The sequence below is a fragment of the Fundulus heteroclitus genome, chromosome 1 (assembly GCF_011125445.2).
Source record: "Fundulus heteroclitus isolate FHET01 chromosome 1, MU-UCD_Fhet_4.1, whole genome shotgun sequence".
NCBI classification, from domain to species: Eukaryota; Metazoa; Chordata; class Actinopteri; order Cyprinodontiformes; family Fundulidae; genus Fundulus; species Fundulus heteroclitus.
In genome coordinates this window covers 19,019,345-19,091,254 of record NC_046361.1, presented here as the reverse complement: position 1 = coordinate 19,091,254, position 71,910 = coordinate 19,019,345, and the positions used below count along the sequence as shown (strand labels likewise).

Genomic DNA, 71,910 nt, shown 5'->3' with positions numbered 1-71,910 from the left:
TGCCTTGTCCACTGGGTGGCAAGCATGGGTTTGTGTTAGTGTTTAAAGGTGGTGTAGGGGAAAACAGAGCGAGTAATGTGTACATGCAGACATGAGAGCAGAGTTTGCAATAAAAGTTGGGGAGCTGTTGTTTCAAACCCGAACATAACACCATGCAATGAAGACATTGGCCTAAGATGATAACAGAGTGCCCTTATTCACAGTGAAACAAGTCTTGTCCTGTCTTAGGCTGAAAAGCTACTGAGAGAGCAAAAAGTATTTACTACAGGAGCTACATAAAGAGACAGATTACAGCTTTTCATTGCACTCAGGGACAGATACATTCATTTTTGGAGACATATCTGGTGGTCGGATGAAACTAGAATTATAGTGTTTAGTGTATAGTGATGGTGAGTTGAGGCCTCATGAGGCATTGAACCAATTGAGCCAATTGGTTCAGGAAAGGGTGAATTTGCACATTAAATCACCTACTGGCCGAATGCTTCATCACAGTCAGCAATAATGAAGCTTGCCTCTAATTGTATCTTTTAGGGATCTTGCATATAATCATTAATAATACCTATTAATGTATCTTATGATTATCACATCTGTATATTAAAATATTTTTTTACATGTTCAGAATATCCTTTTTCTAAGTACAATATTATAAAGCTGGCTCTGTATGTTTTTCTCTCACTTAAATTAAATGGCATGTGCCATAAGCAGCCAGTTAAAGTGTTTGTGCAACTTGGACAAAGATCTGCAAAACGGGAGATTTTATTCAGAAATAAGAGCTTTTCAACAGCTCTTATTTCAACAGCTCTTATTTCAGTCAACCAAAACCTATCACTTTAAATCTGGAGTCAAGGAGGGTAGCTAGGGATAGGATGCTCATGGTCTGCAAAATCTCAAGCTTTTCCTGTAGTTGCCTGATGAGGTGGTCTCCAATGTCTAATGCAGCTGCAGGTACTGTCTTTGTCATCTCCTCCTGAAGGCTTTGCTCCAACATTTTATGAGGGGAACCACTTTGGAGGCAGAAACATTTTCCTCAGCAGACAGCTTAGCAGTGGTGTCATGAAATAGAGAAAGCAAAGAAAGGCACCCTCCAACAATGTTGAACTTCTCTGATGTTATTCAAGGGATGTCAGTTTGTGGGCCAGCTGCACCTCACCTATAAATAAACAGTGAAAATACAGTTCTTGATGAGCAAATCTAATGAATCTTAAGAATGTTAGATTTACCTTATTGGGAGAAATCAAGTTAAATATTGCCAGGTAGGTGAAATCCTCTTCTTCCTAGCTCCATCCTCTATCATGTCGTCGCTCTCTTCTATCTCCAGGCTCCTCCTCTAACCTAAACTTTACAAACTGTCTGTAAAGTTTTGAAACCTCTTTCAAAACTCTACTATCCAGGCTATAAAAATTATATCCAAAATCCGAAGTGACAGCAACTCTCCAACAGTCAGAGCACTTGTTTCGAGTGCTCTGACTGGGACATGTTCAAAGCTGCAGCAACATACGACAACAAAATAAACATTGATGAGTACGCCATGACTGTGTCAGCCTACATCAACAAATGCATTAAGGACGTCAGCACCACTAAGAGCATCATCACCTGAGCCAACCAACGACCCTGGATGACTGGGGAGGTTCGTCAAGCGCTGAAAGCACGGACTCAGCCTGAGTCAGTTTCACTAGTTCTCAAGAAACGGATTTGATCAAATGTTACAGTTTCAGTAATATTCATTGTATACGTTTTTTTGTTATGTGATTTAGTGAATGAATAACGGCATCCAGAGCTGGCAAAAATTAGTGAATTAAGTGCAATTAAAGGAGTGTTTCATGCTTTCATGTATTTCACAGTTAAAAACCCAGACGTACTCTCCAAGAGCAGAGAAAAGTGTGCTCTCCCCCAGGGCTTCAAAACGAAAACAGCCTCGTTCTGTTGTTGTAGTTCTGGTTCGCTGAGTTTTAGTAGCCTGTTCTCCACGCCCATTCTTGAGTAGAACTTATGTTTTCTTCTGTGCATTCCGAGAAATATTGTGTTAGAAAATTGACAGAAATTTGAGGTGGGCAGAGTTACTACACTTGTTACAACTTGGTTCTGCATTTGAAGTCTTGTGAAACATAAAATGTCATCTTCAGCATGGCACGCAGAGCAGATTTGAAACTAATGTGGCCCGTCAAGTAATACCCACAATATCATCAACCAGAAGATATGTCTGCTGGTGGAACAGGCCTTTCTTTTGCAGCAAACTTCTGAGGCTTCACCAAGCAGGTATGTCACTGTACCACACACGGACGAGCATTTGAGTGGAAAAAGGTTTGTTTTACATCACATGATCAGCCAATATATTTTTTAGAAAGAATAACTTCTTTCCTTCTCTCTCTCTCTCTCTCTCTCTCTCTCTCTCTCTCTCTCTCTCTCTCTCTCTCTCTCTCTCTCTCTCTCTCTCTCTCTCTCTCTCTCTCAACAAGTTAAATTGTATCTATGGGTATTTTAAAGTGAACTGCCCTGTGATGCTGGTTAGTATAATACAGTTTTTTCATGTTCTAATAAAAATCTATGTCATAGTAAACATATTAAAAGTCTTGTACTGTTCTATCTAATGTCCATCTTATAACTGGGGTTGAATTTATTTAGTTGTGAAACCTAGAGTATGTTTTCAGATATTTACTCAGGTATGTGCTGGTGAAGATTCTCAGTCATTCTTAGTTACTCAGGTATGGTATTTCTATAGAGATCCTGGGACATTTTAGGGGTGAGGCAAGTAGATGTTACAGCAGGCTTAAATCAGGGGAAACTGGACTTTTGCTCAGTTTTTCTGAAAACGTTTTGACAGTCTTTGTCAATACTGGCCGCATGCACTACAGAAACGTATAGTTGGGCAACCTGAACAGGCGTTTAAAAAAAAAACTGAGCAAAAGTCTGGTTGCCTCATATTTAAACCTATTTGATGTTGTGATGACCGGGATAACTGTGAATTTGCACAGGCTAAGGTAGATGTTCTTTTACCAGAGCTTTCTTAGCGTTTCCAGAGTTCTCATGGTTTCAGAAAACTGGGGAATTCTTCCACTATCTGGTGTTGCATCATATTCAATCCTCTCCCCAGTCAGTTCTTTACATCTGGAGAAAAAATACTAATAAATATGGTGAGTGGTCTAAACTATTAAATAACTACTAGTGCTGAGAAATGGCTGGAGGGAACTCCACAAGGCCTTACAGGGCAATCTCAGTTGGAAAAGATGTGACAAAAGCCCTACACATTAAAAAGAATGCTACCAGCTGTCCGAGAGATGTCGTTTTAACTTTCTAAAACTGTAGGTAGGTTTTATCACAACGTTTCTCAGCAACCGCATCAACAACATGCATCACTGCGTGCCTTATTATGCACAGGCATGACTCTTATCAGCGAGCAAAAAGGTCTATAGGCAAAATAGACAGAGACTTAGACTTTATTGTCATTTAACTGCACAGTCACAATGTACATATGAGCAAAATATTTTTGCTAGGATCCAAGTAGAAACAGAGGACAAAAGAGAAATATTATAAATGAGTATTTATCATTTATCAGAAACCTGCAAAACAAAAAATAAAATAGATTTTATATATACAGAAAAATTACGTGTCATACTGTATTAATAATGGATATATATGTATGTAGCAGCAGGAATATATCACAACAATGAACGGACCGCATGCCGATAGTACATAAAAGAAACAGAAACTAATAAAAATATCGTGACATGTAGCAGCACACTAGAAAACATATTTCATATGTACAGAAAGTTATTTGTAAGACAATATCAATAGTGCAAGTATATGTAGCAGCAGGATGTACTGCAACAATGAACAGGACACATGATAATGCAGATACAGTTACAATAGAGTTCACAGTGACCATGTAAAGTGACTAGTTTTGCGCGTACGGGAGGGGGACTATTGTGAGTTTAGAAGTCTTATAATGCGTGGAATGAAGCTGTTGTGGAATCTGGTTGTTCTGCATTTGAAGCTGCTGAACCTCTTGCCAGAAGGCAGCAGGGTAAACAGTCCATGATGGAGTTGGGATGGGTCTTTTATGGTTTTCTGAGCCCTGTTCAAGTAGTGTCTGCCAGCAGTTTCATGGATGGAGGGAAGCGGTGTTCCGATGATTCTCATCACTGTCCTCACCACTCTACACATTTCCAGTTTGAGGCATTGCAGGCCCCAAACCAGACAGCGTTGCAGTTGGTCAGTATGCTCTCTGTTGTTCCTCTGTAGAAAGTGGTGAAATAGGAGGGGACAACAACATGGGCCAGGGAGGCGTTAACCTTGTCCGTGAAGAAGCAAACCAGCTGATCAGCACAGTCTTTGAACACCCGTTCCAGAATGTTGTTGGGGCTCATAGATACCTATGAGACTAAGGTTTGATCATTATTTGCTTTGAGTTTTCTGTCCAAGGGTAGGTACTGTTTCTATTTAGATTCCTTCACACTATATTTTAATAACTGGCCACGCATGCTTGGGATCGGAACTATATTAACCTAAATATTATTATCAACAGTATCAGTAACACTATGAAAAACAGTATGGGACACAACAGTATGGAAAATCTTGTGATTTGCATATCAAATTTTGCCTTTTGAAACTCAGTGTTTGTTAGAAACTGTCTCCATGTTCCAAAAAAGATGAACCACTTGAAACGTTCGCTGACAATTGGAGATACCTGGGATAAACAAAAATGCAAAAAAGCCGTGCCAACTTGCAGGTGCATGTTATGACCTCAAGAGACCTGTTTAGATACATTGTGTGTTAACCAAAGGCAGTTTATATGGCAAATAGTATAAAATCCTTTTTAAATATACAGATGTTACCAGCTGTTTAATTAAAGCTTTCTACACCACCTTATATATATATATATATATATATATATATATATATATATATATATATATATATATATATATATATATATATATATATATATATATATATATATATATATATGTTTATTTATTAAAAAGCACAAAACACATCTTTCCCTAAATATACAGTCCTTTCATATCGGCAGTCCCATATGAGAAAATATATCATCATTTAAATTGATCTCTTTACATTTCCAATATTATTATTTTTTCGCAACAGTCTTTTTCATTTCTGAAAAGAACAAGAATATGTTCCCTTTTTTTATTTTTGTTGATCACTTATCATTACTGCAAAAATGGGAAAAAAAAAAGACAGATTTTCTAGTGTGACTTTTGCAGAACGATAGATACTGTTGTGGTCCTTAGCAGAAAATAGAGACATTGCTATTGTTGCACTTCACAATGACAGCTTGGATTATTTTTTTTTTTTTTTCCACTGTGTGTGTGTGTCTTCTTTGTGCCCCTGTAAATGTAGCTTTTCAATTCCTTGCAGACTGTCACACCTGCTCCTCATCAGACCCATCACCAAGGTCTGTCTTCCTTGGATTTTCTGTTACCTGGTTTCCAGCTGGGTCTTAGACCAAGCTCTACTTTTCTTTAAGTGGTGGTTGATTGTCTCTTATTATAGAACACATATCTAGTTCAGTCTGCTCTCAACTCTGTCCACAGTAATATATGTTTTTTGTACTTACTATCATGACATACATTTACACTCTGAATGTGCAAAAAAAAAAATGAAAAAAAAGAGACAATCCTGAATATATTTTTCAACAAGCAATGTGTAAATAATTCCTCTTCATGCAAAAAATTTACTGAAAGTTTGATGTGTTACGTTTATTTCTCAAGCAGTATCAGTCGTTGTTAAGGGATAAATTATCAGGCGATTTCCTTATGATAAGATTTAAGATTTGCACCATCAGAAGATGTCACTGTTCATTGCAAAAACTAATAAAGGTATAGCTTGCACAGAATGGGCCCTACCAAATGAAAAAGAAGCCCAGTTCCCCAACACACAGTTCCAAACTGACCTGGAATCCAAGGGATGGGCACCCCCGACAACTGCTGAGCACATATCTCAAAACTCAGGCTTTGATGCATAAAACAATGGCCATCAAAGACAAAAGATGTGACTGGAAATGAATGTGAGTTCATAAATTAAAGATGTGTATGAAAATATATTCAAAAGCATGACAGTGAAGAGAAATCGTTTCTTAAAGGCAGTATCTCGGACACCAATCTCCCTACCTAGGAATATTTAATTTTAAGATTTTAAAACAGGTAAGTGATTAACTAATGAGGTCTGACTCAATATGAAAAACTGTTTGGCAGCAGTTCCAGCTCTGCAGAACATGAAGGACAAACATACATCATAATATCAATGTATACCAAACAACATAGTCAAGCAGATATGCACTATAAAGAGAAGCAGCATTAAGAGGCAGAGACATCTCAGTGGTCGCAATAGTAGCTGTCCAACAGATAACGGACATAGGTCTTCTTAAAAAGTGTTAGTGTGCCGATAATCCTTATGTACTGTTGAATGTCATTTCAGGCTTTAATAGGCACGTAAAAGACAGCTCTCTGTTTATGGAAGTTTTTGCAGGCAATGTAATGGCAGAGGTCTGTTTGTGCCAGATCTAGTGGTACGACCATTCCCTAAATTGGGTTTTGGCATCAGAGCATTAATTGCTGCCGATGTTCTGCTGTGAAAATACAGTTTCATACCAGTGTTCAAGTTGCCTCAGCGTAGCTGGATTTTTCTTTTTACATGAGGATCTTTTATGTTTTTTCACAGATTTCGAACCTGAAATGGCAGGAGCATGAAAAACCTGAGCGGGCTGTAAATACAGGCTCTTGAATACACTGTAGTTGATTTCTGCTGTGGTTCTTATCAACAGATGAGCGAGTGCTATTACATGTCATCAGATTAGCCTGCTTCATTTCCTCTAATTGTGCAACAGGTTTGTGCAATTCTCACTTTTCTACACATAATTACTCTGCAATTTAGCCATGGGGGTTTAACTGCACTGCAGTTATGTAGTTGTCCAAACCTTTACTTTGAGTACATTTATAACTCTCAAGCATCGACAGCGAGAGGTGGGTGCATTGGGGATCTTAAGACCCCTGGAAATGGCTAACCCCCCCTTATGCAAACTGTGCATTACTCCAGTCGCTGGCAAGGCAATAGCTACAAGCCACTGGGAAGAGTTAACAAAATGGACCACTTTATTATACTTACTTGCTTCACCATAACCTGACAATGAGTCAAAAGAAAAAGAAGGCTGAAAAGAATGTTTGCAATCTGTGCACACATTCACCACAACTGTGCAACTATGCGCAGCCTGCCTTGTTCATTACGCAAACAGGGCTACAGTAGGGACACGCAAAGAGGGGAGCCTGGTGCCTGGTGGCATAACTTGGGCTGAAGATAGGAGGAAAACCTGAATGCAGACCCAGAATAAGTTGGTTGTAAATTATAGCAAATCCTAAAATAATGTACAATTTCATTTGGGTTACACAATGACAATGAAAAGTATTGATTTTTATATTCATCCAGCAAGATATGAGGTGAATGTTTACTCTAATAAGCATCAACAGGGTCTTCTGAGGACCAGAGAGAATTTGGACTTTCACCTGAAATACAGTTAGACTTAAAAGCTCTGGCTATGATAGAAAACAATAGCAACCCTCTCTGGGAGCTTCTAGCTGGACTTGCATCAAGATGTGAAAATTATATGCGGCTTGGTTTGGTGATAATAAAAGCATTTCATTTTGAAGTGGCTAAAAATGTAAAAAGGCAATTTAGATCACTACATTAATTTTCTGTCATGCAGCCGGTCCAATTCTCTGCTCACAGAAAAAGGTTTTGCACAACAAAGTGGGAAAATATAACACATCTACACAGTAAGTTCAAAAGTGAGCCTCTTTCTTTTCTACCACATTTTCTGTGCCAATTCAAAACATAAAGCTCTGGGTTGTTTAAAGGTGCATTAATAAAAATAAATAAACCATAGCAATTGATCACAAATTTACCATTAATTATTCCCCTTCTTTTATGAACAATTGTTATATGTAATATTATATAATTAAACTAAGAAAGTTTTATTCAAAATGAAACACAGATAGCATTTACATTTATACAGTATTAGTAACTGAAGTATTAAAATTTATAACAATACAAGAGATGAGGGTTCAAGGAAGGTCCAAGATGATGCTCTATGTTATAATTTTCTACTCTGGTAAAGAGGTTTTCTGTACTTTGTTTCAACTTAGTTTGGGCTTCTTGTTTAAAATTTGTAGAATCATTAAAAGCAGTTAGTTAGCAGTCAGTAGCATGCATTTCACATTTTCTAACCATTATAGCCAGAGATCACTAAATCCTTCATATCCATACTATCACTTGCTGCGTCAAATTTCATTGAACCCCCTATACAAACTCCAGGCCCCCCTCTCATAATTCTCTGGTGCCGCCACTGCTCACAGGTTGTTTATCCATATAAGTCACTCAAAGTTAATCCCACCTGTTGTAAATGTCCACAGAAGCATACCTGGTTTGTAAATGCTGGTGTTCTCTGAGTTTGCTGGTTGACTGAAGCTGAAGACATATGGTGTCAGGTAATTTGCGCTTCAATTCAAGTTACCTGACAAACAGACAAACTTTAGCTTTGTCAGTGTTTGTCACTCGAAGTTTGATATACAACAAACCCATTCACAATAATGAAAACTGGCAATGAAATCCTCAAAATCATTAGTTACATGGTAACATCAATAAGCATCTGTTATCCGATTTTAACTTTTGAACCTGTTTATTCAAAATCCAACACAGAGCATGATGCAGTGGAAATCCCGCAAGTGTAATGAGAAAGGTTTTTTTTTTTTTTACCAAAAAATGGTCAGATAATCTGGTCTTTATCATCATGTCAGCACAAAATATCATAGATGAGTCCAGGTCCCACAAGATATGTTGTTTGCCATAATGAGAATAACACATCCACATTTCAAAAGTTAGAAATGAAAAAGCAATTTTTAAAAATGTAAATATTACTACTTTGAAAGACAACAACAATATCTGTTTTAGTTAAGAAAAATTATGACAGCATTGTGGAAATGAAAACGATTTTGTTCCACTAAAGGAAGACACGGTTAGAATTGAAAACAAGGATTTTCACATAGTTTCTGATGAATGATAAGTCATTTGTTTATGCAAAATAGATGTTATTAAAATACAGTGTAAGTGAAATTGTTTCATGTTAGGTCTTTGGTAAAAGTTGTTTTTGTATATGCTAACTGTCATAATGAATGCAAGTACACTATGCAGTATGCAAATTATGCTGTTATACTGTGTCACATCAAACAAATGCAGCATTATTAATGTGAAACAATTTATTTCTATTTTTAGATACTTGATTTTGGGTGGTAGAGTGTTAATAAATTATTGTTAGCAGATATGTTTTATGCCAAAATGTACAAAATAAACAAAACCAACTTGCTTTCCAAAGTTGCTTATTTTGGCTTGTTTAGTCAAAACACTTAGAGGGCCAGTGACTTCACAGTTTCCAGGCTCTGCACGGCCCTATCACTAATCCATGGTATCAGCAGGGTATTTGGAGAGATTCTCGCACCAACATCCTTGTTTTGTCCAAGGGAGACCTTTTTGCCTGACGATGTCCGCATGCTGTTGACGTGTTTCATTTTCACTATCAGCTCAAGTTTGAAGTGGGGTGTTGTGGTAAATTTCTCAGACAGGTTGTGGGTCAGGGAGCAAACAGCTCTGCGAAGACTGAAACTATAATGTCCACAAGGCTGTTTTCCTTCTGCAAACAGGAAATCAATAGATGGCAGAGTACCTCTATTCACAGCATGACATTAGACTCAGCAGCCACAACGCTAACCATGTTACCTTAAATCTGGGTCACAAGGATAATGTACAGTTTAATACAGTAAATGCATTTCTAATGCATTTGGCAGTATATGCAATATCCCATCATAAAATTACTATTTTAATGCTCTTAAATATTGTATATCGTTCATGATAAAAGGAAACCTCTGCCTTTGCGAATGTGAATTTATAATGACAAGCTGTATAGTTGTATTATAATTATATCTCCTGTTTTGAAGAAACTGCCTTTAGAAACAACGACTTTATTAATTTGAAAATAATGAGTTCGTATGAACACGCCTACTCTCTGTGGTTCAGCTTCCAGAGAATTTCGTGTTAACTAGAGAGCACGCCTGTTTCCACTAAAAGAGTAGACTTCCTTACAGCTCCAGGGTTTTTTGCTTGATGGTAACATTTTTGTTTCACAGAACAATACTGTATCAATGGGAGTTTTTAATGACTGAGAAATAACACTTTTGCACTTAATTCAGCAGACAAGAGGCTGAGGAGAGAGACAACGTATTTCCTCAATCAGTTAGGATCTTTTTTATTGTGTTGTACTTCATCCAAACAGCTGAAGTATCTATAACAATTTTATTTCAAATCCAAACATAAAGCTTTATGTACTTTATGGCCCATTCAGTTCCCATCACTTATCATCTTCTAGTATATTTTCAAGCTTTTTAAAAAGACATAAGCTTCCCGGTCCTTTATTTCCACAAGACATGTAGAGTATATCTGTGGTGTGCACCATTTTAGCACACCTCACATCTGGCTTTTTAAGAAAAAACTATTCAGAAGATAAGACTCAACTCAGCTCAAAAAGGCACAAAACACTCTTTTTAGTGGTAAAATCGGATTATTTTAAGTACGTTTGTAGTTTGCTGTAAATATTACCACAAGTTTGATAGATTTTGAGGAAAGTATGACTCCTGAGTCATAAAAACTGAAACAAACCCAAAGTGCATCATAGTTCAAAAGCAGAAGTTTGCTAAAAAAAAGTAACTCATGTATTTTCATATTATTTCCTTTTTTTATTGCATAATTGAGAAATGACTGTTAACATCACCTATAAGGGTATGAAATAACATCTTGAGAAGTTGTTCATCCATTTCCTCTACCTACATAACGCTTGCAATTTCATGCAAGAGGTGTGTTGGTGAATGTCTCCAGGCCTGTGGGTGGAAGACAGTGTAAACAGTAAAATACACACACACACACACACACACACACACACACACACACACACACACACACAAACACACAATCTGGAAGACCAGCTTTCTAACATTCATGTTTTTGGATTTTGGGAAGACACCAAAGATCGCAGAGAAAACTCACCGGAGGGTGGTGATTGTGATCCAAACCCAGAACCTTCGTGCTGCAAAGCAACATTATTAAAATCTGTACCCCACTGCAGAAGGAACATTTTTTGGATTCCTTCAAGGGTAAATCAAAAGCACCTAATGACAACAAAACTCTGAAAGGTTGACCTGTTTTCTACCTTTTTGACTGTAGTGCTGTGTTTTTTGTGGTGTTGGATATATTGTTTAAAGTTATAGTTTATAGTTACTGTTTCTCTTTATAGACCCGTTACTGTTTTATTTTATTATATTTTTTCTGCGCTATGTTCAGGTTGCTTCCTGTTCTGCTTTTCCCAACTGCTTCTCGGTTTCTTTGACACCTTTTAGCTTTATGTTTCAAGTAATTCTTGTGGTTTGGCTCTCCTTAGGTTATCATTAGGTTAGGTTTAATGAACTTCTGTTTTAGTCTCCTTTCTTTTTCTTAAGAATAACACTTTTTCTTTCCTTTTTCTGTATTTTTTTTTTATTTTTTATTTTTGCTTCAGCTCCCGGATTTCTGCCACCTGTTTTCTATTCCAGAAATCAGCATGCCCACCATTTCAGTCTGTCAGTTCAGTCACCCCTTTGTCAGATCCTCCTGTTCTCTTTCCTAATGCCAATCCCACCCATGCGCCTGATGTTCTGTATTTGGATTTTTCACGTTGCGTTTGTTGGTTCCTGCACATCACTCACCCGGCCAACTGTTCCCTGGTACTAGCTATATTTTTGCTCCTCCACAACACTAAAATATGACGTTCACACATTATTTTGTAGTCAATAAGCACAACTATCGCTTTAATGGTAATCAGCTAAATAGTTACTTTATTCTCAAAGAAAGGTCTCATTTTGAAAAGAAATGTTCTTCCCGATAAACAAAAAACCTTGAAAAATGCATATTAACTCAAATAACTTTGAGCTGTTAAAGGAACTATCCCTGATCCTGCACAAATTCAAACCATAAGTCTGTAAGTCCCACTCCAAACATTTCCCCCCCCCATGAGAAACCATCCTTTTCTCCCTCCTGGTTACCTCCCAGTTGACATGCACAAGACTAATAACGCATCTCAAGCTCGAGCACAATCCTCCAGAGAAAACAAGGCTCCATCGAGGGACTTTTTTTGTTTTGTTGTTGTTGTTTTTTTTACATAAATGGCTATGTCTTAGGTAAATTACATTTTTTGGCAGAGAAAAGTGGTCCTGAGTTGTCCATAGTTCGCTGCTTATTCCTACTAAAAAAAGCTTGGATTTGCTCAATTGCGTAATGAATTAGTCAACTGTTATCATCAAAATACGTCTTTTAACTCATAATAATACATTGCATAAAAAGCATTTTACTTAACCAGTCAGACAAAAATAAGTTAAGGTATAGCTATTTATGCATGGGGTAGATCCATCATGCTCAAATGAAGGGTGGTGACATCAAGATTATTTAAAAAGGCCAATATGACTTGTAAATCTCTATTCCAGCTCATAGATAAAGTGTTGTGTCTGTTTGACTGGGCTGATGATCATTTATAAAAATCAATTATAGAAAATCTTGCCAGTTAATTTCTTATTTTTAAACCAGACTATTGTAATGTCTGAAAAAAATGTTTCACATAATTATTGTAATGTTTAAGAGGCGTGTGTGAAAACCAAGTAGTTTCTACAACCAGATCAATCAAACTAAAAAAAATAAATGAATATAATGCATGTGTGTTAAATGTATTTTGAAGGTGCACAGGCCTATGTATCTGGATCTAAATAAATCTGTGATATCACTTCTGTAGATTGTATGGTTCCTTACTCTGGACTCTGCAGAAAATGTTCATTGAACTGCAGAATCTGGCTTTCACAGCTGAAGCATGCTGCACTTCCCTGGTCATTCGACCCCAAATGGCAAAATCTGACAAATGTCTACTGAAGCGTTTCCTCATGTTTGTATTCTGCGGGCATTAAAGTTAGTCTCACTGAACCTCCTGTCATATGACTGCTTCAGTGGTTCTGCAGAACAACCTCACTGAAAAGCAATTGGAAAGTTTACCGTTAAGTTTACCGTTAAACTCCTTGAAGATTGTCAGACCAAAATCCTCTATTGGACTCTTTTTGCACCATCCCAACGGCAGCACGTCTCTCTTGTTCTGGTGTATTTCTCAGTGTTTAGTGTATTTTTTTTCTTGCATTCCAATGGACGGAGGCAAACACACAATCCTGGCTGGGCTAAGGAAGGCATACCGTGGTTGTAGAGCTGGTGCCAAACTAAAAGTCAAGCTATCTGTTAAGAGCTGGAAATACAAGCCAGCTATACCATGTATTGTGATGGGGAACGTCAACTCCCTATCGAACAAATGCGACAAGCTGGAGGCATTGGTGAAAAAACATAGGACATATTAGGAGTGCAACCATGTGTGTTTTATGGATAGGTGGCTGAATGACAACATCTCTGACTCTTGTGTGGAGACACCTGGCTTCACTACAGTACGTCTGGACAGAGATACCCCGGAGGGGAAAAAGCAAAGGCGGAGATCTGATACTTTACATGAACAATCGCTGGTGCAATCCTGGGCATATAACAGTATATAACAGTAAAACAAAAGATCTGCTCTGATGACGTGGAGCTTTTGACTGAGGGTCTCACTCACACATAGTGGCCTCCGAAGCGGCTCAGCCAGCTGGTCAGCACAGGAATTCAGCAACCTGGGACACACATCATCAGGACCAGCAGCCTTACATGGTCGCTGTTTCTTCAGCTCTGCCCTCACCTCTTCCGTTGTTAAGGTCCTTTGATGTCTGTAAGGAGATGCTACATATATTTCATCAGTCGGGAGCAGCAAGCATCCTCATGTTTGCTGCTGTTTGCTGGAGAGGCTGCATCACACAAAGGCAGGCCAGGTGGCTGGATAAGCTGGTGCAGAAGGCTGGGTCAGTGATCGGAGTAAGCCTAGTGCCATGGGGGACCGTGGTGGAGCAGCACATGGTGAGCAAGCTGCTGGTCATCAGGGACCATGCCAGACACCCACTTCACAACATCTTGGAAGAGCAGTGCAGCAGTCGCAGTGGGCGGCTGATCTCCATGCGACCACAGACTGAGTGACACAGGAGGTCCTTTCTTCCACCAGCCATCAGACTATATAACAACTCAGTTGACGGCAAGGACTCTTGAGATGGTTGTTTATGCTGCCCCCTGACACTTTGCAAGGGCATCAGGAAAGATAGGGTGTTATTATCACTAACAGTGCTGTTATATGTTTCTAAGTTATTTATCAGCTAATTTATTTATTTAGTTATTTATTTATCACAGTTTGAAAAATTTTAATATTTCCAGCCATTGCTCACTTAATCAAACGTTCAATGCTTGGTTGCTCTTGTTGTCTTGTTATTATGTATTTGTTAAGTGTTAGGTTTTTTTTTTTACACTGGTGAGCTTGTGGGCCCTGACAAGTATAGATTTAAAGTGCTGTTTTAATTTTCCAACATGCTTATTCTTACTGGATGTCATTTTGAGAAGTCTAACTAGAATTCAAAGTTGTGATTGAGTATCTGTGGAGGGAACTAAACATTAGGGTGATGGCAAGGAGGCACTTCCTGCCTGAAAGAGTTTGAGCTCATCACCAAAGATAAGCCGTCTAAATACTCATGGAAAATGTGTTACAAGCTCTTCAGCAATTATCAAAAGGATTTAAGAATAAGAGTTCCTTTTTTGTCCCACTATGGGGAAATTCAGGTGTGACAATGGCAAACACACAGACAGTTACACACAATTGTTAGCAATGAAAAAATAACAAAGAAAGGACAAACTAATGTCATCTAAAATTAGCGCTAAAGAAACACCAAGAATAGATAATAACACCAGAGTAAATAATGCACAGGGGAAATTTTTTAACAGTGGAATAGGCTCCAGCCTATTTACATAAAACATGATTCTACAATATGCAAAGTACATGATAGGACAGCAGCATCCCAAAGTAGCTAAGGCGTGTGCAAGTAACCTTAGCATCTGGGAACAGTGCTTGGTTTACAATAGTTTTACTTTAATCATTGTGAAGGGTTTAAATAACTTTCAGCCACTTTTAATAAAGTGTGAACAAAGGCTGTTTTTGGTTTTAAAACTGGCAGACTTTATGAGCTTTTAAGGGGTGCCCTTCTACCTTCTTGTTTGGTTGAATGAAAATAATTTAAAATCTATATCTGCCAGGGGTATAAATCATTTAGGGTTAAATTTAACTGTGTTAAGCCTATGCTAGGATATCTGAAACCCTTTATTTCAAAGGTGCTCTAAAGTCTTCAGTGTGTGTTGACAGCATTCAGATATAAACTTTTAATGTTTCGAAACAAAGTTAAGCAAGCGTCCCCAGCTCTGTCTCACCACAATATAATAACATTTGTTCAGACAGTTCCTTAATTTAAACCAAAAAAAAAAAAAAAAGTTGAAAGGTCTGAACTTACAGTATCTAATTGTCAGCCTAACTGATGCGTTAGTTTACAACATGTGCTCTGTAATGATTGATTTTTCCACCCATGGCTTGGCTCTCGCTCATTACGATCTCCCAGGTGAGTAAGGGTTTGTGCAGCAGGACCATATGGCTGCTACCTTCCTCTGTCTGCATTGGCTGACCTCTATAGCTAACTCATGCTGACAACTTTCTGCTCACAGCTCAAGTGTTTTCCATGAACCTTCTGCCTTAACTGTCTCTCCATATAAATGCTTGCCCCACTGTTACCCTGTCTTTTTCTACAATAATTAACTTGCCAAGTCCTTCTTCCAATAAAACGTTGGCGTGATCAAAGTGCACCATCTGTGACCATCAGCATATATGGTCATCACACCTCTGACTTTGAACTTAAAACAACAAGATAAGATACCGTGCTTCTCAGAACATATAAGGCCAGATCTTAGGGTTATTGTTATTTGTTTCATGAGTCTCTTAGAAAGCTGAAGAAGGTTTCCAGCCTTGCTATAAGGATGCTGCTTTATTTACCGGTGCTCCCCTGATGCAGAAATGTAAAAAGCCTGAAAATGTATTTAGCTTTTATTGGAGCACTTAAGTGCATTCATTCAAGAGGGGATTAAAGCTAATGATTAAATGATATAATTGGTTTTAACCAGATCACAGATGGCACAATTATGGTTACCCCAATCCCTTTAAATAAGTGTAGCTGAATTAATTTACGATTTCATGTTTAGGATAATTTAAGTAATCCAAAAATGTTGGTTTTCTTGAGGTATAAATATGATATAGTGTTCATTTATTAATATTTTTTAAACATTTTTTTTTAACTTAGACTTTTTTTTTTTGCAGCAAGTAGCGTGGCAAAGAGAGCAGCTGTAAAGAGTGACACCTTGTAGGTGGGTTTTAGCCCACCTGGAGGATGGAAATGTGACTAAACCCGTTGCCTTCTGTTAAATACAGTGGGGCTCTGTCATCCTGTGGGACATTTTCTTTTTCAAAGACCCCAGGAAACATTTAAAGTGGGAGGCATCATGAACCTTTTAAATTATTAGACAGTCTTGTGGCCTCTATCGGAAAACTGAAACGGGTCATTGCTGGATCTGTCAACAGTGATGATCAGTTGGACTTGGCTTAAGATTTGCATGCTGTTATTACGTTGTGAACCTTTATGTTGTTGTGTTTATAATTGAGTCATTCTTTTGCGCTTGATTTTTCCCTCTTGGTTCCATATTTTTGTTTTACCTTGCTCAGTCCAAAATTCTTCTTGGCTTTGTGTGATAAGTTAGTCCCTGGTCCTCACTCACACCTGCAACTCTTCAGGAATCACTTTCCGTTTTTTACCTTCCTCTCAGCTCATTCAGCCAGCTGTCAGTTCCTCCTCCTATGTTCTCCGCTCTGCACAATGTTGTTTCCGTCTCTCTTTGTGATTTTATTTCATTATTTATATCTATGATCCTGCCTGTGGAGAGAATTAAGAAGTGAGAACTTGATTGAAGATTTAATGCTCTCCTAGTGACAAAAAAGAGCACCAGTGATTGTGCCACCTGTGATTGTGATAAAAACAATTTGCTCCCACTGAATAAATTAACTAATATTAAAGATTGGATACAGCCAACTATCTATGTGAAAACAATAGATGGTAGTTTTATTTCAAAGCTCTTCCCGCGTGTGGTGGCAACCTGCACGATGTCCGCACCTCCCATCAGTGTTCAACATTTGCCACAGAGTGCACATAATATCAGAGTCTTTTGTCAAACATGTAAAACCCTTCTACAAGGTTTTGAGATCTTGGCCAAGAATAGTAAGATAGCTTTCAATTGATCTGTGTCCATATATTTATATTTATATATATATATATATATATATTTATATATATATATATATATATATATATATATATATATATATATATATATATATATATATATATATATATATATATTACCAGCCTTTATAAGAGAAAGACGAAAAACGGTTTGACTTCATTTGTTTGTCTATAGGTCGAGGCCTGTGGGAGGAATACATCCTCGGGGAGGAGGGAGAGTCTTCCTTGGGATGGCCCAGTAGAATATTATTAATAATGGGAAATTGCGCGATCGCTCTCTTCAGAGGTTGCTATTGAATCCGCCCCTTCACATGGGGAAAATAAGCCGGTTTAGCAGGCTTTGTTGAAAGGATACGGAAGAAGACCTAAACGGTTTTCTGAGACGGCACGGGTACTCGTAAAAAGAGAGAGAGAAGGAGAAAGAGCGAGCGAGATTGGGGCAGAGCGCGCACGTGTCTGCGCAGGAGCTACATCTGTACGCGCTTTTCAGCCAAAAACGCGCAGGCAGCGGCGCTGTTAAAACGTGTTGTCAAAAAAACAGAAAAGCATACGAAGGCTGACAATCGCCAAGCGCCCTCTAGAAGAAACCGAAACCAGTGGAAAGGATGCTGCGCTTACGAGAAACAGATGTATCCAGTCTAGTGGAGGGAGCGCAGGGAACGGTGCATGAGCGACCCGCTGCAGCCGCCGGACAAAAGCACCTGCCTCAGAGGAAGACCCCCCGTTCTTTGCTGCTTCTTTCCTTTTTTTGAAACCTGGATTTGTCGCTCAAGATTCACATCTTGCATCCAGTGAGGAAACAAGGGCGCCATGAAACTAATCAACACCCAGCCAATTTTGGAAAGCCCATAGAGCCCAGGACAAGAAAACAAAGACAGTTCTGTTTAAATCATTTTTGATCTAGAGGGAGCTGCAGAAATGCCAGACTCACCAGCACCGCCGCTCTATATATTCATGGAGGTGCTGATAGCGGTCGCGTCTGTGATCGGGAATGTGATGGTGGTTTGGGCGGTGAAAATTAATAAGTCCCTGCGAGACACCACGTTTTGCTTTGTCGTTTCTCTGGCTGTGGCGGATATTGCTGTGGGAGCGCTTGTCATTCCACTGGCCATCACGATCAGCATCGGACTTCAGACTCACTTTTACAGCTGCCTACTCGGGACGTGCATCTTGCTGGTGCTGACGCAAAGTTCAATTCTGGCCCTGCTGGCCATCGCGATTGACCGCTATCTCAGGGTCAAGATCCCTACCAGGTAAAGTGGTTTTTGTCCCTCACAGTGCACGGGAAGCCAGGAGGGCAGGGTAGGTTTGAGTCAGACCATGGTTTGCTCCGTGCTCGAAGGGTAGTGGTGATTACATCTTTACGCAAAGCAGAGGTCAGAGCTACTATAGCTTTCTTCTGAATCGATTTGCACAGGGATCCTGTTTCACTTCAGACTGCTATGTTTAGCTACAAATTCGGATGGATCTGACTGGGAAGTACATTTTCCGAAAACACAACAAAACCTGTGTTTTTCTGCCTCATCTAGTTTAACACATGCCTTGCAAAAGTACAGTACTAATATCACAAACCTGGGTGGGTTTAATATAATGAATCAACACAAAGTAGTGCATCATTATGAAAACTTTAATTTTTTTTTCAAATAGAAAAGAATATTTACAATATAAAGAACAAAGATCAGTTTAATCCCCCGAAGTATTACTTTGTAAAGCCATTTTGCTGCAAGTGTATTTTATTTTTGTACAACCGTTCCATGTCCAGAAACTGACTTTTTGCTTATTGTTCTTTGCTAAAAAGCTGGACAAGATCTATGTATGGACAGTCATTTTTACGTTTGACCACATATTCTCAAAGGAATATTTTTCAGGACTTTTACTGGGCCAACACGTGGATTATATTGCAGCTGTGGCTCTGCTTTTAGTGGGATAGGAGTAACGTGCAATATCAGTTTTAGTATTAGTTCAATTTTTGTCTATCTGACCAGAACACTTTCTTCCACATGATTTACCTTTTTTTCAACTAAATATTTCCTTTTTCCTCTCTTCCACAAAGGCCAGATTTCAGGGCTTCTAGATTAATAGCTGTCCTGGCAGCATAATCTCCCACCTGAGTTGTGGATCTCTGCAGCTCCTCCATCGATACAATGGGCCTCTTGGCTGCTTCTCTTATTAAGTCTCTCTTTCTCTGTTTTGGACTCAGGTATCCACCAGAACCAAACAGGTTTTCTTCCAACTATGGGCTACTTTTGTAATACATTGTGTGTAATGTCACAAAATGTAGAAAAGTTCAAGGGGTGTGAATACTTTTACATACCCCTGCAGGCTGGACACATGTGGATTTAATGGTGGAACTACAACCGTCCAGGATGATGAACACAAGCTGATAAAATAAGCTTATGCAAGCAAAATGTTTTAATTTATTATCAGAGATTGAAGTAATCTCAGATAATTCTCTTGGTTAATTTTTAGCTGCTGGTGTCTTATTGCGTTCAGAAATCCAAAGTCCTTTGAGTCACGGTCGCAGTGAAATAAATTAGCAGTTTCCTTCCACACCTATGTTGTCTGTATTGATAAGGAATACATCAAAAATCTTGATATACAATTTAAAGGGCAATAAAATTTAAATAATATTTTTGCAACTTTATCTTATGATCAGGCTTGAAGCTTGCAGTACATATTTTAATTTCCATTTCCAAAATCTAGAATTCTGTAAATGAGCATGAAAGGGCAACGAGTGGGAACAGGACAGCTAACCCTCCATCGATATGTTATTTAAATATTCATCATGCAAGTCTTTCGTTTCATCAGAATGATGCTGCTTTTTTTCTATAAGAAGCAAAGAATAGTGGTTAACGTGACTCTGTGAGACTGCTGGTTTCCTCATGCAACACATATGTCTCCTAATCAATACTAAACACAGCACATGTCACCAGTGACAGTCGGGCTAAACTGCAGGGTCCGGTTTAGCTCCAGGCTCTTTTTCAGCAAAGGTCAGCTTGTGGTGATGCAAGCATTTCCTCATCAGACACCATAAATATCAACCCTTGGTAATCTAAAAGTGATCCGATTACTGCTACGCATGCTTTTTAACATTCGGATGGATCAGATAGCTGTTTACATGTCTGCCTTTAGGCTGTGTCTGTTTCATTTCTTGCTCTGTAGACAAGAGAGGGGTAATAACATTTCAGAGACCCTGTAGTTCTCTATGTATCTTTTATTCTCAATTTAAAAGAAAATGTGGCGTGGTTGGCCAAACGACGTAGCTCGCAAAATTAAATTACAAAGTAATACTGAAGCAATTTTGACTGTATCAATCATGTATGAAAAGCCATATTGCTGTAGAGTATAAAGTTTAGTGATTTGACCTGCAGGGGCACAGGGCTAATTTGGACTGCAATGAGCTGCACGTGTTTGTGTTCAGCAGCTTTGGGTTTGAATTATTCAACTCAAGGACAGTGCTCAAAGAAAAAAACTTGCGCCGATGCCATTTTTTGGCCCCGATACCGATACCCGATACCTGGATGTACAGTATCGGCCGATACCGATACCATACCGATACCATTACTTTGAAATTTATGTGTGTGTGTATATATGAAGAACAGCATACTACTTGGATGTAAAATAATTGCTATCATGGCTTTGTCAAGCTGCTACCTTATTAAAGCAGGAAAAAGACTAATACAAAGTGAATCCAGTAGAACTAGTGAGTGTCGGGAGAGAGAAGGCTGCGTTCAAGTGACATATAAACATCAAAATGGTATCTGTGACCTATTTGTTGGTACTTGCCGATACCGATACCACCATTTTAGTGCAGTATCAGCGCCCCGGCCGATACTGGTATCGGTATCAGTGCAACACTAAAAAAAAGTACGATTTATTAATTTTGCATGTGAAAATAGAGACAGTAAAACAATTCCCATTCTGCAAATACTTCACAACCAATATGATTAACAACCAACACAAGAAGATAATATGATTTAGTAAAGTTTAAAGAAAAAAAATGAAAATCCTTTCAGATCTCTATTTTAGGCATAAAGCGTTGAGTTAGGCTGCATTCACTGCAGGTCTTTAAGCTCAATTCCAAACTTTTTGCTGAAATTGGATTTATTTTCTTCCTTTGGGTGTTTCATATTAGTAATTAAATGTGCCCGCCATTAGAGTTCTGTCTGAACAGTTCAAGACCCCGACGCGACCCGCATGTGCAGAAAGCAGAAGATGACGTCACACGGCAGCATGCTGTTTAGGAAAGTAATGGTGGATGTAATTGTTACTAGAAGTGTTCGATAAGGCTTCATTAAAAAAAAAAAGAAACAGGCACCATGTAAGTTGGGTGAAGACAGCTTGAGCTGCCCTGATGTTTGGACAGAGTACAAACTTAGAATAGCAACATCTGCAATACCAATAACTACGTAAGATAACATGATGGGAGCTTAATATCAGCAGGCTTCAATCGAGAAACACAGCATAGAACAGCTTCAACATTCGTTTAAATGTAGAGGCTCCAATGTGAGCGGAAAGAAAGCAGTATTAAGCTACGTTCACACTGCAGATCTTGATGCTCAATTACGATTTTTTGCTGAAATCAGATTTTTTTTTTTTTGAGGTGGCCATTCATATTACTATTAAATGCGACCGGCATCATACTGCTGTCTGAATGGTTCAGGACCGCAAAGCGACCCGCATGCACAGAGAACAGAAGGAGACATCACAGAGCAGCGCACTGTTTGCATAAGTAATGGTGAACGTAATTGTTTCTAGAAGAGTTCAAGGAAGCTTTGTTAAAAAAAAAAACTTGAAAAGAAAAAAAAACACGGATACTGGCTGGCATCTCTCTTTATTATTAAAAAGCTGTTGAGGAATTGGAGCCAACAATATGAAGACCGGAAAAGATCGGAATTGGGCCGTTCACACTGCTGTGATAAAGACAGATATCAGTCGCATCTCCCTACAGTGTGAACGAAGCCTTAGTAAAAAGCTTCGAGAGGCTGTCCTCTCCTACCTGTGGGAAAGAAACCCGCTGAATTACAGCTATTGCAAAGAAAATAACACACTCATATCCCATCTCACCTTCACACACGCCCCTCCTCAGACTCACACAAACAAGATTGCATACACAAATAAACACCCCTGCTGACAACCAGATACACCACCAGCCCATTTATTAGACTGTCTCAGCAAAAGTGTGTGGTGTGTTTACGATTAAGATGATGATGGATGTAATGGATTAAATGATGACATATTAATTGCGCAAAGATAGAGCCAAATAAACGTACCTGCACAGAGGTTGCAGTTGCTGGTATTGTGTCTGAAATTCAATTGTTGGCTCCTTACCACAGATGAAATGTAGAGAGCACATATAGGTGTCTTTGGTCCCACTTTCCACAGTAAAGCCCTCTCACTTACAAGCTCGTACCCAACGTTGACATTTCTCAGCATTTCTTCGGGGTGTTGTGCAGTTTTGCACTGTGTAAATTAATTTAATGTTTAATAAATAACTCTCTGTCTGTTAGGTATTGTCTGGTGAATATCAGCTTTAAAGCTGATATCAGGACAATAGTTGAAAGGGATGATTCGAGCACTGGCAATCTTTTACCAGCAAACTCTGCACACACATAGAATAAGGAGAAACAACTTTTTATCAAGTTCAAGAATTTATTAACAGAAATAAAATGAACATCCAGAGAATATCACTATATAAAACTGTTTATCTGAATTAACACTATATTTCAATCAACAAATCCTCTCTACTAGGCTAGTAAAACTTAACTACAACTACTAAGCAAAATGAAGATAAAAAGAAAGAAGCTAAGTTAAGGAACTATGTACATGCAAAAAGACACAAAAGACAAAACAAAGTGGTTGATCATCGTCAGAATAATCCAGTGAATCCTGGTTCACTACCGATCTGAGTTAAAGAACCATGGTTCAATGAATGAAGTTTAATTAGCTTAACTAAATTAGAACAACATTTGGCATATGTTTCAACCCATTTACAAGGCAAATCCTGAGTTAAACAAAACATTATTTAATGAAATAAAATTTTATCTGAGTTAAAGAACCAAAGTTCATCTTAAAGAACAAGGAATGATCTTAAATTAGCCTAACTAAATCAGAACATTTGGTATGTGTTTCAGCCAATTCATAATGCAAATCCTGCGATAAACAAAACATTATTTGACAAAATAACATTTTAAAGAATGATTGTCTCAGTAAGAATCTGTAAACTTTAGGAACGCTTGATTTTATTAATGTGATTCTACCTCCGAGAGGCTAGGGGTCGTTGTAGCGAGCGGTCGCTAAGATCGGTTACTTCCAAAGTTATACAAAACGCCTTTAAATCAACATTAATATTCCATATAAATGCGGTAATAACGCTCATAGCACTATCGAACGATGGCGGAGCAAAACAAACAAGCCTTATGCTTGAAACGGGCCATTTTTATTCATATCCGGGAAGCCAGAAGTTCCCGAAGCTAATAGCATTTACGCTAGCGGACATTCGGCGCTAACTTTAAAAAACTTCGGCTTTAATTTAGTCGTAATAAGTTCACAGGATAACTCAAACATCAACATCCCATCAGAGTATAAAACCCTTGTGGAGATAACGTTTGTTATAACCATAAAAACACACTCGAATCACATCGGCAATGGCATGGTATCAACATGCTAACGGGAGCTACTCGGTAGCTCCATGTGTAACGTAATGTAACCAGCTAGCTTTCCTTGTTTGTCCTTTGCCAAACCTCTCAGTGCTTCGTGTAAGTTCGGTTCAGTTTGGCCATCCAAGGAAGAGCAGTAGTCCAGAAAACATTGGTTCTTTCAGCAGCGGGCTAGCGGCTCTGCGGCTAGCCAACACGTGGTCGAGGGTAGGTCAGCCCCACATCCTGCATGTAGTCTCTGACTCGGTTGCAGTCTCGATTTCAGCTCCTTTTTGCTCTCAGCTTGGGAAGTGGGTAATAGAGGCTGATCTGCGCCATCTCAAGTCAGCTTTTCCTGTAACATCTGAGAAGAATAAACAAGGCTGGTTTTGGCATTCTTTACTTCTGCTCTGCATAGAACGAGAATTCAAACCCTCCCCCCACCCCTGTTTGTCACTCCATTGAAGCGAGGCAGAGAGGAGTTTCACAGAAGGCCTGGTCTGTGCAGCTTGTGAGCATTCAAACCCCGTGAGGCCTGCATGGTGGTTGGTCTGGTCCCAGTCCCCTCTCCTCGAGGGCTCCAGGAAGAAGTGGGCTTGTGAATCTGAGACTTGTGGCTCGTAGGGCATGGCTGGCTGGCCTTAACATACTAATTCATGCATTGAACTTTGTAGCTGTAAAGTGATTAAATTGGAAAATTTCTGTCAGCAACATAAGCAGAGATACTCAACTGTTGTACAAAGTCCCATTAGTAACAATACAACCTTACAATACATAGTGAGGTAGAGATATCACAATCATAAAAGAGAAGAAATAATTATATCTACGACAAAGTTCTTTGAAGGAAAACATGCATTTCCTAACAGAGCTATCATGAAATTACGCTTACATGTTATTGTTTTTTTCCCCCTGCAGGTACAAGCGGGTGGTGACCCCTCGGCGGGCAGGCCTGGCTGTAGTGATATGCTGGTTGTTGGCATTCATTGTGGGATTGACACCCATGTTAGGCTGGAACAATCGAAATCACCTCCAGGAGAACAGCTCGTTCCACAACATCACCTGCAAGTTTGAAAATGTCATCAGTATGGACTACATGGTTTACTTCAACTTCTTTGGCTGTGTGCTGCCGCCGCTGCTACTCATGCTGGGCATATATGTGGAGATCTTTTACATGATCCACAAGCAGCTTAACAACAAGAAAATTACCTCCAGCTACTCAGACCCAAACAAGTACTATGACAAAGAGCTCAGTCTTGCCAAATCTTTGTTCCTGGTGCTTTTTCTGTTCGCCATTAGCTGGCTCCCCCTTCATACAATCAACTGCATCACGCTGTTCTGCTCCTCGTGCTACAAGCCACAAATTCTTCTTTACATCGCCATCCTGCTCAGTCATGGCAACTCTGCTGTAAACCCAATCATCTATGCCTTTCGCATTAAAAAGTTTCGCACGGCATTTCGGAAAATCTGGCACCAGTACTTCTGCTGCAAGGAGACACCGGCGCTGGACTTCCAGCAAAGTGACAGAAGAGACACGCCCAATCCAGAGCCGCAGCCAGCCACGCCGCTGCAGCCCACTCATGTGGGGGACTTTAAATGTTATCCTCCCCTAGAGCTCCGGCAGCAGCAGCCTCCACTCAGCAGCCTCCAGTAGAGCAGAAGATTAAAACACCTCAGCAAACTTACCCATTTATTGGAGCAGAACACAGCCTGTTTAAAGGAGCAAATTGGATGGTTAAAGAAGTAACCTCTTGTGCACAAGTAGTGGCTCTCTCCTAATTTGAATGTAGCTCGATGAGAATCGTGGATTGCAGCCCGATGCTGCAAAGCTTTTGCAAATTGGGTCTCTGGAAGATGATTCATCATTCCTCAGGAAGAGCAAACATGGACATAATGCAGGACTGAAGAGCCTGCAAAAAGGAAAATCTATTGTACTGTGTACTTATCTTAGTAAGACCCTGAACACATCCATCCATCCATCCATCCATCCATTTTCTTACCCGCCTAGTCCCTTATGGGGTCGCGGGGATGCTGGTGCCTATCTCCAGCGTTCACTGGGCAAGAGGCGGGCTACACCCTGGACAGGTTACCCTGAACACATGAAGCTTGAAATGTTTTATTCTTTAATGTGAAACAGTTCTTATGAACTTCAGAAAATGTGCAATCTAAGTTATTGTGGTTTGTCATATGATTATGTATATATGGTACAACTTGCCTGAACATGTATACATCTAATAGAGCAGGGTTATCCTACTACCCTAATACTGTGTGTATTCTAACTGACTCTGTCTAAACAAATATGATTGTAATCATGTAAATATGAGACTGCATTCAACTGTGAATGCTCGACCAATCTTCAGGGGCTAAATTGCACAACGTGTGCAGGAAGCAGCATTACGAGACAGAATATTGTAATAATATGGTGGGAAAAGGTTTTGTAAGCAGTTACTGTCTCTCTTCTGAAGCTCAGACCTCAGGTGATCCACCTGCAGTTTTCCATTGCAGGGGAGATTGACGGGGATACAAATAAGCACACAAAGGTTGTAAAATTTTAAAAGCTACATGCAGGACATTTGTAGCAGCTCACGGGGGAGAAACTCAAGATGCTGTCAGAGCTCATGTTTGTTCAGCCTCCATGTCAGTACGTTGTGACTGCAGAGCTGTTTTTTCATTGTTACATCATGACGGTTTACCATCACCGATTGTGGCTTTCATGGGCTTATTCAAACATTTAACGGATGCCGAGTAAATTATGAAATGTTAACCTGAAGATTGTGAGTATTCCCTGACCTGTAAGCTTGTTAGTTTGCAAACTGCAAACGATTAGTTTGCAAACTTCTTTAGATTGATAATTAAACTATGTCCAATGCCTCTTAAACACACTGTTTGAAAATGTAAAGCTGTTGTTGTCTTTTGTGAAGACTCAGACTTCTAGCCATACCTCTTCATTGACAATCTCCCACTTAAAGGGAAAGTTCAAGGTTTTTGAAGTGTAAATAGTCAGAATCTTAACCTACAGTTACTAATGTTCTTGGAAACCTCATTTTGGATAAATCCAGACTACCTGTAAGATAACAGCAATTTCAAGCTGGTCAAAGAGGACTTATTCCCCTTTAACAACTATGGTTTAAAAATGGTATAGTGGTTTATGGGAATGTTATTATTTGAACTTCCAAATGTTGCCACATTTGGATTGGGTGTGCCACAAATGATCCTTCTGCAAAAAATAAATAAATAAATGTACTGAGAACAAAACATATAAGGAGTTTCCTGTCAGAGAGACTACCAAATAGAAAGTTAAGACATTGTAAAAGTCACAAATATAGGATTCACTTAAACTGCTCTAATATTTCTTCCTGTTATGTCAGAGGCTGAATCTAACTGCTAGTCCAAGATGGGCCACAGCAGACTACTACCATCATAAAACAAGATAACGTTTTCACAAAAACGATATTTTATGAAACCTCAGCTCATTCTTATGTTTGCTTTGGTTTAGTTTTTACACAGAAGCCAATGCATATTTAAGTGGTAAATAGCTTGTACTTGTATAGTGCTTTAACTAGTCTGACAACCCCAAAGCGCTTTACACAATAATCAGGCATTCATCCAGCCACATTCACACCCTGACGGTGGAAAAGGAAGGTGGGAAGGAGTGCATCACCAATGATCTTCCTGTTTGAAACTTTTTCTGAGAATAGAAAATGAAAAGCAATTTTGACTTGAGTATTTACTACCCAATGAAAGGTAATCTAATGGAAAAATTACTACTTTAACATTTTTCAGCTGCTCTGACCAGAAACACTTTATTTTTCTCTCAGTATATGTTCCACACAGTGGTGGTGCACCACCTTGAAAATCAATTACCCTGACTGCATAATTATCTGCTTATGGGTAAATAATAGGAGTGTAACAAAACATCGATCCACATCGATATATCCATTAAATGATTAACGGTCCAATTATGTCGATGCAAAATCAAAACATCAATCCATATCTTCATTTTTAAGATACGTCTTTATTTTAAGATTCACAAGGCATGATACTACAGTGAACAGATGATCTATGATTACTATTTTATAATTAGTAGAATGTTGTTTTTTATTTAAATGCCTGATACCTGTAAGTGCTTAGAAATAAAATGGTCAAATCATATTTGGGTTTTTTTGCCAGTTGAAATCAATGTGAATAATGGTGTTAGATGATGTCGCATCATATCAATCGCAGACTTGGGAAATTAATTTATTGGAAATCGGGATTTTAGTAAATATCGTACCATAATCCAAACAAATCAATATAACATAATATTGTGATAAAGCTGGTGATTTAGACCCCTAGTAAATAACCACCCAATGTAAATGTGAAAGGTTTTAAAACAGCGTGTGTGTAAACTCGTAAGACACTTTTAAGACTGTAGACGTCCACCTTGGTCCTGATGCCCCTTTCTCTGATAGCCTTTTTAAAAAAAAACTCACCTGAACTGTCCCTTTAAGATCAGCATTGTTTTTGTCTTAAACACTTCACTATTCACCAGGAAGATATAAAGAACATTTTGATTCCTGAAAGGCTGAGAAAGAAAACCTCAATGCAGCCCTTACAAATGAGTATTAATAATGCAGTCTGAGCTTGTCTATTTAGAAACCCTGGTTGTAAACTAAAGCTGATTAGTACCAGGAAATATTATTTGATGGAAAGGTCATGTAGATCAGTCTGTGTTCTTTTCATTTGCAGAGTAAATGATGTTAAATAGCAACCCTGGCAAGCCACAAATGGCTGTTGTTGAACACATTCATGAAAATACAAAATGTGAGACCATGCGGTTCATTATGCTCTCACAGGAACTTCGGCATTATGAAACATTGAAGCGATGGGTTTAGGTAGTACAGCCGTTTTGCTCAAAATAAAACTCTAGAACTCTGTCTTCTGCAAAGTAACTGCTGTCACATCTGTGTACGTGTGATGCTTCTGCTGAAACAAACAGCAGCTTCTGGAAAACGTCCCGCAATGTAAAAAAAATTGTACTGGATCCAAGCACAATGGTGTTTAGAAGAAAAGGAACAAAATACAAGGAAAGTGCTTCAGGTAAATAGCAACATTTTGAATTAAAGAACAAATCCCACAAACTGCAGAAACATGTTTAAATATCGACCACATTTATACCTCCCCTCAGCTTTAGAAAGTGGGTTCTCCCAGAGGTTGGTCTTCGCCTTCTGAGCATCAGAGGTGTTTAGGTTGCAGTTTTGCTGGTTTCATGGGCATTCTGCAAAAAACTAAAACAGGCTGCAACTTTTTGGTGAAACTAGAAAACAAAGACAATTTAACAGTTTACAAAGATTCATTTGAACAATGAATCAAAATTAAATCTCTTTGTTTTCACACATTTCTGATTGGACAAATAAGGGGTTGTTTTCAAGCTGAGTTAAAAGCATGCCGTGCTACCCAACTTTATTGGCACCCCTGATAAAGATGGGTTAAAAAGCAGGAAGATAAGTTCATTTAGAACATTTAGGACTTGGGCTGATGGCCTTGAGGAAACATTGAACTTCATTTGTTTTTTAAGATTAACTTTCTGAATAAGCAAAGGAGAACTATATGATGCTGCAGGCCAGCTTTTTCCTTTTTCAGAGGAGAAGCAGGCCTGCAGCATCATATATCCTCCAACCATACTTGGAATTGAGTGGAATTGACGTACTTTTAAAAATATTCATCCTTTGTTTCACACCAAATGCACCTGGAACGTTTTCATAACATGTATCATTTTGCTAGATTTTCTTTAAACTCATCACAGACAAATTTAAATTGATCACAACTCAGCATCACAGATCCTCCGCCATACTAAACAGTGGCCATTAGTAGGGCATATTTTACAAGTTTGTCCTTAAACAATGAAATTAGTAAAACTGAATAAATAAAAAAAAAAATAATAATAATTTTTTGAGTTTTAGATTATGCAGCTGCAACAAAATAGAGACTTAATACATGATTATATTAAGGCTTTTTACATATCCAAGCAAACACAGGAGCTAACACTAACAGGTTGATGCTAAAATGTCAGTGCTTTGTTCATTTTTAATGTATGCTGTTGCAAAATGCCACAACACTTTGAGAGTATTTAGGAATAACAATCAGTGTTTTCTACCCTGTCAATGGCATTTTCTAAATGTAGCATCAATACTTTTTATCCACGGATATGTCAGAGTAGCTGAGAAGGAAGGTAAAAGTGCATTTCCATGAAACAAAATGCACTTTATTTGAATCCCACCCCATGTACAGAATACATCTGTTCAGTTCCTTTCTGAAAGAAATGGATGTTTCCTTTCCATTGTTCTCTGTTTTTGAGTCCTCACTTGAGTTGCAATTATTTACCAGCAATCAGAAACCCTTGATGTTCCACTTTGCGTTGCACCTTGCTTCAGCAGAGGGCTGTCAGGATTCTCATTAAAACAGCACAATGATGTAACAAGAGACTCTTAGATTGCACTGGAGTGACAACTCATTTTTTCCCCCATAAAAGACAAAATGAATTCCTTTGATAGGTGAAGACGTAATCTGAGCAAACACTGCTCACTCAATGCCGTCTTTCTGCTAGATTTCTTCCTCACAAGCTGTCGACACATTTGTTTCAGTCTCCTCACTCGGATATAACCCGAGACGCCGCACAGAGGAAGATGTGGTTCATTTTTGTACAGCTTGATATTGACCAGAAAGCTTTTAAAAATCAATTTCCAACTTCGATAATGCTTTATAAAGAGCGGAAAACCATATTTCAATCTGAAGCTATTTCTATGTTGGGCCTAAAGAGAGGAATATCAATTAGATAGAAAGATTTCGATAAGAACAACAGGAGGAAAAGTAATATTGTAACTTTGTGTTTCAGGTTAGCTGAGGTGACCTTTCCTTGAAGCCTGAAACTGCCTGTGGGGCTGTTTGGATGTTAACTGCAGGTGCTGGGATAGGAATAATAATCTAAGATATCATTTCAGACTCATTATATAGATTATTTAGACACATGTTATGGACCCAAAGCCTCGAGGAAGAGTGGGGAGGGCCAAATCCTAGGTGCTTGAAGCTCAGGGTGAAGTTTCACTCACAGAAAAATAAAATCACTTTCTGAAAATGTAATTTGTTTAGACAAGCCTTTCTGAAACTACAAAGACTATAAAACATTTGCTTCTCTTCTTAACCTACTGTGTTAGAAAAACTTCTAATTTATGTTATTAATAACAGCAGATGTGTCCTTCACACTCCCGAACCTTCCTGTTGGTGGACTGTGTGTGTGCTGATCAATATATTCTTCTGCTTAGTTTGTTTCAGTCATGTTTGTGAAGTATAATTTGCACAGTTTCCAATCCTCTGAAGACTCCCTGCAGCTCCAGCGTTGCTGCAAGCTGAGGAGGAAATGTGCAGCATAATATCTATGTCACGGTGGAGAGTTTTTTTTATATATATTAGAAATGGAGGAGCAGTTTGATCTACCTGAGCTCTCATTATACGGGAATAATGAACGAGCAAACGTGCGCTTGTGTGTTTCAGTTGGTGCTGCACAACAGAAATCATGGCTTCTTGTAAGACTGCTTTATGCTAATGTGATATCCGTTCTAGAGAAGAGATGTAAAAAAGGTACATCTGGGACCAGAAAGCTTTTCACACCGTGGTGACCGACACTACCCCGTTAATTTTCAGGATCCACTGTTATGTAACGTTGATTGCTGGCATTGTTCTGCATGTTGGACTTCAAACACAAGCAATCAGTCATAAAAAAAACAAAACAAGGGCACCAATTCAGCGTCTGTGTGGAACTCTGCTGCAGTAAATAAATAAATCTGAGTCAGAATCTCTACCCCTGGTTGGCCTCACACCTAATGAGAGGCATGCATCCAAACCGATGAGCAGAGAAAGGCTAAGTAAAAACAATCAGAGCGTCTAAATTTGTAGCAGATGGAAAATTTACATCAGTAACAGCTGAGCTCGGCTAGTTAAACTGAAACGATGCATGACATGATTTAGCTAAGCACCTGCAACAAGGTAAAGCAAACTGAATGGATGACATTAAAAAGCACAGGATTAATGATTTCACTTCATTGCATCAAAGTCCAACAAGACAGGACTCTGCATGCAGAAACCCTTCAGCAAAAAAAAAGCACCAGAGTCAAATGAATTTACTAAATCACGTCTCGCTGCAATTAATTATTCATATAAGAAATCAAGAACAAACATTAATATTTAAACTTCTGTACCAAAGTATGGCCTCTGGATTTGTTGTTTGAAATTAGATACTGAAGAACAATTGTAAATTAAATGGAATTGTCTTGTCATATAAGACAAATAAACGTGGCTGCACAATATTTTTTATTTTTTTTAATATTATTTCTTTACAGATCACACTGAGCTGTGAGGATTTTTAGTTGCATGTTCATCTTCTTGTGTAAATGAGAGTATTTCCAGAGGCAGTATGTGGCTTTTAAAGCTCACTGCTACATTATCTGTCCTAACATTAATTCACACAACCAAAGCTCCGTGTTTTTTAAGCCACATCGGTAGTGTACCGGTCCTTGTGATAGAGTGCCACCTGCTGGTAAAAAATAATGAATGGTAAAGTGTTTCATTAGTGCCAATCGAGGAGGCCATTATTCAACTGGCTCATTTCCAGTGCACAATCTTTTATTAAAACTATCTTAACGGCAGCTCCAATTATGAGCCTGGCTCACATCATGAGGGTATGTGCAGCACAATATTAGAAAGCTATAAATAGGTTTTTAAAATAAAATCACTAAACATAATGACAACTGTAGGAAAACAAAGTTCTGTACGGTGATATTCAAGGCGAGGCCGAAAATAAGCAAACTTTGCTTCTTTGTGGGGCCCCGCATAGTAAATTATGCATTTCTCATTGGCAACAATGTTACCAGAAGTTGTAAGAATTTACAGTAAAATGAATGTCAAATAAAAGTAAAGTAGGGCACATGTATTGTACTACTAAAACAGTAAAGCATATTTCCTTTAAATGTAAATAAAATCAAATAAAGACTTACTGGTAAACAAATTATACTAACAGCTCTACTAGTGTATTTATACACATAAATTCAACTCATGTAAAAATAAAAGCATGACAATCAGTTAAAATTTATTATTTCCTTTCAAGAGAAAGTCCTGCATGTATTGCTGTTTTTCTGTTATGGGCCCAAAAGTGACACAATCAAATAGATATTTAGGCATGTTGGTTAATTTAGATATAAGCGTAAGTCAATATACAAATTGGCATATTATGTTATCTGCAATTATTCAAATGTTTCAACAATATAAACTATGCAGCACTAAGTGATTACATTTTTAAAAGAACATTTTATATATAATGGATGGACTACACCCACACCAGATGTCAAAGAACCAACACAGTCTGAATTGTGAATGCTTAACCTGCCAGATGTTTCATACATCTGTAAGGAGAACCACTTGGTGATTTCAGGAAAGCACACAAGCAGTTTATGTCTGTTCGGGTAAGAAAGGTGTCCGTGGCCTACACCGAGGAAAACATGGCTGTCATTGCCCACAAGGTTAGAGTTTTACTGTTTTTGTTCAACCTTTTTCAGGCACTACCAGCAACTAGCTGTTAATTAAAATATCTACGTTGTTTTGTCTCTAAGGCATATCACCTACTGTGGATCAGGCCCAACAACAGCCTGATAAAATCCTAAAACACACAAAAAAAAAAAAAAATCCTTTTGTGAAATCTGGAACTATGAGCAGATGCAGACATGGTGAAGTTTGAAAAACAGAAATCCTCCGGCGCTTTTTTTGTTGGTGTGACAACCAGCTCTTTATCTTACTGGTGAGTGAACATCTTCTGTTCCTTCATCTCAAATTTTTACTGTCACCGGCAGTAAATGGCCAAATGCTTTAGCTGATCTCTTTGTCTCTGGTTTCCACAGTTTATACAACAGCTGATATCAGCTTTCGGATTATTGCTTTGCTTTTGTGTTGGACAGGAAGTTAGCTGATGTAATGAAAACAACCCATTGTTGTTTTTTTCATTTAATTAATGACATTACAGCTGAAATAACAGCAACTTTGAATGTCCCCTAAGATAATGTCAACAGGTCACACAGTCAAGAACTACTGAGAATAGGATAGTTTTATTGTGAAAACTACTAATTAAACAGTGATCTGCTTTGCATTGCTTTGAGATCAACAAACTGTTATAAGAATGCAGGTATTTTGTTGTTAAAGCTACAAAACAAATATTTATAATTTAAAATTTCTACATTTCTAAAAAAACAACAATAAACACCAACATGAATGGACACACCCTAACAATCTAGTTTTCCCAGTTTAACTGATTTAGTTTAGGAAACATACAGTAAAATAAGAAGTAAAAGAATATATACATGGAAGCTGTATACACTCAGCAGACTGTGCATCAATGTAACGCAGAAGCTTGTAAGTCCTGAACGGAGGAGAGAGACAGTGTCCAGATTCACGGGTGGCTCTTGGCCTTGTTGTATAAGGCTGGTAGCAGATGGGAAAAAACTGTTCTTGTGGCGTGAAGTTCTGGTCCTGATGGACCGCAGCCTCCTGCCAGAGGGGAGTGGCTGAAATAGTCTGTGACTGGGGTGCGAGGGATCAGCCACCATCTTCCCAGCACGCCTCAGAGTCCTGGAGGCGTACAGGACCTGGAGAGATGGAAGATTGCAGCCAATCACCTTCTCTGCAGACCGGATGACACGCAGCAGTCTGCCCTTGTCCTCAGCGGTGGCACCAGCATACCAGATGGTGATGGAGGAGGTGAGGATGGACTCAATGATGGAGGAGTAGAACTGCACCATCATTGTCCTTGGCAGGTTGAATTTCTTCAATTGCCGCAGGAAGTACATCCTCTGCTGGGCTTTTTTGGTGAGGGAGTTGATGTTCAGCTCCCACTTTAGGTCCTGGGAGAGGATAGTTCCCAGGAAGCGGAAAGACTCAACAGTGTCGATGGTGGAGTCACAGAGGGTGATGGGGGTAGCTGGGGCTGAGTTCTTCCTGAAGTCCACAACCATCTCCACTGTTTTTACAGCGTTGAGTCCAGGTTGTTCTCCCTGCACCAGGTCACCAGATGGTCAGCCACCCACCTGTAGGCAGATTCGTCACCATCAGAGATGAGTCCGATGAGAGTGGTGTCATCCGCAAACTTCAGGAGCTTGACAGACTGATGACTGGAGGTGCAGCTGTTGGTGTACAGGGAGAAGAGCAGAGGAGAAAGAACACAGCCCTGGGGGGAACCAGTGCTGATGAGCTGTGAGTCAGAGACATGTATTCCCAGCTTCACGTGCTGCTTCCTGTCAGACGGAAAGTCTGTGATCCACCTGCAGGTGGAGTCGGGCACATTCAGCTGGGAGAGCTTCTCCTGAAGCAGAGCTGGGATGATTGTGTTGAAGGCAGAGCTGAAATCCACAAACAGGATCCTGGCGTAGGTAGAGTCCAGGTGCTGGAGGATGTAGTGGAGGGCCAAATTGACAGCGTCGTCTGCAGACCTGATGGCTCTGTAGGCAGAGATTCTCCTGTAACCAGTGGGTTGCCGGTTGAAACTCCCGCTTGATAAACCAAGTACAGGTCATTCATTTACCATTCATATTTTTTTTTTATTTAAAATGGGAAACATGCCAGACCCATTTTGGATTTTAGATCTACAGTAATCCTACAAAAATCAGGCTTCTTTGTTAATTTCTTTAAATAATGTGTTTAGTTTACTGTGGAGCAGGCATAATATCCATCTATCCATTTTCCAACACGCTTATCCCTATTGGGGTCACGAGGGGTGCTGGTGCTTATTTCCAGCTGTCAATAGGCAAGAAGCGGGGTACAACCTGGCCAGTCTATCGCCGGGCAACACAGAGACAAACAGGACAAACGACCATTCACGCACAAACCCAGGACCTTCTTGCTGCAAGGCAGCAGTGCTACCCACTGCCCCACTGTGCAGGCATATGTTTTTTTTTTTTAAAATCATATGAAACTGATTCAAGTGTTTTCATAAAACATCAACCAAAAAAATAATTCTGTCTGCAGGTGCTTTCATCTTGATGTTTGTCGACCAAAATGTTTGGACACTGCTGATGAATTTCATAAGAATTCACAGTACAAGATGTGACCAAGAGGAACTCTAGTTTTCATCATAAACAACTGCTTTGTTTATCCTCTTAGATTTGTGAGAAGGTGTTTGAAACTTCCCTCTACCAGATAGTATTTCCTTGGCCAAAGTCAATATAATTAAGTGCTCCATGTTTTGGAAAATGCAATGTTGTTGCTATAATTGCATTTTAGAAGTGGTGGAGTAGTGTTATTCTCTGTTCCAGTGATAATGACTCAGTCACCACCAGATGTGTAACCACAGCAGTAATCCAGAGGCCAGGCTTGTTTGCTACATTACGGGAAACCGACAAGAGCGTGAACAACCAACGGGTGTTTGCACTGGCAAGAGATGCTGCTTTTGTGTAAGGCCACGCAAGTTCAAACCTCAGCGGCCACGCATCTGGCAGCAAAAGGCCCCAGAGAGCAGCAAACACACATCAGAAGGATGAACAACTGCCCGTCTCGACAAGTCTGTGCCAAAAGTGTGGCAGCTGAGGCAGCTGAAGTGCTGAGCCTGACTCACTTCCAACCTACTATCAGCTGCTCCTGCTCTATCAAGAAGGGGAAATTCCCGTAGCTTTTCCCGTTTTTTTTCACCATGTATTTAAAAATGTGCTGAGGAGTGATGGATCAGATTTTTTTTTTAAACTGAGACATGGGGGAGGGGGGGGATGAATGGGCTACAGGGCCTATATTCTTGGCAGCAGATTCTGAAAACAACTTAAAATTGTTATAAGGGCGTTAACAAGCAATAATAATATTCTGTGCAATCAGAGCTTCTATCGTGGGCATGGTTTCCCTCCTTGTGGTTGTGCTTTGGACAACATCCACCCATGAAAGCCGCATCTTAAGACTGGCAGCAAATTATTTTTAATAGTGGTGGAGAAAAAGCTTGCCCGTCCATAACTCCTCATCTGCCTCCACTAGTTCTGTGCCAACAGCAGGCTCAGTCAATCCCTATATGCGGAGGATAAGCAGAGCTGCCTCTTGTTTCTGTTATGGATTCACACAAGCTCATACAAATTGCAAATACTATAACTTAGAATTACAGTTCCCTTGAGGCGGACTGGTGGTCTGGGTATTAAGGCGCCAACCGTAAACCATAACAACCAGTCTCACTTCCTGCTGGGTTGCTCTTCTCTAGAAAGCTCCTTTTCAAACTTATAGTTTTATCTTTTACTAAATGTCCAGGTCGCTTTGATGAAATCACTCTGAGAAACCACTACTGTTCAAACCAGAAGAACAGGTACACATTTAGGATGACACATCAGGTACTGCAAACCCCAAATTACCCAACAAGACAGAAAGGCTGTTATAATCTACATCACACCACACGAGATTGTTACAGAACCGTGTAGACGCACGGTCCCTCGAAAACGCCCAATCATATCCTGTTTCACTCATCACTCGCAATATGTCCCAATCCTGTGGAGCACCTATTTGGAAGCACAAGTAGAGGATGTTGGGTTATACTGTTCATGCAAGATAAATAATAAGTGCTGTAATGACCAATAATGGTCTAAATGACCCATACAGTTTATAAGCTTTGATGTGCTGCTTTTGAGTGGAAGTATGGACCGGGTTTTCCCATTGGCTATCTTGCGTGAATCTATTTGTTCATGGGAACCAAAGCAACTCTTAAAGGGATAGTTCAGATTATTTTTTAAAGGATTTTTCCTTAATGTTTATTCATCTAACATATCTTAAATGTAATAATAGACAGATTATTTTTTTATGCTAATGAACTGTCAGAGCATGGTGAGCTGCAGTGCAAACTTCTCGCTGCTCAAGATTGTAGTCTATGATGTTCATTTCCATGTTTAGATTCAAAACATCTGTAACAGGAAAGTGTGAAAGAAACAAAGCAAGCACAAGGTATCTAAGATCATGGTGGAACCCTGCTGAAGAGGAATGAAGCTGTGTATAGAACACCAAACTTTTGGTATCAACCAATAAAACCTTGTCCCGTGAGTAGGAGGAAGTCAGGAGAAGTGTTGTCTGAGAGTCAGTGGCTTGAAGACCTAAAGGCCAACACCATATGGAGGGATTTTAAGCTCTCTGTGATGAGCGCCATCTATCCGCCATTGGCTATAGTGGTGAACTACGATTAGCTACATTAACTGTAATCCCTTAATATTATGGCAATATTCACCTAGACTTAATTTCTGCTCCAGTTCTTACCAGCATTGTGACTCTTATGCAAACACCACTCCCTTTTCCCAAAACAACTGTATCTCCAGGGCATGCACGTTTTTAGTCATCTTGACCTCCTCAAAATGCGTTTACTGTTGAGCAATGTTCACTCACCTCCACCCGCCAATGCTCACGCATTTATACACTAATCCACAGATTAGAAGGCAACTTAGGTTTAACAAAGGCCCATCAACATATGACATGGAGGAAGGCGCAATCAAAACAATAAAGTTGTGATTAAAAAATGACTACTCCTTCCACTGTTCCACAGTCTGGTTAAACTACGAAGCAGTGAAGGGAAGCAGCTGAAAGTCTCTTTTTTTCAACACATAATCAGTCCATGATTTACTCACAAGTGTTTACCTCCAATACAGCAATGCAGTTTTGAAGACAGGTCTTTCAAGGAAACAGTCTTTTACTATGCTTGGATCTACAGTTAATTTTCTCACGTTTGACCATACATGTAATTTCAAGATAATGCTAGCCAGGTTTTGGTTGAAAGGAAGCATATTATTACAGGCAAACATCCAGGAGGAAAGTTTGGAGAGAGTGGGTTATGCAATTATTGAATAGAGTGATTATTGGACATTAAGAAACATTTTATACTGACAGAGAATGCATGGAATTGAAAACCATAGTGTCAAAATGCATTATCTTACCAGAAAAAACAATATAAGAGGTCTGGCTTCATCACCATGGGGCTAAGTGTTTCAAACTGAAAGGCTGTTCTTGAGTGTTGAGAAGAAATATCCCATCCTCACCTTCTCAGGGCAGAATCATTGGGGAAAGTCCAGTGATTCAGAACTCAACACACTGCCGAAGGATTCATCTTTGGCCAGATTGTTCTGTTATGTGGCAGACAAGCCGGGGACCCAAAAATTGAGCCAGACAAGGTGTTTAATCTTTAAAAAGGTTTATTAAAAAAAACACAAACCTGGTGCAGATAGGAAAACTCTGCAGGTGAAAGCAGGAGCTACTTATTGCTGAGGGCTGACTGCTCAGAGCAGAGGGGATAGACAGGATGGCTAAGGCTTGGTCAAAGTCAGGGAGACAGGCTTGGGTCATGCATGGAAGGTCTGGACTGAGAAAGGCAGACAGATCCAAGGGGCAAGGCAAAGCTGATGGTTGTGGTACAGAATCCAGGTTGTTGTCCAGAAATCAAAAGCAGTGTAGATGTCTGACAACAGCAAGGCAAAGAAAGCCAAGAGATGGGAACAAGGTCTATCACCTTGTAATCCATCATGAAACACTTGACGTCTGCTAACCAACGGCTTTCAATAATCTAATGCTGGGCAGGAAACAGTTGTGTGAGATGAGCTTGATTGCAGTAGTGGAGAGGCAGGCTCATAGGTGCAGAGAATAATCCTTGATGACAGCAGGCAGAGGGATGTGTGGCAGAATGGAGACAGCAGACAGGCTAGAATCCAGACTTTTCCATTTTAATGTCCCTCATTCTTACACGAATGTAAGAAATATTTTTTTATAATTTTAACAGCATTTGACCCTGCTAAAATCCCCCAAGGTACTACAAGTTTATTTGAGTTCCTGATTTCAGACTTATCAAAGTCTGGGTGTGGCACAACTTAACTATCCATCAATGTTTGCAAGTTTGCTTAGGTGAGCAAATGTGGGCCCAGTAAGACAGAAATATTCCCAGAGGTGACTAACAGCCTAGATTTCACCAATATATACGTAAAGCAGAGGTAACTTTCCAGTCATTTGCCTTGGGGAAACCATGAGTCAAACAAACATGCCTTCCAGCGCTCCTACGGTTCCAATCAGATGACTGTACACATCAATTAGCGTAGGCTTCTCTCTCGTAATTATTTTTTCTGTCTTTTCTTTATGGACAGGCCATTCTATGAGTGACATTTGAGGGTTTGTATGTCATAACATGCTTTGTGTCATGTCGGTTGCTAATTTAGATCAGTTTGTGTTTATATTGTTTGATTTGTTTTGTCCTTTGTGCTGAAATGACGTTGGTGTGTCAGCACCACCCATAAGCATGCGCAGCGTTCAATTAAATCAAAAAGGGTTTAAATATATATTCTGAGACAATGCATTAAACATTGTTATTGCCATGATGAACTGAGAATAAACAAAGGATTAAAAATAAAGCTGACACTCTTCTTGGAATATTAGAATAAACTGGTTAGCACGGTTAGAAAAACAGAACCTTTCCCAGAATGACTGCGGGGCACAGCGGAGTCAGCTTGGTAAAGTACCTGGAGTTCGGTGATGGGTCAACGTTTCCTCCACATCAGATGAGGTGACGGCCCTCTTTGTTGACAAGTCTCTGAGTCCCACCACAAAGTCAACAAACCAAACAAGCCAGCCGTCATAAAACACAACACAGCTGAAAAGGAAGTGGGCCAAAAACCACATCAGTGGAAGCAGACATGGATTGATTTCTTTTTTGCATTTATAACAGCGGGCTAAAAACATACCATGGGGCATAAAAAGGCACTTTAATGAGCTCAATCTAAACAGGGCATGTCACAATTAGTGACAAAGTTAGGTCAGCCTTGTTATGCAACACTGAGCTGTAAACACTAAATCTAGGCTTCCTGAACGAAAATTGGAGCGCCGCGTGAGCTGGTTTCTTGTGAAATACGCTTGGTTTTGAGATTCCTCAGAAAAAACAAGCTTTTTCTTCCTCAGAAAATATTGACCTGAAAACGTCAACGTCTAGAACATGGCTCAGATATGAAGCAGTGTTTCTACGTTGCTGTTTTTGTGTCTTTTTTACAGCCTAAGAAACACATAGAGAAGTCAGAAAGGATCATATTTTGGCATGTCTTTGACACTAACTCAGTTAACATGATTATAAAACTCCCACCCATTAGAGAGGTGAGGGTCCTGCTGCTCTGCTCTGATACTATCCAGCTCTGCAGTGACACAGTCCGACCTCATAGGTCTCTATTGTGTGTGCCAACAGGCTGTGGCAGGGAAATTTGAGGAGGAATGCTATGCAAGAAAAGTTAACCATGGCCAGATTTCAATTTGAGAGAAAAGTGTCAAAACCAAATGAAACGAGGCATTCATAAAAAGTCAGTGGAGCCATGTTCATTAAATGTTTGACGCCAAGGGAAATCAGTGGCAGATGTTTTTAACGGAGAGCAGAATATACTCTAAGGAGGCACACATGAACAGAAATAACCTTGTAATTGTGTCTTAAATACTAAAAAAGGAAACAAATAAAAAAAGAACATTTGACTTGTGGCAGGGCAGAACAGCTAAAAAAAAAAAAAAGTCCAAATATTCTATAATAACAAGGGGCGTGATATACCTACAGTGTTGCTGGCATGGTTTGTGGTGTAAACCATGTCTGTTACACAAGCTTGTCCATAGTTATGGTAGCAAGGAACAATCATTTTTTCGGCTTTTCATTTTTTTTCTTATAACGTTTTCCATGTTCAAAGCCAAGAAATATGTAAGAAAGCCTAAAAAGAAAGGCAGGTACATGCCACCTAAGAATGCAATGAAAAGTTGCAAAAGACACAAATAAGATTACTGAACTTGGACATTAATTCATGCCACAGTGGTCAACCAAAACAAAAGCGATGATAGCAAAGTTAACTGGTTGAACGCGTTTTCATTAAGCAAACATTTATTTGCCCTTTTAGGAGTGGGGAATAATGAGAAATGTGCTCCCAGATCAAGCACTTGAAGACTTAAGAAAGAGAGCTCTATTCAGAGATTACAAAGCGGCTCTATGATGAACACATTCGGCATGTAATTTCCACCAATGGTGAATTACTTCTTTTGACCAAAATTGGGATTTAAAAATGTAAAATTCTGGCAGTATTCAGGATAAATGTTGTATTTTCTGCTCCAGTACTGAGAAGCTCTGTTACACTGAAGCACATCTGTTTACATCAGAGTAACAGGGGGGTTGATGCTTGGTTCCAGCTGCCCTAGGACAGGTCGCGCGTCTGTCACAGGACAATAAAGAGACCCTCAAGACCAATCACCATGCGTGCTTACACACAAACACTGACTCCTAGGGGCAATTTAGAGATTAAATGAGACATAAATGACAAAAAAAGCTATAAACTTAGTAGGTTAGCTGATACTTTAACCCTATTTTTCCACCAGACTTACTTTAGTTTTATCAGCGATATCTTCAATTTAGACTGAGAGTAAACCTGATGAGAACAGTGTTATTGCTGCAGCTACTACCTAGTTGTTTGTTAATATATTTCTAAACAGAGAAACAGGAAGTTATGACAATATCTATGTGTCACATTTACTTTAACTTGGCCGAAGGATATGTGTCAAACTGAGTGGGATGTTGACTACATGTTTCTCTATAAGACGTAGGTCCATCGCCTCACACCTCCGTATCCTCCTTGAAAGTTGGAAAACTACCATAAAAGGCAGTGCAAGTCAAGGCACAGGCTATGTTAATTATTCTTTACAGATTTATTTACGTATGTATGTGTGTTTTGCAACAGGAAAGCTTAGCACAGGAAGGTCATTATTTGATGATGTAATCAATATTCAGCAGGGTTTGTATGGGGCTTTGCTCCTCTGATTTACAATAACTCTGCAGATGTTTGCCTGCATGAAAAAGTGCAATGCAGCAAACAAACCAAAAACATGTTTGCACAGCAAGAAACAATGTCAGCAATGTGTTCACTTGAAAGAAAAGTCCCTTATTCTCTCCTCTGACCATGCATGTGGGATAGCAAGTCATGACATGCTGTCTGCTGTCTGAACATCTGCCCACCATGAGTCTAGCATATCCCAAAATGAAGATAAAAGCATCTTTATCCACTGTAGTGATGCACCTATCTTGCTCTGTCAAGATTATATATGTATACTAGAGAAATGCTAGCTAAGACACGATGTTTTCTTCAGCATGTGGTTGAATCTGCAGCAGGAAAAAAACAAGCGTGAGAAAAAAAATCTTGACATAAGGAGAATCACCAAAACATTTGAGGCAACATTTGTTATGAAATAACACGCACGGGTTATTGCTGATGATTTGCGTAATTTCTGAATTAAGTTAGTGGTGTTGCATCAGCAGGTACTGTGGTCAGAAACAGATTGTTCCCAAAAATGAGACCATGCATACACTAATTTACTGAAGCTGTGAGAAAAGTTTCTCAAAGCATGTTTGATTCTGTTCCGTTAGCTGTGACATAATCCAGGGAAGACAGATCACCCGCTACTACCATCTAATGTAGAACAGATTACTGGATCAATGTGTGCTTCTGTGCTTTTTGTCTGTCTTGTCGTGTCTCTGCTCTGTCTTCTGTAACCCCCAGTCAGTCGAGGCAGATGACCTTTCACACTGAGCCTGGTTCTGCTGGAGGTTTTTCCTTCCCGTTAACGGGGAGTTTTTCTTTCCACTGTCACTTCATGCTTGCTCAGTATGAGGGATTGCTGCAAAGCCATGGACAATGCAGACGACTCTCCCTGTAGCTCTACGCTTCTCCAGGAGTGAATGCTGCTTGTCGGGACTTTGAAGCAATCAACTGGTTCCCTTATATAGGAAATTTTTGACCAATCTGTATAATATGATTGATTTTGACTTTGTAAAGTGCCTTGAGATGACATGTTTCATGAATTGGCGCTATATAAATAAAATTTAATTAAATTGAATTGATTCATTCAGTAGCTATTTTATTCCCTTTTATTGTGTTTTAGTTATTCTTTTATTTTGCACTCCTTTTATTTTTGTAAAAGTGTTCACCGAATAAATTAGACAGTTTTTGATAACTATTGCTATTTAAAAAAAATAATTAATACTTTATAGAGTAAGTTGATTGGCATATATAACAACAGAAGACATTTTATCTCCGTTTTCTAAGACTGCTTTATCCTTGACCTAGTTTCCCATTTCAGTTGACATCCAGCTTTGAATTAAGAGGAAGCATAAGTCTATATTTGAAATAAGTGGAAGCAGATATCTTCATATAAAACTTTGAAGCAGTGAAATAACAGAAGTGTCTGGCTTGGTCTCATGATGATTTTGCTCTATCATGAACACACTCATAAACACATGAGCATATACTTTGAAATTACGGAGGACAACAAATCAACTGCTGCATCTGTCTCTGATGCTCCTCAATTCTTCATTTGTTAGTAATTGGATAAAATAATCTAATCTGAGTTGGTTATATCACATCTATACATGGTTAACTTTTTGGTGGTTCTATTGGCAATAATAAGAAAAAGAGGTTTACATTAAAAAAAAAGATTTTTTTTAACCATTTTTAACAATAAGAAATTGTCATAAGGGATATTATTTTAAGATGCAATTGCTGAAAAATTAGCACACTTTTCAGAGAAATGCTTTCAAAGCAAAAAAAAAAAAGCAACTAATTGACCACTCATCAGGTATACTTTAAATGTGGATGTTTTGGAAATTCCCTGGTCTGTGAAGTTTTGAGCAGGACTGATGCTACCCATACGGAGTGGGCGGGGGCAAGGTTTGGTGACTAAGCCTATACTCTGCATAAATACTAGATCTGCAACCCCAACCAGCAGCACATTGCAGACTGACAACAGCAGGAGCCTCCTTCCAAAACAAAGAAGACATCACTGAAGTGGAAACGCAGTCTATCGTCTGAGATTTTTAGTTCAGACTTTATTGTCTGACTTTGAACTTAGTTTGCATTTTTGCTGCATTTTGTGCCACAGCAGATCTCATGATGGGATGCTGTGGGTTAGTTGTGTGTTTACTTTTGGGAATAGTTGCGCAGAGCGGATGGAGCCTTCCTGTCAAGTCGATCTTTGTCACCTTCCCAGGGGACATTGTAAAAAATGTGACAGATACGGAGCTGGCAGAAGTGAGTAGCAGATGGTTTCTTCTTCTTTTTTTAATAGTCTGACACTCCCAGAATGAGGTTTTAATAAAGCTGTGCGTGAAACAAATTACCTGAACTGACATTGATTCGACAATGTTAATGGAAATATTAATTATCCAAATTAAAACTACAGATGTTTTTTATAGAAACGATTTCTAAATGTCACAAAACCGAAATTGAGAAGGGAAGTATTTATCTGAACTCTGATGTGCTTTGTCTTGTTCAACAGAGTTATTTAAAGAAGTTTGGCTACATGGAGACAGAGCAGCGCAGTGGCTTCCAGTCCATGGTGTCCACATCCAAGGCACTGAAGAAGATGCAGAGGCAGATGGGTCTGGAGGAAACCGGAGAGCTGGATAAACCAACACTGGAGGCCATGAAGCATCCTCGCTGTGGTGTTCCTGATGTGGCCAATTATAAAACCTTTGATGGGGATCTCAAATGGGACCACAATGATGTTACATACAGGTGAGTGGGATAAAAACATACAGTAGTTCATTACAATAAAGATTCTATAGAGTGGCATATTCATACACTTAAAACCATTCACAACAGGCACAAGTATCAGTCTTCTCAGATTGGTTAACAAGGGTGAAAAGTTTTGACTTAAAATAAAAGCAGGAAAGGTAAAAGCATACATACTGCCCTCTGCCTTATCAGTTATCACCAGAGCTGTGTCCATGTGGGTTTGTTTTTGGTATGGAGAAGTTTGTCCTTAATAATTTAAACAAAAATAACAACACTAAAATTATTTTCCAGAGGTGACATACTATATTTAAAGTAAGCTTGGTAGATTTTACGGAAAAGTGTGCCATGTGGCTTTAAATTGTGTCAATCTGGAATCGTATTGAGAAGTTTCTATTAGCCTGGACCAGCTAGTCATTTTATATTTCCTGTTCTCCTCAGGATCTTGAACTATTCTCCTGACATGGACCGCTCTCTGATTGATGATGCCTTTGCGAGAGCCTTCAAGGTCTGGAGCGATGTCACTCCTCTGACGTTTACCCGGCTCTTTCAAGGCACCGCTGACATCATGGTCTCATTCGGAAAAACTGGTGTGTGCCGTTTTTTACACTACAAAGTCAAATATTTCCATATTACCAAATGATTAAATATCACTCTATAAATCAAGCACTGATGAGCTGTCATGATCTTTTTAGACCACGGTGATCCATACCCTTTTGATGGTAAGGATGGACTTCTAGCTCACGCCTATCCTCCTGGTGAGGGCATCCAGGGTGACGCTCACTTTGACGATGACGAGTACTGGACTCTGGGCAAAGGAGGAGGTAATTACACCTAATAAATCACATACTGCTGCCTCCCTCTAATGTTCATTGTCAATATCTCCTTTAACAATCCAACCTTTCTTTCCAGTGGTGAAGACTCTTTACGGAAATGCAAATGGCGCCTTGTGTCACTTCCCGTTCACTTTCGAGGGCAAATCTTACACCAGCTGTACCACCGAAGGCCGTACGGACAACCTGCCATGGTGTGCAACCACAGAAGACTACGGCAGGGACAAGAAATACGGCTTCTGCCCAAGTGAACGTAAGCATGACAGAAACCACATATCTGAAGTTACACACATACGTTTATTAGCTCGAAGAAAAAAAAACTGGAACTCACCCATGCTTGCTCTCAACCCTAATCTTCACAGTTCTGTACACATTTGACGGAAATGCGGATGGAGCTCCGTGTGTCTTCCCCTTCACCTTCCTGGGGAAGGAGTATGACAGCTGCACCACCGAGGGACGCAGCGATGGATACCGCTGGTGTGCCACCACAAGCAACTTCGACACAGACAAGAAATATGGCTTCTGTCCCAGCCGTGGTGAGTAGGAGGAAACACAAGGCGTGAAAATCCCGCAGAGTCCTGCCGCAGCGCCTTGTTACTTTGTTTAACTGCTGTTGTTGTGTCTCTGTTTGTGCAGACACTGCTGTAATTGGAGGAAACTCTGAGGGAGAGCCCTGCCACTTTCCCTTTGTGTTCTTGGGCAAGGAGTATAACTCATGTACAAGCGAGGGGAGAGGAGACGGCAAACTGTGGTGTAGCACCACTGATAGCTATGATGACGACAAGAAGTGGGGTTTCTGCCCTGACCAGGGTGAGTGGCATGAATGCAAGACCCTGATTTGCATGTATCTTTATTATGCATAATATTAAATGTACTGCCGCCCACGTTCCAGGTTATAGCCTTTTCCTGGTGGCTGCCCACGAATTTGGACACGCCCTTGGCTTGGATCACTCCAACATCAGAGAAGCTCTCATGTTCCCCATGTACAGCTACGTGGAAGACTTTTCCCTGCATGCAGATGACATTGAAGGCATTCAGTACCTCTACGGTGAGCTGACAACTCAGTCGTTTTTCATGTTGCATTTCATCAAACACATGAAAACTTTGCATTAACCGAAAATATTCCAATCTTTTGCAGGAAGTAAAACTGGACCTGATCCCACCCCCCCTCAACCCGACACTCCTACCACAACTCCTTACCCCGATGAGACAGACGCCACCGAAGATCCATCCATCGTGACCACGCCGTCCACTGTAGATCCAACCAAAGACGCCTGCAAAGAGACCAAGTTTGACACCATCACTGTGATTCAGGGACATCTACATTTCTTCAAAGATGGGTGAGCAAATTGGTATTACTGCCCGTCTTCTAGAAAATTTAAACCCTTTGAGGTACTAAATCTAGCCATTTTGATCAATAGACAATTCTGGAAAGTACCAAACAAGGGAGACGGAGGCCAGCAGGGACCCTTTTCCATCTCTGAGAAGTGGTCAGCTCTACCAGCTGTCATTGACTCTGCCTTTGAGGATCTTCAGACCAAAAAATTGTACTTCTTTTCAGGTAATGCACAGCTCATACAACAACTCATCAGACTGCTAATGTGTTAGACACAGGTTTTAATGACATCATCATCATTGCATTTCCACAGGAAATAGGTTCTGGGTGTACACAGGAAAAAGTGTGCTGGGTCCCCGCAGCATTGAGAAGCTTGGTTTGCCCCAAACCGTGCAGAAGGTGGAAGGAGCGCTGCAGAGAGGGAAAAGCAAAGTGCTGCTCTTCAGTGGAGAGAACTTCTGGAGGTACGTAGAAATTGTCCCTTTTTGTAGCTAAAATCTTCAGTGGGTAACGACTATCTGTTTAGAAGACCAACAATATGCCATTGTATGTCTGTTCCCCATAGGTTGGATCTCAAGACCCAAATCATTGACAAAGGCTACCCCAAATATACCGACGTTAGCTTTGGAGGTGTCCCTAATGATGCTCATGATGTATTCCAGTACAAAGGTGAACATACCTCCTTTAACTGTGCTCGAAAAACTAAAAACACAAACAGCAGCAGGACATTTATGTCACTTGCTCTAAAACCAATGTTTCTTTTTCAGGCAACATTTACTTCTGCAGAGACCGCTTCTACTGGCGCATGAATTCTCGCAGGCAGGTGGACCGTGTTGGCTACGTAAAATATGACCTTCTGAAATGCGCAGATGGCTCAAGAATTAACTATTGAGCTACGTGCAGAGATGGGCCGTAAGGTGGTGGCGACCAATTGTTTCTCTGTGCTGGCGTTTGGAAGAATGTAATGCAGTGTTTGCGTATCATGTCTGTTGTATGATGTGTTTGCTTTCTGCAATGTGAACAACTGGCCTATGTTAAATTTGGCTAATAAATACTCATACAGCATTGACCAGAATATGAGTCAAAGGCCCAGAATAGGAAAGCAAATGTCCCGTCGTTTGCACTGCTCTGCCCTCAGCCTGATATTCTGTGAACTCATGGCCATTGTGGCTTAAGATTTAAGAGACCCATAAAAGGAACTGAAACACATTTTCTCTGGATAAAAGTCCAGATTTGCAGATTAAATTTCATGTCTGACTGGTTCAGACACTTGTCAGTATTGGGTTATTTTTGGTATTTATAAAAAAAAATATCTAATGTTATTATTATTTTATTTCACAAGCCTATTTGTTTTGTGTGATTTTATGTGTTTTTCTGAAAATGGTTTCAAAGCCAAATACTTGCACTGGAAGACATTCTCTGTCTCCTTTATTGAAATTATTTATGAAACTAATAATTTTGTATAAATATTTCAGCTTACATTGCAATAAACATTCTGTGAAAAAAACCTACCTTTGTCAGCATCTTTATTATTTGCCAGAACTTTGGGAAAGAGATGTACAACTCACTGATGTCTACTTTTACTCTTCTTTCAGTTATACCCTCCTATTCTTCCAGTCACTATAAATGCATTCACTGAAACAAAGACTAAGACAAAAATAATTTAAAGTGCATTTTATTTCTTTCAATAGACATTATCAAACGTAACAAAAAGGTTTTCTTACTATACAGCTTTTAGTCCTCTCATAAATTACAACAGCTTAGTCAACTGCATGGATGCACACCTGTGGATGTATTTTAAATATCACCTCAAGAAAAAAAGATAAATCAAGCAACTTAGCAAGAGGAGCAGTGTGGACCGCTATAAGTCTGGTTCATAATTGGGGAAAATTTCCAGATGCCTAGAAGTGCCACATTCACCTGTTCAGGTTGTTGCACTCAAGTGTAACACCATAGGCATGTCCAGCCATAATGCATTTCAGAGGTGAACATATTTTGGTGTGACATAAACAAATCAACCCTAGCACAAAAACAAAAGACCATGGGACGATGCTGGCAGAAGCTTATAGGAGAGTGTCACCATCCACATTAAAACAAGTCATGTACAAACATGGGCTGAAAACATGCTCGTGGATGAGGCAAGCATTACTCCAGATGCAACATAAAAAAAAAGCCAAATTACAGCTTGCAAATGCATTTAGAGACAACTTAACTTTCACTGTCATGTTTGGCCACAAAAGACCATTGTTATATGTCTTTGTGGTACAGGAAGCTTGCAAGCCAGACAACAAAATCTTAACTATGAAGTATGGGGGTGGCACCATCATGGTGTGTGGGTGTTTTGCTGCAGAAGAGTCTGGTGTGCTTCATAAAACATGTCATCATAAAGAAAGAACATTGTGTGGACATCAGCTAGGAAGTTATGGGAAGAAATGGGTCTGCCGCATAGATAATGACCCTGATCATCCTTCAACGGACATAGAAAATAGTTATTAGACAACTTTTCGCTTCAGTTTCTTCTTCATTTCAATGTTTTGTACAAATAAAGGCAATAAACCATTGTTTTTCTGGAAATAATTCCAGAAATGTATGCCAACTTCTGAATGTGAAGGGGAGGGGAAAGGACAGATTAGGTCATGATGACAGGAAGGCGAATTAGCCAAATGGCCACTTATTATAACCAATGATACCATCTCTGGACCACTCCCGTCAGTAAGAACAGGAAAAGTGAGCCACAATTCAAATAAGCTCACCAATATTGGACAACAATGGTTTGGGAAATTGCTGGCTGGTCCAGTAAGTCTAGATTTCAGCTGCAGTATTCACACATTTGAGTCAAAATTTGACCAAGACAGCATGGGTGCATCCAGACTTGTATCTACAGTTCAGACAGAAAGTGGTGGTTTAATGGTGTGGGGGATATTTTTTGGCACACGTTGGGCACTTCGGTGCCAACTGTCTGTTTTTTAATCAACACAACCTTAGTGTTGTTGCCGAGCATGCCCATCTCTTTATGACCACAGAGTATCCATCCTCTAGGATACTTTAGGCAGCTTAATGCACCATTACACAAAGCTCAAATCCTCTTAAACTGGTTTGCTGAACATGAACTATAGAGTTCACTGTAGTTCAATGGCATCCATAGTCACCGCATCCCAAACGGAGATTTTAACGCATACAAAAACCACAGCACAACACAGACAATCAGTTGAAAGAAAAAGATAAACCTTCTGCACACAAACAGCTGTTTTGTCTGATCCTTGCTGGTTCAAATATAACACTTCCCTCCAGTCCACAGAGCATTTCCTTATCAGATGTCATTTGGTTTAATTTGGCTGAATACATGTTCAGGAATCATCAAAACCATGATTGATACGGGCCCGGCAGGAGAGAGTAACAGATGGCTCATTTTGTCTTCAAAGACTCAGACTCCCAAAACTTGAATGAAAAAAATCCTGTCAAGCTGCGCGTGAAACTAATTACCGCTGACAGAAATCCAGATCATAATGTAAATGAAAAAGGTTATTTTTTTACATTGAAGCCACGAGAGGATTTCACCGAGGAGTTATAAACACCCTAAAAATGGAAAGGTAGAATAAATTACACAAAACAAAGATGGGCCCTTTATGCACAGTTGCTAAGAAACATTTAACTTATAGTCTGAGGGAGTTTGTTATGTTTTCTCGAATTTCTTTTTATTGAAATTGAGTACTGCTGGGGCTGCCTGTCTGACACGTCCACCTCCAAAGCTATGAGGAGGCAAAAGACGGCTGGAAAAGAAGATCATAACAAAATTATTTTAGAAAGAAAGCAGATGCAAACAGGCTTCAGAGGGTTTTTTTGTGGATTGAGGTTTTACCTATTTCTCTCATCAAATTAAAAAAGAAACCCTTTTAAAAGTTTTAATGAATACGGGACGACATATATTGTATTTATTTTCTTTTAATATAGATGATTTTAGGTTACAGCAAAACAAAATGACTTAAATCCTTACATTTTGCTTTTCGTTCCAAAAATATAAATCTACTGAAAACTATTTTGATGTACTACCCAATATATTTCTGCAGTACATGGTTGAGGCTCCTTCTGCATTTAATACATTTAATACATCATTACATACGATCATTGTCTTGAGACAGCCCTCCCGAACCCACAAAATAACAAAGAGGCTAGCGACCCAACTTCTGGGCTCAGACAAAAAGGGACACAATGGCAACAAAGAAAATCAACAATATATAGGAGACAACGTTATACTTTTGTCTATTTTACAGTAATGTTTTTTACTTTTCTAATATTTACAGCATGAATATGCTTTGTTTCTGACGAACATTTCAGCACTCCACACTTAGAAACATGGTGACCCTAAGCAGTGTCACGACCCCAACTTTGGGATCCTCTGGCTTATCAGTTATTGTCCATGTACTGGGTACATCTTTTGGCCCTTGAAGCACTTTCCAAATCTTCTTCTGTCACATTTTTTTTGCCTTACAATAAACTTTAACTTATTATGTTTGGATCCAGCCCACTCTGAGCAGACAGTGTCTGTAGCTATGTCTGAGGGTGTCATCCAGCCCTTTGTATTAAAGATATTTTTAGCCTGTGTTATTCAATGCTGTAATTTTCTGAGAAACTGAATTTTGTGTTTTCATTAGCTAGAAGCAAAAATCTTTTTAATTTAATAAATGTATGAAACATATCCCTGTTTGTAATGAATCCATCCATTTTCTCTCTCTAACAGTCTTGGGCAAGAGGCAGTGTACACCCTGAACAGGTTGCCTGTCCATGACAGGGTAACACAGACACAGACACACACACACACACACACACACACACACCTGCAGGCCTAACTTTAGCGTACCAATTAACTGACCAATCATGTGTATGGACAGCAGTATGAAGCCAGAGAGAATCCACACACACAGGGAGGACTGGCAGACTCCATGCAGAAATATTTGAGCCCAGGATTTTTGTGCTGCAAGGCAACAGTGCTGTTGACTGCACCGCTGTGCACTCCATGTGTAATGAATCCATATATTAAATGAGTCTCCTTTTCAAAATTTAATTACTAAGATACATTTACTTATTGATGATAATTTGGTGTATTGAGATGCACTTCTATGAATCTATTGCCCTTCACAGGTCTCTAAACTTTTTCCAGACATGGTTTACTGATTGATGGATATGTTTGACATATTTGTGAGAAACCTAAGTTGTAGGTCCATTTCTTTTTTTCCCCCCTTAGTTTTCTTTTTCTTACTTGACTTTCTTAAAACACGTTTTCCCAGACACCACATTTAACAAAATGGGCAGCAACACAACACAAAAGCCTGTGTTCATCATGGTCAATAAATAATGTGCTTATATCACCCCCTAGTGTTTATCCCGGGTCAGTGTTTCTGAGTCTTAATTATATGTAGTCTACTTTTAGGAAAATTACATTTGCTCTATATTTTCTAAAAAATAGACTAAACATTTAAAATATATATTTTTTAATTGGTTGGATATATCGACAGAACATTGAATCCACATCCATAAAAATATATTTCCACGTAAAATGTCAAAAATCACATTGTTGTAAGGTATTACAGTTTAGATTTCTAAGACATGATTTCATTGGTAAACCTGGCTGATTGGGAAAAAAATATATAAATATACAATATGTCATGAAATGTTTGATTAAAATCCCCTCTTTACCATAGATATATTGTAGCACATGGCTCCAGCCATAAAAAAGCAGAATAAGGATTAGAGTGATGAATCAATAAAAAATGTCTACACAATGCTTTCTAATTCAATTAGCCTTCCGAGAAAGGACTGAGAATTAAAGGCTCTGGCATTAAAGCTGTTTACCAGAAGAGATTCTCGAACATAATGGATTATATACTTCCAAATAAAGTAGCTGGCCAAAAGCAATCACTGGAAGGAGAAATAGTAGAAATGAATGTGAAGAAAACTTTAACTAACAAAAAGTAATTACATAACTTTGGAACTGTGATGTGCCTTTTTGTATAACCACTTATGTTCAAATAGTTTTTTCTGTACAAGCCATTAATATGAGGCATTGTTTACATGAGGACTTGAAACTGGTTCCAGTCAGATTAAGACGGGAGCAGCTTCTCATCACTCCAAGACGTTGTCCGTTTTACGTTACCATTTCATTTCCAGTTAACACGTAAAAAGGTGTTTGTTGGGTTACTGATTTTTTTTCTATAGTAAACATAACACAATTGTTTGTTTTTAACCCAACAAATACTTTTAAATGTTGAGTGAAACTGAAATGTTAACATAAAATGAACAACTGCCCAGGTTCACTTTTTTTTTTAATGCTGTTGTTGAATGAAGACCAGTCATAATTAACAGCCTGGTTCAAAGACAGTCCTTTTGTTTCATTGTGTTCAGTTTTAAGGTGATTTTAACATTCATTTTATGTATGCTATTTTCTCCTGCTATGCAGTTTTACTGACTTTAAACAGTTTTATGTTGTTATAGGCCCATCTGGGGATTTGCCTTGCAAATTAGCAAAAGCTATAAAGGCTATGGTGTTCAGTACTTGTTTATATTTAACACTTGTTCTCATGCAAATAAATACTAAAAGAAAGAAAGAAATTAACTATGGAAGCATAAAAAAAATGGAAAATTTTAAAACCTCCAGTTTCAGGCTTCCTTAGGGTCAAAAGTTAAATCTATTGATACATACCTACTGATTAGGAATGCTAACTGAACAATGGTGAACGTGGGATCCCAATTTAGAACCCTAAATTTAACCTAATCTATGCTCGTAATAATTTTGATGTTTGTTTGACTACCATATTTGGCTGCAAAAGAATAGCTGTTTTTTTTATTATTATTATTATTATTATTATTATTTGGAAAATGCTCAGCATGACCTGTCTGACTTGTGAGTAGCCTTTGAGGTTACATTTATTGGGAACTGTAGATATATATATAAATAAACGCTGGAAATAAAAATTGCAAAACTCCGCAACACATTAACAGATCTATTAAAAGGGCAGATCATGGTCAGCCTAATATTCCTCCGCACCTCTGTGTAATACGTCCTCCTCCAAAAACAATAGTCCACAAAATGATACGGATATCCGATTATAACCCAGATATGATTAGAGAACGGGGCGCGGTAAAAGCAGATGCTTAAATCAAACAGCCGTGTTTAACTCACAAATCTCAAAAATGTGCTGTTTTCAACAAAAAAACAATAAATAAGATCCGGTTGCAGGGACAGGAAGCCAGGAGAGACTCATGGCGCCCGACTAGAAAGAATCGACAATTATCGGTTGCTATGTTGGAATCTACTCGGCGCCTCTACGCTACAGGATAATCGTCCCCTCAGAAATACAGGGTAAGAAAAAAGAGCAACGATTCTGATGTCGGGGAGGGAAAAATGTTTTAATTTTCTTCAGGGAGGGTATTTGGGCGGTCTGTCGCCGCTCAGGCCCTCAAGGTCCCCGGGCCAGTAGAGCTCACATAATGCCTGAGTGGAAAAGACGCCTGTGTAGTGCAGAATGGCGACGCGGAGCAGGCAGGGTGAAGGGCAGCTAGGCCTGCTTCAAACGGCTAGCCGCCGCCGTCTCACACAAATTAGCCTCGCTCCGGGACGTGGCTTCCTTTCTTGATGTTTGGGGTCGCTTTATTTGATATAACGACAGACTTACAGCATTAGAAAGCTGGGGCTGTTTATGTTACAGCATATTAGAGAGCGTTGCGGTAAACCCACTGAGCCAACGTGATGCTAACCCGTTAGCATGTCGGCTTGTTTGTTAGCTAATGTCCCCGAATAAACAGTAACCAAGAAGACTTGAATGAATCCTGTGCAATGCACGGCTCGCTTATACCCCAAAGTGTAAGTTTATTAAATCAGTCAAACGCTGGGATCTGTGACAGAGATACACGCATATGAATTAGTTTGGTAGCAACGTACTAAGTGACTCAAGTTCTAAAATTCACACTGGGAACAAAAACGAGGAATGCGTTTCTTGTGCCCAAGAAAAACTTGTGAAATTCAGCCCGCCGATATGAAACAGCTCAGTGGAGGCAGAGTGATGGCGTGGGATCGCTTTTCCCTCAATGTTCAATGTTGAGAGATAAAGTGATGAAATTCTGCAACCAGTGGTAACCCCACATACCCCCCGTATAAAATATGATCTCATGCTTATTTCAAAGTGTAAAACTGGAAAGACCTTAAAATTATATCCATACGGAATGAGACACAATGTTTTCACAGTTATTTCATTACATATTTTATTTGTAAGCAAAGTCCAGGAGTCATGATGTCAATATCAGGACCACTGACCATGAAGTAAATCCCATAAGTAACTGCCTGTGTGATAATGGTGCAACTAATTTTATATCCTGGAAAGCTTTGAAAGAACCTTGTATTAAAGCCTGGTCCATTCAATTCAGTTTATTTATATTGTGCCAATTCACAACACATGTCATCTCAAGTGAATTTACAAAGTCAGTTCTATCAAATAATATGGTGACTTTGCAGCAATCCCTCATGCCAAGCATGCATATAGTGACTGTGGAGAGGAAAACTTCTCTTGAACAGGAAGAAATCTCCAGCAGAACCAGGCTTGTGTGAACGGCCATCTGCCCCGACTGACTGGGGGTTTGAGAAGACAGATCATACACAAAAAGAACACAGAAGCAGTGATCAAGGATACTTTTATATGTGAGAAAAAAGTTAGTCTGTAGGAAATAAACACAACTAAGCAGACATGTTCTGAGCCACTTTTCAATTCTAGAGGGTGAAAGAGCATTGGAGGTTGAAGGAATGAGAGGTGAGTGGGAGAGTGAGACGGAGCGAGGGGAGACCTGGTGTGATGAAAGGACACATGGCCCTCTGTGACAAATGGTCGCTCTGCATGTGATTCATCACGGTCAAGAGACCGGGGGAGCAACACAGGCGAAAACCGGCGCAGCGCATAATACAAATGTGCTCCCAGATCCCTGTTTTTGTCTTTGAATTTATAAAATGTGCTCCACAGCCTCGGGGTCACCTTTAACTGCAAGACTCCGAGCTTCACCCTAATGTTCTGATGAAATGAAGTTGTTGTCCCCAGTAGCTCAGCCAGTAGCCATGTATTCGAGAGAAACAGGGCTAAACTCCGTGAGATTGGACCAACTGTACCATCTAGGGGAGAACATGCAGTTGTTGGCAGCAGTCCTTCCAGTTGTAGCTATAGAAACATAGAAAGAACATAAAGTTAAAAGCTGAAATAAAAGCAAGAGACTAGAAATGGTTTGGAGATTTTTATTGTCTGCTTCACACCACCTTAAACGGTAACAGAAGAAACAAGCAACTTGCCTAATGAATTGCAGAAATGACACAGAAAGACATCGGTCAAGGGTTTTTTCCACCTTCTCCATTTGGTTGAAAAGATGTAAAGTATTTCAGTTCCACAAAAAGAGCCTGGAAAGCATTGATGCTGGGTTTGCTTACGACACTGGTTCCATTAAAAGGTTTTGGTTATCTTAAACATTTTACAGCTCAATAACAAACTATTAAATGGCCTTGATTAAAAACCATACCAGATGAGTACATGTAGTAAATACGGTAAATATACAAAGTCCTGTAGTATTCATTATTTGACATTTGATAACTTTTTACTGTTTACTTTCGACGTTTTACTCTAAGGATCATCAGCCTGGCCTAATTGGGCTCATCAAATTTTTTCAGAGCTTTCTAACATTATAAAAGACAAATGCGAAACAGATATCAAATCACTGCATCGTCATCATATTGAACAGAATGCTTTTGTTGGAGGAAAGTTAGACAGAAACCAAAGAATTTAGTCTTGGAATAATGTGGCTAAGAACTGGATTACTACCCCCTTAAGAGAATCAAACCCTGAAGTTTATTAAAATGTATTATGTCCCTTGAGATTTAAGGGCATGCCATCCTTCACTATTGATCTTCCTGTTACTTTTCTAGGTCTATGAAAGATCTTCTTTTAACATTTAAGATCTAACAGCCTTATGGCAACGAAATATTGCTTAGTTGTTTTCACCCTGAAGTGTTAAACTTGTTGGGATGTTTGCAACGTGCTTTAAAGATGAAACTTTGACCGTATCTTTTTTGGCAGCTATGGACTCAGAGGAGAATGAGGTGGAGAGCAGCAGTGATGCCGGCCCTTCGGGGATGGAGGAGCCGTCTGAAAGCGGCATGGGCATGGAATCATCAGAGGCAATGTCTGCAGACAGCAGTGATACTGCTGCCTCCCACGCTCAGGCCCCAGAGTCAGACTGTCACGTGGGACAGAGCTCGGAAGGACTCGTGGTAAGGTTTTCTCCAAGTACACTTCTGGCGGAAGACCTGAAGGCATTTAAGCCATCAGAAGACAAACGTGCCGTTTGCCCTTCTTTTCCAGGTGTTCATCCCAGAGACCAGCTCCAGTACAGATGTCCGAGTTTCTTCCGTTCATCTCCCAGACTCGTCTTCCGTGGCTCAGTCCACCAGCGTGTCCAGCGTCTCCACGGTGACCCAGTCAGTGCTGGTGTCTGAGTCGGCTCAAGTGCTGGTCCACTCCAGCGCTGTGTCTGATGGAGCCATGATGGTTTCGGACTCCACTGCCTCTACCTCATCAGATCTGGGGTCTGCCATTGACAAGATCATAGAGTCCACCATCGGTCCTGATCTCATGAACGGTACTTCTGAATAACGACGTATCACTTTTTGTCCTTTCCTAGAGTATTAAGCCATGGGAAATTATTCATACCTTTTTAAGCTTTTCATGTCTTGTCATGTTATAACCGCTATTGGCAGTATATTTTATTGGGAATGTATGTAATAGCCTGAGAAAAAGCGGTGCATCTGACTTGGCATTGTTAACAGATTTAGGTCTGGACTTGGACTGGGCTATTCTAATGCATGGAAATGCTTTGATCATTTAATTGCAGCTATGGCTGTGCATTTAGGGTGGATGTCCTGCTGAAAGATGAAACTACACCCCAGCCTCAAGTCTTTTGCTAGTCTTTTTCCAGGACTGTTTTTTTTTTTTTTTAGCTCCATCCTGAAGAAAGACATCCCCCGAGCATCATGTTGGTTCTTGCTACTTGCAGTTCAAGTTTCTCCACCAGTTTGCGTGTGACTAACAGGACTTCGTATGACTTTCTTTCAACAATGCTTTTATTCTTGCCACTCTTCTAACTAACATTTATCCTCTGTTGACATATTCTCTGACCCAAGCTCTGGATCTCTGCAGAGATGCTTAGCATCCTGGCTCCTTTTCTGATTAATGCATTCCTCTCCCAGCCTTTAAGTTTAGGTGGTCAGGAATATCTTTGTAGGTTTACTGCTGTGTTGCACTTTTAACCATTTTTTTGGTGATGGATCGAACAAACGCTCTGTGACATGTGAAGCTTTCTCCCTGACTTATCTGCAATGATTCTTGGTCTTTGTAATGCTGTTTGTTGTCTAATGTTCTCTGACAAACCTCTGAGTCCTTAACATAACAGCCTGATTTTTGCAAGAATAAGTTGAGCAGAACTTAGTTTACTAATTATGGGACTTCTTATGGGCATTTAGTTGCGCTGGCTGTTATTTATCTGTAGGTATCAGAGTGAAATGGGCTCAATTTAAAGTTGATTTAATAACAATCTGCATTTATATACAGATTTTAATTTATTTTTTAAATTAAAAAGCATATATACTTTTCCTTCTTGCGTTGGTCCATCATGTAAAAACTCAGTTCTGAATCCTGGTAATGTGTGTGACTACTTCTGGGTTTTCTATTAAAGGTTGTATAGCTGTGACCAGCGCAGAGGATGGAGGAGCAGAAACCACCCAGTACCTGATTTTACAAGGACCAGATGACGGTAAGCACGTTTCATCATTCAATATAAATATTCTTCGTGTAATGTTTGTTTGCAGAGCAGGTAAATTATCGTAATCATTATGTGGCTGCGTGTGATATGAACGTAAAGCATGGACTCCAGAAATTTCAGTCCAGCAAAAAGATCATATTTACTTTTGGTTCTATATTCACTGCACAGAACTAAGTTGTCACACCTGTCTCTGTTATCGTTTATGTTGCAGGGGCTCCTATGGTAGCCCACATGTCGTCTTCGGCCATGTCCAACCGTGTAGCCATAGAAGCTCATGCTGACGGCCCCACATCCACCTGCCAGGATCAGGGAGACCCGCAGGGCAGTCCTGAGCCAGACCAGCCCGATGACCATCCGGGCCACTCTGGTTACAGAGAAGAGACCAGCAGCCAGCCCGACCAGCCCCAACATTCCCACCCATCCCAGTATATGGACTGCAGCGCGGACGGTCCCGACCAGACCGAAGAGTCTTCATCGTCGTTTCTGGAGTGTTCGGGAGAGGAACCCGACCAGACTCGCTCCCAGTCAGGCTTCCCTTACTACAGGGGGAATACCAGTAGCCAGGAACTGCCTGGATACGTGGAATACAGCGGAGCGGACTCAAACCCCACCAGCAGAAGTCACTACGGGGTTGATTGCAGCACCGGGTATCTCCAGCGCGCAGCAGATGACAGAGAACAGCCGCATCATTCGCGCAGCTACATCGACAGCAGCGCCGACCACCGGAACCAGACGAGTCGACAGTACGCTGGGGAGTCTGGAGGGGAATGCGTTGCCGCCGCAGACTCGGAGCAGCCCGGCTGTTCGCGTTATCAAGCCAGACGTGACAACATCGACGACGACGACGACGACGATGAGCAGAACCAGGACCCGGATCAGCCACAACACTCTCAGCAGCAGCCACAGCACTCGTGCTACACGGAGAACAGCAACGGCCCCGAGGCGTCCTTTTATCACGATGACAGCTCCTCGTCAGACCACCCGCTGGCAGACACGGCAGGCACGAATGGCCTCCCTGAGGCGCTGGAATGTAACGAGAGCCAGCCCGGTCTGTACATCAGCAGCAGCGGCACATATGCTCCTAATCAAGAACCTGAGCTGGCCCAACAGAGCTCCCCCGGCCGAGAGGAGCCTCAGGGCTCCCACGAAGAACCTGGGTTCTCCAGGGACGTTGAGACCACGGCCGAGGCGGGGGGCTCTGGAGACCACCAACCAAACCTGGCCGAGTTAGAGGAGATGATGGAGGTGGTGATTGTGCAGCAGTTTAAGTGCAAGATGTGTCCGTACAAAAGCGTTTCCAAAGACACGCTCATCAACCACATGAGGGACAAACACTTCAAGCCTGCCGGTAAGGATGCCAGCCACGCCGTCCGCCACCGACCAAGCTGACACCGTAGCAGCAGCAGCAGTTTTGAGTTTTTTAAATTTTGTTCAGGTGACGCGCCGATGAAGCGGAAACGTGGGCGACCCCCTAAAAGCGAGACGCTGGCTCGTCAAAAAGCAGAGCGGGAGGAGGCGGAACGGAGGAGGGCAGAGGAGGCGAAGGCTGCCGTCAAACCGCAGCCGGAAGAAGAAGAGGATGATGATATCGTCGACGCTGGTGCCATGGATGACCCAGAAGGTGAGTGAGAAAAGGTTTTCTGTTGACATCATGCAGATGTCCTCCCGTCTTTTGAGCAGTTCATAGAATTTACATTTACAGCGCCTGTGCGTTTTACCAGGATTTTATCAAGTAGACCAGAACAGAACAGTGAAGTGGAAAGAAAAACGTGATTTTAAAAAGTTTTTTCTAACAAATATCTGTAAGGTGTGGCAAGTTGTTGTATTCAGCTCTGTTGTACCTCTGTCTGTATATGTAGGAAAGGTGAACTAGCTCCTCCAGAGTTACTGTGGACCTGCATTTCAGACCAATGCTCTCCCTGCGTGTCCTATCAGTTTAGGCGGATGATCTGTATTTAAGATAAGATTACAATTACACACAGCTAAGCCAAGCCAGCTTTATTTACTTTGCAAGCAATAAGCAGCGGGCTGAACATAAAGACATTGGAAATAAAACAGAAGGAAATACTGAAAAGCGGAGTAAAACACATGTGAAAGTATCCTTAAAAGTAAACAAACTCAGGAAAACAATAAAATCCGAATCCTATACACTGCAAAAACGTATCTAAAAATAAGTAAAATGTTCTTATAGTTCATGTATTTATCCTTGATTTGAGCATGTAAATACGATTATCTGCCAATGGAATGAGTATTTTGACCCCTAAAATAAGATAATTAGACATCCTGCACTTGAAATAAGATGACGGAGATGTTTAAGTGCAAAAATCTTTTTCCATTGGCAAATCATCTTCTTTAACCTACTCAAATCAAGGACAAATACACTAATTTTAAGAACATTTAACTTATTTTTAGTCCCATTTTTGCAGTGTAGTGGGTCAAACGGCAACGCAAAAAGCTGGGTCTTCAGGTCAGATTTAAATTTGTTATTAGGGGAAGTATGGTGACAGCAATGAATTGTTCACAATTTTATTCATTGATGTCTGAGTAAAGCAGGTTAAATGAAAATGCACAGCACACTTGCCTGATTCATATTTAGAAACATTTTTAAATACAATATATCAAATTCTCTTTACCAGTGTGTGCTATGTTCTGTTGGTGTGTCGCACATGAACTCAAAATAAATTGAAGTTTGTGATTTTTAATTTTGCAAAATGTGAGAAAAGTTGAAGTGCTGTGAATATTTTTGCGAGGCATGATAACCTTGACGATGCTCTTCCGTCTAACTCCAGAGGATAGCGATTACAGCCCAGTAGATCAGAACATCAAAGGAAGACCTTCAACTTGTCTGAAGAACCCCTCTACGCCCATATCCTCCTCTTCTCAGAGGTTTCCTCGGCGAAAGGTCGGCCGCCCGAGGAAATACAACATTTATGACGAAGGCAACAGCAGCAAAGGTGAGACGCTGGTTTCATAACATGAATTCAACCTTTTAGATCACTGTCAGTCCCTTCCTCATCGTCCGATGTTTGTCACAGAGGCGGAAAGCATTTCCAAGCGGTCCAGACCTAGTGGGGATCCCTCTGCATCCGAGGAGGCGAGCTCTTCCGGGTTGGGCCAGGTTCTGGTTGGAGAGATTAAAGAGTATACAGTTGAGGTAGCAATTAGCCAATCGGACTCTGAGAACAAAGACCCTTCATCAAACTCCCAACCAGAGGAGGAGTTCCTCCCGAGGAAACGCGGCAGACCATCTAAACGCTTCCTACGCAAGAAATATAGGAAATATATAAATCGCAAGTAAGTGCCAAAGTATTTCCATGTTGTCATTAGCGGTGCAAAAAAAGCCACACAAATAGGTCATTTGTCTTCATTGTGTTCCAGTCGGTACTATAAATCCCTCAAACCTCTGTTGAGACCCCACAACTGCTGGATCTGCGGCTCACGCTTCCTGACTCAGGAGGACCTGCGCTTTCATGTGGACTCACATGAAGGGAATGACCCGGAGCGCTTCAAGTGCCTGCAGTGCAGCTATCGCTGTAAGCGCTGGTCTTCACTGAAGGTCTGTAGAAACAAAGCAAGTCGCAATCCCAATATTATCCCAATAATTTACAATCACAGATACTTTTCATTGTTTTTTTTGTTTTTTTTTACAGGAACACATGTTCAATCACGAGGGGAAAAAGCCGTTCAAATGCGAAGAGTGTGATTACTCAAGTGTTTACAATAAAGATGTCCTTCGACACTCAATAGTTCACAGCAAAGAGAAGTAATTAACTTGTTTAACAACTATAAAATCAACATTTACCATCTTTTCTGAGATTGCAACTAATTAGATCTTTATTATTTTACAGGAAAAGAAAAAAAGAGTTGGTGAGTAATATTTAGCATGCTCTTTAGTGTGCTTGTCTGAGATCTTCGACTGAAAGGGAAACATCTGTGTGAGATGTAAAGCCGACTGTTAAGTGCTTTAAAGATCCCTAACGTCCCTGAAAGTAACTTACTAAGGCAATACATTTTCCCCTGATCAGGAAATAAAATTCTTAAAAAAAGGCTCATATATAATTTGTTATATTTCTGTCCAGTGAGTGAATATTATGTAAAACACTTTACATAATATTATTGACAGAATGACATCAGACGGTTATTAAGCATAATAGAAAAGAAGATTATAAAAACACACAGGATGATAAATATAAAGGAGCTATTAATGCCAATATACATTTTTAAATATCCCTGACTGAGAGGCCTTTCAGAGTTTAAAAAAAAAAAAATTAATATCTTTGTGATTATAAGTAATGTTGTTGCTGGTCAATTATTCTGTTTAGCACCATTGACAGTTGTTGCATGAATGGCACTTCATCTACCCCATAGGCTAATAAAAAGATTGTAAATTAAGTATATTGTCAAATACTGCCCCGACTATTAGGAAAAAAGCAGAAATACAAATTTTGTTTGGCACTTAATAATAATCTGTGAATCAGCTACCAACTTGAATCAGAAAACTTGACTAACTGAGAAAATCTCTGTTTAGCCTCTTGACGCCCCGCAGGACGTGCCGCCCTGGGCAGAAAGCCCGAATTTCTAAAGTCGCCACTGTTTAGGGGTAGTGTCACTGCTGCTAGTTTCCACTTTGGTGGGCAGGTCTTTTCGTTCCACAGCTCTGTGTTATTTAACAGCAACACGGTTGTTGTTTTCATTCCTGCAGGCTCCCAAGGTGTTAGAGTTCCCCTGCCCTGTGTGCAGCAAGGTGTACCCCATGCAAAAGAGACTGACCCAGCACATGAAAACCCACAGCTCAGAGAAACCACACATGTGTGACAAGGTCTGGGGAATTTTCTTTTTCACAGTTTAGCAAAAATTGTTTTAATGCCACAATCTTCTGCGTGCAAAGAGGATTTCTTGTTCATTTTTTGGTTTGTTTTCTGCAGTGTGGCAAATCCTTCAAGAAGAGGTACACATTCAAAATGCACTTGTTGACCCACATCCAAAGTCTCGGAGACAAGTCAGTATTTAAATCTTCCCTTTCTCAACCATTCTTCTTTTCTTTTTCACAAGCAAAATTGCAACAGAAAAACAATAACAATTCAAATATATGTTTGTGTGCGCAACCATGTTCGAATAAAGCTGATTCTGATTTATATATATATTTTAAATTCATGTTCATGTGTTTTTTTTCCAGGTTTAAGTGTGAGTTTTGCGACTTTACGTGTGAAAACAAGAAGCAGCTTCTCAACCATCAGCTCTCCCACACCAACGACAGGCCCTTCAAGTGTGACTACTGTAAATATTCCACGTCCAAAGAGGAGTTCCTGGTCTCACACATGGCCATCAAGCACACAGGTTGGCATCTGAGTCAAGATCTCCTGGCGTCTTTGTGTTTCACCTTCTGCGATGTTCAGTGTCATTGTGTGTGTCTCTCTGCAGGGGAGAAACCGTTCTCTTGTGACATGTGTCACTTCACCACCAAACACACGAAGAACCTGCGTCTCCATGTGCAGTGTCGCCACCCGGAGGCCTTTGAGGAGTGGTCACTGGCTCACCCCGAGGAGCCAGTGAGAAGACGGCGGAAACCCTTCTTCACCCTGCAGCAGATCGAGGATCTCAAACAACAGCATAACGACAATCCAACATCACCGAACACTATAGTGAGTCCATTTCTGGTGTTTTTAGTAATCAGCACACGTCGCTTTGCTTTTTATTCCATTTTGGTCATTTTTCCAACTTCTTTCTTTAGATTACTGTGGATCCTGAGACGCTACAAGCTATGCAGCGCATCGAAAAAGCTTCAGTGACTCAGGATGCATTGGGAAATACAACTATCATCTATGAACATGGTCAGGTAGTATTTAGTAAGACACTTTTCTAGTATTTATGTGATAGACTAACTTAATGTTTTGCCTAAATCTCTTCCTCAGATGAATCTGGTGGTCTGACTGCTCAAAATGCCTTGGATCTGTTGCTAAACATGAGCAATGCTCGGGAAGTTGTTGGAGACTCTTTGCAGGTTTGTCAAAATTTGTAATTTTACTCGCGTAGAAAACATTCAGAATAATGCTTAGCAGAGGTATGCATACCTTCCCAAATGATCCCAAAGCTTGTCAAGTTTCATGCACAGACGTCAATACATTTAGTGGGATTTTATGTATTGGTATGCATATTCACCAGCTTGTTGTCATGTTTAGAGACTGACACATTTCCCATTCTTTGCAAAATAGCTCAAGTTCTGTCAGAATGGATAAAAAGTGCTTGTGAGCATCAACATTTTAAAGTTATGCCACACCTGGGTTGGATTTAGGTCTGGGTTTAGATCAGACCATAACATGCTTTGTTCATGACCCTCCCACTGCAGCTCTCGCTGTATTGCCGTGATGGAAGGTGGACCTCCATCCCAGTCCAATGAATTTTGCACACTCTTTCTTTCAAGTTTACCTTGCTTTTTTTAGCTTTATCCATGTTCCCCTCTACTCCTCCGTGTCCCTACTGAAGAATTAATTTGATTCAAAAACCCTTTATTTATCCAAAAGGCATGTTAAATGTTGTCTGTTACGCCCCCCCCCCCACCCTTTTTGCAGAAGAAAAAAAAATACATTCTAGAATTTTTTAATATTGCCACATTTTTAAACTATATAGTATTAGCAACAATATAAAAAGCTTTTAGCCTGACACACCCCACAGTCAAAACAACAGGTTAAACTAGACCCAGCATGTTCTCTCTCTAGAAAGAAGGCACACATGTACTTCTAGCTACCCATAAACCTCGTCATCAATGAAATACAAAGACCTTAAATAGAAGAGCTGAAAATATTATGAAAATTTTCAGGCAAGGCAAATTTATTTGTATAGCACATTTCAGTGCAAGGACAATGCAAAGTGCTTTATATGATTAAAACATAGGAAAATAAAAACAGAATAAAAGGAAGTTAAAAAAACTGTTGGAACAAAATAAAACAAAACAGGAAAATATTTTTGATTTTTAAACCAGTTGAACTCCAAACTTAAACTAATGATGTTTCAGGTAACCGCTGAACTAAAATAGCCAAAGGCAAATGTTTTAATCTTGATTTTAAAGACCTCAGGGTTTCAGTACTTTTACAGTCTTACAGTTCGTTCCAAATAAGTGGAACATATTATTTTTTTTAGATTTTACAGAGAATCTCTTCCTACTCATAATACTGACTGCAGGTAGAGACCAAACAGCAGAAGGTGCTGTTGTCCTTTTTAGCAGGATTTCGGATTTCTCTGCAATGTCCCCACAGAGCTGTTTAACACCTGCACTGTATTTTCTGGGCAACAAAAGAAAATTAAATGCACGGCTGTTCTTTCACCACGCCTCCCTGACTATGCTCTCCTTACCTGACAGGCAAGTTTAAGTGTCTTGGTTGGTTTCCAGTTGTGCCTCACTCAGAAACTTTGCATTGTAAACCGTGGGATAGAACTTGTTTTGGCACCTAAATTGGCTTTAAATTTCCCCACATTCTCCTCCCTGACCCGTCAGCTGTGTGTCTTAAGTCTGCTCGATGCAGTTTGATCTCTATCAAACCTCTGACACCTAGAAAGAACAAAGGTGGTCTCTTTTAGTAATCAGGTGACTTTTGAATATAGCTGGTATCACCAGATTTGATTTATTCTTCCCACACTTCTTGGAAAACCACGTTTCATTTTCTTTCCGCTTCACAATTATTCACTACTTTGTGTTGGCCAATCACATAAGATCCTAAAAAAGATACATTAAAGTCTGCCGCTGAAAAGTTCAATGGGTATTCATAGTTTTGCAAGGATCTGAATGGTAAGATATGCACAACGTGTAGGTAAATGATCTCCTCATGCTCCACAGGTGGCAGTGCTGAAGTCAGAAGGAAGTGAAGTTGAAAGGGCAGCAGTAAGTGCTGTGACTGTTGCACCCTGCCAAGGTCAAAAGATCATGACGTTTCATGTCTCTGAGAATGGTGAAGCGGTGCTGCAGGAGGCCTACGAGGCAGCCACCTCTGAATCCGGGGAGCTGACCCACATTGCTATAGGAACCTATGAGGATGGAGGGGAGTTCAGTGTAGTAGAAGAGTCTGCTGGAGAAATCCACAGCCCAGCATACAGGTAACATAACAAAGCACTGTCTCAGTTTGTCTGATTACCAATGCAATATCTGGTTTTAGGGAGTACATTTAAATTGTTACTGTCCTAACGCGTGTTTTCACGTTGTAATCCTGTTAAACTGCTGTTTTACAGTGTTGATGAAAGCAGTCAGGGTTTAGAAGTCTCTGCATCAGAGAACCTGAAAAGTGACAAGTATTATCTCACTTCCGCCCTGGCTGATGGCGTACTGCAGCAAGTAGAGGTAATGACGTGATCAGTGCGTTTATGTTATGGTGTGCATGCATGCATGGAGTTTCTCGTTTCTCACACACGTCTGCTTGTTCTCTCCTGCTAGCTGAGCAGTGAAGCTCCAGCCTCGCCCACTGCGGTGAGCTCCCCCAGCACCAAGAGGTTTTCCTGCCGCATCTGCATGGAGTCGTTCAACGGTCGCTCCGACATGGAGAACCACAAGAGGGCGCACTTGGATCCCAACACTTTCAAGTGTCCTGACTGTGATTTTACGTCGACCTCGTGGCCCGAAGTGAAGGTGTGGCTCTCAGCAGCGGCTTCGTGCTCGTTTCTTTTTCCTATATTTATTATTGCTAATCTCTGTTTCGTATCAAGCAAATGGTAGAGATCGTTTTGCATGCTCTCCTCAGTCTCACATGGGGATGCACTCCTACCTGCGCCCCCACAAGTGTCCAAGTTGCAGCTTTGCCTCAAAGAATAAGAAAGACTTGCGCCGGCACATGATGACCCACACCAACGAGAAGCCCTTCACCTGCAAACACTGTGGGCAAAGGTTGGAAGCACACGTTTTGAATAAGATTTAAGGATGAGACGCGCTAAGCAGCTGGAAGTTTGACTGTTTTTTGTGTTTTTTTTCTCTTCAAGGTTTAACCGTAATGGCCATCTGAAGTTCCACATGGAGCGTCTCCACAGTCAGGATCATCCCACTCGCAAAAGTCTCAGAAACGCGTCTCAGCAAACGATCATTGTGAACAGTGACGAAGAGGCCTTAGCCACCCTGCAGTGTGAGAAACACTCACAGACAAGGACTTTTTTATTTTGGACTGGCAGATCAGTTTAGCAAACATGTTTAAATTTATCTAAGCAAGACAACAAAATGGTGCCACATTTCTAAGGAAAAGGCATTTGTGGGTTGAGCAGAAGAGATTAGTTTGTGTGGCCATAAAAGACTGACCAAATGCTAAACAGCGTTTGATGGAGGCGCTGTAATGGCGTGTGTTGACTCCCCGGTCACTGGAATAAAGGGTTTTTCATCAGTGGTGGTAATCAAGTCAGAAAGAGATGACATTCTGCTAAGAGGTGATTTCATGTCTCCGCTCTTATGACAGAACCAAGAGGAGATGTCAATGCTTGCGCCCCAGAGAGCAGGGTTTATCAGAGACTACCTCCAGAAATTATGGGGGGTGGTATGTGGCATCTCTGCCGTCCAGACTACAACCCCTTTAAACGCTTGTGGGATCAGTCTGGGTGGGCTGTCTGTGCCAGAGTGACCGATGCAACCACATTTGCTGACAAATGCTTATTGAAGAGTGTGATGCCACCCCACAACAGTGTGTGCCCAAGCAGGTGACCGCCATGAGGTGCCAGGCTGTCACAGCTCCTGACCCAATAAACAACACCACACACAGGTTTTAACACAATATGATGTTCATGGGCGTAGATGGCAATAAGGACCGGAGGGGGGGTTAACTGTGTTCGTTGTTGTCTATCATTTCAAGTAATTCCACGTTGGCTTTTTGGTACTAACTATTGGCCCATACGCTGTTAGGGAAGTAACTAATTGAGGTCTAGTTAAAGCCCAAATTAAACAAAAATAACCTGTTGAGTTAAAGTCAATTGCTGACAGCTTGGTCCCCCATTAGGTCAAAAATCTCATCTGTGCCCCAGAGGTTGTCTTCACATTGGCAGAGAGGTTTTCGTTGGGACAACCAGCATGCTCAGCTTTGCTGCTCAACCCAGAAATGCATTTTTCTTACCACAGTTGCATCATTTAAAGGGAAATAAGATGGCCAAGAAGCATCATTGCAACAACGAAAAATTTACCAAACATAGATGTCTGCACTTTTTGCTTATGAAACATAAAAGAATATTTCTATTTGTTTTTGCAACAGCCTTGCAGGCACATCAGACAGCGATCACTCCAGAGCGGTTGCAGGCCCTGAGCCAGGATCACATTATTGTGTCTCAAGAGCAGACGCTGTCAGACCAGGTACCAGCACCAACACTCTTTACTGTAACTTTACAAAAATGGTCATTTACCTCTCCAGAGAGACCATTTTTGCTGGTTTGAATAGCTGCATTTCTATGTGCATTCACCAGGAGGAAGGTTCATACATCCAGCAGATAACCACCATAGACGGTCAGACTGTTCAACACCTGATGACTGGAGATAACCAAGTGGCTGAAGTAAGAGGCATTTCACTCTTTCTTTGGACCACACTGTTCTGATCAGAAGGTTACACCCACTCGCCTTGAGTGATGTTTCAGCAATATAATGTATTTGGAAGCAAGAATTAGGTGCTAAAGTATGATGTTACTGTGGATTTTCTCTTAACCACACAGGCTCAACGTTATAAAGGGTTGTCTCACTAAAGAAAACTTATATTTGTTAAGTATGACTTGTGTGACGTTGATCAGCTTTATTCTTTCCAAAACCAGTTTTATTATGTTTGGGATCATTGTTCCGTCAGAAAATCCTCTTGTGTTTAAGTTTCACCATTTGATCCAACTGGGAAGAGAAAAAAAATGCTTGGTTATAATATCAACAGAAGACCCAGCAATCACAGAGGTTCAAGCCACCCGTGATATTAACCAGCGTCAATATCACCAACAAAAGTATTGAACAACATGGACTGAAGTATTACTACTTTCATAGAAAAGGCAAATGTTCTAAGGAGAAAAGTTTTCCAATGGAAATTTGACCTGCTTGGATATGATGACAAGAAGTATGTTTGGAATAAAAATCTAAGAGAACTGTGTAGACCCTTAAGAATGGTGGTGGTAGCATCATGATGTGGGGCTGTTTCAGTGCCAGGAGCACAGGTGCACTGGAGGAACTGGATGCAACAATGTAGGAGGAGCACTACCACCAAATTCTTTAGCTTAAATCACGAACCATATGCTGATAGAGGACACAGTTGTCTGCTGTCTGGTCCCAAACACATAACATAACAACAACCAAATAATAATAAATAAGGACTAATCTGAATTTCAGCAGAAAGGAGAGTAGTCTAAAATAGCCTTTGATAATCTCCAACTTCAACAGTGTTGACAATTTATGCTTAAAAGCTGTATCCTTGCCTGGAAACCAACCAATTTAAATGAACTCTACCAATTCTGACAAGAAGAGCTCTCAAACATCCAACCAGAATTAAGCCATAAGCTTGTTGATGGCCACAAAAAGTCTGTGGTGTCTCTACAAATTGCCAGCTGAGATCTATCTCATGTGTATATTAGAAACAGTCACTTTTATTTCCCTAAAAACCTCTGCAGAGGAGGCTTTAATGTTGGTTTTACAGCACTTTAAGCACACAAGATTCCATTTAATTGTCTATCAAAGATTGCTGACTCTCAGAAAAATCCTGCGCTGCCCAGGCATGCTTAACTCCACCCCAAAAAGGGTTTTAATGTAGTTTTGCTGTGTTTGAAAAATATTTAGGCGAGGCTCAGAAAATGTGATTTTTTTTTTTCTTTTCTTTGTTTAATCACCTATACATCAGACATAGTGACATTTGCAATAGTGGTTCCACTTGGAAAATACTCTTTAATGCCTTAGCTTCACACAAATACTAAAAGTTTATGTTTACACTTTATAACTTTGGAGCTGTACGCTACTTGATTTATATCAGATATGTAATTTCAGGCAGAAATTACTCCTAAACCCCTCTGGGCTTCAGGAGTTAGATGTTGTTTTGCCAAAATATAGAGAAAGGCTTTATAAATCATTTAAAATTAATATTCTTTGTTGAAAGTTTTTTTATGTCAGTAAAACCCTATATAAAGTTTTCAGTATATTTTGCTTGATTTTATGTCATTTTAAAAGAAACTAAAATCACATGGTCACATGTAATACATTATTTACATTTATGAAGTTTTCAAGCTGCCAATATATTTCGATATTTGTTGTTTCAGGTTTCAGGTATATCATCTCACAGGATGGAGTTAGAGCACATAGCTTCCCCAGGAGTATGTGTGTCGTTCGGCCCTGATGGGAACCACATACAG

At 40.0% G+C, this 71,910-nt stretch overlaps 3 protein-coding genes across 4 annotated transcripts; all 3 read left to right on the top strand.

Annotated features, from left to right (window-relative positions):
* Positions 1-17,668: 17,668 nt before the first annotated feature.
* adora1b (adenosine A1 receptor b) lies at positions 17,669-28,145 on the top strand. Its single transcript, XM_012870669.3, has 2 exons — positions 17,669-18,613; positions 24,914-28,145. Exons 1-2 carry the CDS (start codon positions 18,279-18,281, stop codon positions 25,647-25,649), a joined length of 1,071 nt encoding a protein of 356 aa, XP_012726123.2. The 5' UTR covers positions 17,669-18,278; the 3' UTR covers positions 25,650-28,145.
* A 16,639-nt stretch (positions 28,146-44,784) lies between these two features.
* On the top strand, positions 44,785-49,041 carry mmp9 (matrix metallopeptidase 9). The gene is made up of 13 exons (XM_012870640.3): positions 44,785-45,093; positions 45,341-45,579; positions 46,018-46,166; positions 46,272-46,400; positions 46,489-46,662; positions 46,772-46,945; positions 47,046-47,219; positions 47,302-47,457; positions 47,548-47,749; positions 47,831-47,970; positions 48,059-48,209; positions 48,311-48,414; positions 48,513-49,041. The coding sequence occupies exons 1-13, from the start codon at positions 44,953-44,955 to the stop codon at positions 48,635-48,637; spliced, it is 2,058 nt and encodes a 685-aa protein (XP_012726094.2). The 5' UTR covers positions 44,785-44,952; the 3' UTR covers positions 48,638-49,041.
* Positions 49,042-54,830: 5,789 nt separating this feature from the next.
* Positions 54,831-70,153, top strand: LOC118556415 (zinc finger protein 335-like). Of its 2 annotated transcripts, none has more exons than XM_036137117.1 (24): positions 54,831-55,102; positions 57,849-58,042; positions 58,134-58,410; positions 59,503-59,580; positions 59,801-60,937; positions 61,025-61,210; positions 62,379-62,543; positions 62,625-62,883; positions 62,968-63,145; positions 63,240-63,352; positions 63,438-63,456; positions 64,292-64,408; positions 64,515-64,588; positions 64,766-64,926; positions 65,011-65,231; positions 65,321-65,420; positions 65,502-65,590; positions 67,421-67,677; positions 67,810-67,918; positions 68,012-68,203; positions 68,316-68,458; positions 68,551-68,690; positions 69,798-69,895; positions 70,006-70,153. In XM_036137117.1, the coding sequence occupies exons 2-24, from the start codon at positions 57,851-57,853 to the stop codon at positions 70,132-70,134; spliced, it is 4,434 nt and encodes a 1,477-aa protein (XP_035993010.1). In that variant the 5' UTR covers positions 54,831-55,102; positions 57,849-57,850; the 3' UTR covers positions 70,135-70,153. The 2 variants fall into 2 exon arrangements, with proteins under 2 accessions (XP_035993010.1, XP_035993015.1); XM_036137122.1 differs by lacking the exon at positions 54,831-55,102 and adding an exon at positions 55,275-55,603.
* Positions 70,154-71,910: the final 1,757 nt, after the last annotated feature.

What these genes read in the sequence shown, in the direction of transcription:
- LOC118556415 (XM_036137117.1), top strand. Translation starts at nt 57,851, where the DNA reads ATGGACTCAGAGGAGAATGAGGTGGAGAGCAGCAGTGATGCCGGCCCT. An exon ending in CGGTCCTGATCTCATGAACG is followed by an intron (nt 58,411 to 59,502) that starts GTACTTCTGAAT and finishes TTTCTATTAAAG; the next exon opens with GTTGTATAGCTGTGACCAGC. An exon ending in GCGTACTGCAGCAAGTAGAG is followed by an intron (nt 67,919 to 68,011) that starts GTAATGACGTGA and finishes CTCTCCTGCTAG; the next exon opens with CTGAGCAGTGAAGCTCCAGC.
- mmp9 (XM_012870640.3), top strand. Translation starts at nt 44,953, where the DNA reads ATGATGGGATGCTGTGGGTTAGTTGTGTGTTTACTTTTGGGAATAGTT. An exon ending in TGGCTTCTGTCCCAGCCGTG is followed by an intron (nt 46,946 to 47,045) that starts GTGAGTAGGAGG and finishes CTGTTTGTGCAG; the next exon opens with ACACTGCTGTAATTGGAGGA. An exon ending in GGGTTTCTGCCCTGACCAGG is followed by an intron (nt 47,220 to 47,301) that starts GTGAGTGGCATG and finishes CCCACGTTCCAG; the next exon opens with GTTATAGCCTTTTCCTGGTG.
- adora1b (XM_012870669.3), top strand. Translation starts at nt 18,279, where the DNA reads ATGCCAGACTCACCAGCACCGCCGCTCTATATATTCATGGAGGTGCTG. An exon ending in AGGGTCAAGATCCCTACCAG is followed by an intron (nt 18,614 to 24,913) that starts GTAAAGTGGTTT and finishes TTCCCCCTGCAG; the next exon opens with GTACAAGCGGGTGGTGACCC.